The sequence below is a fragment of the Carassius gibelio genome, chromosome A21 (assembly GCF_023724105.1).
Source record: "Carassius gibelio isolate Cgi1373 ecotype wild population from Czech Republic chromosome A21, carGib1.2-hapl.c, whole genome shotgun sequence".
Taxonomy (NCBI): domain Eukaryota; kingdom Metazoa; phylum Chordata; class Actinopteri; order Cypriniformes; family Cyprinidae; genus Carassius; species Carassius gibelio.
In genome coordinates this window covers 18,519,108-18,584,519 of record NC_068391.1, presented here as the reverse complement: position 1 = coordinate 18,584,519, position 65,412 = coordinate 18,519,108, and the positions used below count along the sequence as shown (strand labels likewise).

At 37.0% G+C, this 65,412-nt stretch overlaps 2 protein-coding genes across 6 annotated transcripts; one reads left to right on the top strand and one right to left on the bottom strand.

The window, feature by feature from the left end:
- The first annotated feature begins 7,490 nt into the window (after window positions 1-7,490).
- On the top strand, window positions 7,491-9,983 carry LOC127942323 (POU domain, class 4, transcription factor 3-like). Its single transcript, XM_052537993.1, has 2 exons — window positions 7,491-7,586; window positions 7,883-9,983. The coding sequence occupies exons 1-2, from the start codon at window positions 7,491-7,493 to the stop codon at window positions 8,789-8,791; spliced, it is 1,005 nt and encodes a 334-aa protein (XP_052393953.1). The 3' UTR covers window positions 8,792-9,983.
- Window positions 9,984-22,999: 13,016 nt separating this feature from the next.
- On the bottom strand, window positions 23,000-55,515 carry LOC127942197 (DNA repair protein RAD50). 5 transcript variants are annotated; one of them, XM_052537857.1, is made up of 26 exons: window positions 55,415-55,515; window positions 48,582-48,736; window positions 48,130-48,213; window positions 47,476-47,618; window positions 46,760-46,945; window positions 45,891-46,095; window positions 44,484-44,612; window positions 43,824-43,989; window positions 43,210-43,403; window positions 42,906-43,112; window positions 42,605-42,787; window positions 41,114-41,271; window positions 40,281-40,456; window positions 39,586-39,823; window positions 33,608-33,797; window positions 33,030-33,156; window positions 32,410-32,603; window positions 31,174-31,284; window positions 30,989-31,081; window positions 30,768-30,881; window positions 30,361-30,488; window positions 29,905-30,132; window positions 24,594-24,679; window positions 24,340-24,482; window positions 23,873-24,006; window positions 23,000-23,735 (listed from the first exon to the last, which is right to left on the bottom strand). In XM_052537857.1, the coding sequence occupies exons 2-26, from the start codon at window positions 48,708-48,710 to the stop codon at window positions 23,549-23,551; spliced, it is 3,933 nt and encodes a 1,310-aa protein (XP_052393817.1). In that variant the 5' UTR covers window positions 48,711-48,736; window positions 55,415-55,515; the 3' UTR covers window positions 23,000-23,548. The 5 variants fall into 5 exon arrangements, 3 of the variants coding, with proteins under 3 accessions (XP_052393817.1, XP_052393819.1, XP_052393818.1); XR_008149279.1 differs by lacking the exon at window positions 24,340-24,482 and having other exon boundaries at window positions 23,587-23,735; XM_052537858.1 differs by lacking the exon at window positions 23,873-24,006 and having other exon boundaries at window positions 23,587-23,735.
- Window positions 55,516-65,412: the final 9,897 nt, after the last annotated feature.

Genomic DNA, 65,412 nt, shown 5'->3' with positions numbered 1-65,412 from the left:
CACCAGAATGCACTATGGGAATAAGGCAAGCAGGTGGTGGAGGCAGTGTGATGCTTTGACAATGTTCTGCTGGGAAACCTTGAGTCCTGCCATCCATGTGGCATATAACTACACACACACACACACACACACACACACACACACAGTGGTTATGGAAAGTATTCAGACGCCCTTTATTGTTTCACTCTTTGTTATATTGCAGCCATTTGCTAAAGATTTTTAAGTTTTTTTTTCATCATTAGTGTACACACAGCACCCCATAATGTCAGAAAAACACAGAATTGTTGATGTTTTTGCACATTTATTAAAAAAGAAAAACTGAAATATCACATGGGCTTAAGTATTCAGACCTCTTGCTCAGTATTTAGTAGAAGCACCCTCTTGATCTAATACAGTCATGAGTCTTTTTGGGAAGGATGCAACAAGTTTTTCACACCTGGATTTGGGGATCCTCTGCCATTCCTCCTTTCAGATCCTCTCCAGTTCTGTCAGGTTGGATGGTAAACGTTGGTGGTCAGCCATTTTCAGTCTCTCCAGAACAGTTAAGAACAGTCAAGAACAGTTACGGAGTTGTTGTGAAGCCACTCCTTCTTTATAAAGTTATTTTAGCTGTGTGCCCAGTCTGAGGTCCTGAGCACTCTGGAGAAGGTTTTCGTCCAGGATATCCCTGTACTTGGCCGCATTCATCTTTCCCTCGATTGCAACCTGTTGTCCTGTCCCTGCAGCTGAAAAACACCCCCACAGCATGATGCTGCCACCACCATGCTCCACTGTTGGGACCGTACTGGACAAGTGATGAGCAGTGCCTGGTTTTATCCACACGTACCGCTTAGAATTAAGGCCAAAAAGTTCTATCTTGGTCTCATCCGACCAGAGAATCCTTCAAGTGTTTTTTAGCAAACTCCATGGGGGCTTTCATGTGTCTTGCACTGAGGAGAGGCTTCCGTCAGGCCACTCTGCCATAAAGCTCTGACTGGTGGAGGGCTGCAGTGATGGTTGACTTTCTACATCTTTCTCTCACCTCCCAACTGCATCTCTGGAGCTCAGCCACAGTGATGTTTGTGTTCTTCTTTACCTCTCTCACCAAGGCTCTTCTCCCCCGATAGCTCAGTTTGACCGGACGGCCAGCTCTAGGAAGGGTTCTGGTCATCCCAAACGTCTTCCATTTAAGGATTATTGAAACCACTGTGCTCTTAGGAACCTTAAGTGCAGCAGAATTTTTTTGTAACCTTGTCCAGATCTGTGCCTTGCCACAATTCTGTCTCTGAGCTCTTCAGGCAGTTCCTTTGACCTCATGATTCTCATTTGCTCTGACATGCATTGTGAGCTGGAAGGTCTTATATAGACAGGTGTGTAGCTTTCCTAATCAAGTCCAATCAGTATAATCAAACACAGCTGGACTCAAATGAAGGTGTAGAACCATCTCAGGGATGATCAGAAGAAATGCACAGCACCTGAATTAAATATATGAGTGTAACGATAAAAGCTCCATATTCATCCGGAAGAAGGAGGCGGGAACCGGCGCATAATCAAAAATCACTTTAATATTCAAAAATAAACAAAACAGCGCGTCAGCCCCTCACGGCGACTGACACGCACAAATAAAAGCCAAAACATAAAATAATGTCCCAGGCCTGGTCCTCTCTCGTCCTTCACGGTCGTCGCTCCAGTTTTATATCCTTCCATCTCCTACGTGGGACTCGATACTGGCGGTGGGGCGCAGGTGCAGCTCATCTTCAATCACTACACCTGGCCTCACTCCACGTGCCCACGTCTCTCGGCCCCGTCCCACTCGCCACAATGAGTGTCACAGCATGTGATATTTCAATTTGTATTTCTTTTCTTTTTTTATAAATCTGCAAAATGTCAACAATTCTGTGTTTTTCTGTCAATATGGGGTGCTGTGTGTACATTAATGAGAAAAAGGAAAAAGAACTTGATTTTAATGATTTTAGCAAATGGCTGCAATATAACAAAGAGTGAAAACTTTAATGGGGTCCTACTTTCCGTACCCACTGTATATAAACTGTATCCACCCATCTTACCCAAACCTTCGACATGGTGTAAAAGTTAATTTGCCTTCAGTGGCTTTGACATATTCAAATGCTTATGAATAATGCACTGCCATTCCTTACTTTGGGAAGCCAAGTGAAAAACACTCAGAGTCTATTTGATTTAATGCAAGCAGTGTTGATTGCCCCATGGGACACCATGTCAACCACCCGCTTTACCCGCTCGTCATTCTCTTATCCCTTGCTGCTAGAGCGACAAGCACTCAGAGCTCGCTTGGAGCATGGATACGAAAAGAAATGGATGGAGCAAACACACCAACAACGACAGTGAGGTCGTTCTGCAGATCAGAGCATTAATTCCTGCAGAAGAGCAAACTCCTGTCATATCTCACCAAAACCAAATCAATAAAACATGTCACCTGAAATCAGTGCCATGTTGTTGCCGGCTGATGACAAGCCCACAAATACCATTGCAACCCTTAAATAATGAATATATTTTTTTTTTCAGATGACAATGGGAGGTTTTGAGATGATGTGGGCAGATGCACGACTATCAGAGTGAGAGACTTGTGAAGTCATGGTGAGGTTGATCTTTCCATGCATGCAATGTGAGACCTGATGCTACAGAAGCATCAGTCAGGTGGTTTGGTGTCAAGCCTAGTGACACATGGTCACCATTTAACATATCTGATAATCTGTTTGTTTGTTTAGTTGGTCTGCAGTACATATCATCATGACTTTGTTCCTTTTAATACATAAGCATTTATTTCTGTTTTTAAAAACAATTACTTATTTTTACTCACTAGTTTGCACTTTAAAGCATACATGTGAAAACATTAGGGCCATTAAACAATCATGAAGAAACAAGTATTTGCATTTTAATTAACCATCAAATAAAATATGATGAAACAGCAAATTGTTATTTTTTTCTAAGATTTATAACAATTTTACATTATACTTATTCACCAGCGGTGTAAGGTAGTAACTGATTACATATAATCTGGATAACATAATCAGATTACAAAATTTAAGTATTTGTAATTAGATTATGAATACATATATTTAATATGGTCACATGACATGCAGCATTATATTCCTTTTTTATCAAGTGTTTTATTTTGGTTGTAATTAAAAAATATAAATATATTAGAATTTAACTTTTTATTTATTTTATTATTATTAGGTTTTCAATTAAACTCTTGAACCCCCTTTAATTACTTCACAGACCCCATGAACTTTAACTTTAAACTTTAATGCACTTCATGCTGTAACAATGAATGGAATATATTTTCTTTCTCTTTGTGTTTTTATATCAGTTTTGTATAAGATACAAAAGCAATGTGGAAAACCAGTTAGGTCAAAGGTAATCTAAAATAATCAAAAAGTATTATGATTATTAAATGTGTAATGTAATAGATCATTTTACTAACTACAGTTTTTGACGTGTAATTTGGAATCGGTGAGTAACCCAGCATTGTTCACTAGTAATAACAACCTTAAATATTAAAGCACGTCAAATATGTATGTGTTAAGGTATGTTTACATGTCAAAAAAGTTTTTCCTTTATTTTTTTGAAAAGTTTTGCGATCAGACAACAACATTGTCAAAACAATCTTCGTTCACATGGATCCATGAAAATGATAAAAATGCTGTATTCTGCATACCTGATCAGTGATGTCAGTATGTTAAGAAACACATAATGATAGACTGAACATCTAATACACATGACATTTTCACATTTTTTGTAGTTTACACAAAGACTAAAATCTTTTTGTTTTCAAAAACTTTCAGGCCCAAAAATGCTGTCATATAATCAGACACAATGCATAAAGATTTCCATTGTGTTGTCATATAAACTTCCACATAACATTTGTAAACATGTCATGTTTGTATCCAGGGTGGTGTATTCATGGTATCATCAATTAATCAGTATTTTTACAAATAGAATTATTATTTGAATAATTATTATGCAACAATTTATGTGCATTCACATTAAGTCAGAAATTACCATAATTATGAGATTTGACTAGTAAAAAGTTCACTTTAATTAAGTAGCCTATGAGGTCTCTGGGGAACAAAAGTGGGCATTTAAAATTTTTGTGGGCATTTTCAAACTGGTGGGTGTTTCTTAATTCACATTATTCACTGACTGATTAACTTCCAAACACGGATTCATTCAGGAATAAAACAAGTCACTGTGTACATAATCACATATTTAAATGCGAAACATATACAGTGTGTGAAGACAGACGTCCAAATTCACAGTATTCATATGACTTATCTGGTGATATTCTGAGGTGCACATCAATTGGACACTTTACTATCCCATGAGGCCACGGGAGAGAATTTGTGAATGACAGTGAAGAGATGGAACTGACACTGGTAGGTCACATGACAATGATAACATGAGGAATGTCTGGAATATATTCATACTATACACATGGATAGAACTTAGCATTTCATACTATAAAATATTTAATTAGTATTTGATTTCAGATGTAAATAGGCTACTGTCTGTATGAGTAAGTCATTTGGATCGTTTACTCAATCAATTTGTTCAAAAACACGATTAAGGCCTGTTCACACCAGGAACGATAACTATAAAGATGACGATATTAGCATCCACACAAGCGAACGATATTATTTGTGTTTTCTAAGCGGACGCGCGTCTGCTGCTTTAAATTCTCGAGCTCATTACAGCAGGATTGATTCTGATTGGCTGGCAATGTTTTAATCGTTCATCAGGGGGAAAAAATTCGTTCTGAAAGTGATTCCAACGATATCGTTTCTCTGTGCCTTTATCGTTATCGTTGTGGTGTGGACTCCGCTATTATTTAATATTGAGAACGATTTTTAGAACGATATCTTCATCGTTATCTTTATTATGATTGTATAGTTATTGTGCTTGGTGTGAACGGGCCTTTATGCTATAATTTTGGATTTATTCTCATTAGCACAATTACTTTTGTGTGTAAAATGTGAGGGACTTAATATTAACTTGTATACTGAACTGTTGTATAAAAGCAATATCCCACAACCAAACGAATCATATACAGCCATAACAGACTCTTATGCCATGTCATAAAAGGGTCAAATTTTATAATGTTTTTAAAAAACATACTGAAATTTCACACAGCCATAAGAGGGTAGTGATATAATTACCTATTATGGTTTTCTTATCACAAGTATTTATTAAAGCCACAGCATGTATCCCTTTTTTACATTAAAAATAAAATGTTATCAATGAAAAATCCTATTTTTTAAACCATAACTTTAAGCAAATGTACATTGATAAACTAATAATAATGATATTTTAGAGCTGTAAAGAACAGATTTTGTGGAAATTTTAATCCATATGTCAACTGATCATGTGATTTATGTAATCAGAAACGGTAAAAATTTGCTCTGGCTTAAAGTTTGTTGTCCCAACGAAGGAGAAATATGAACCATATCACTGACCAATTACTTTATCTATTCTTATCATGCTCATTCATATGTCGTATGATATACACTGTTAAAGTCTTAGAGAATTCAGTCTCAAAGAAACTTGTGAACATGACTATTAAAACCTACAACCAAAAAAGTACCAAATGACAGATTAATAAACAAAACAACCCATTTATTTTGATGCTCAACTCAAGATTACCATCACAGTACGGAAAGGTAAGTGTTCATGTAAATCAAGATGAACTGATGAGCTATGAATGGGGCATTTTTAGGTTCTGCTTGTAAAATATTCATGAGTTGAAACTCTATCTTGAGTAGGATAGGGATGTGACTTTATCATAAAAGGCATCATAAGTAAGATGAGTTAATAAAATGACACAGTTGGCATTACAAGTTGACTGTTTATAATTTTGCCAAGACAAAAAAGGTACACAGCGTTAATCTGCGTAATGAATGAGAAAATGCCAGAGAGGTAATGGATGCCTGCCACATAGCAGATAAATAATTGAGCGTCTGGGGGAACAGGAGATGTGGATGGGATCAGATGGTGCATCTGTGTCACTGCGCGGCCTGGCTTCTCTTTCTGCAGCCACCAGCATGCTCACCACGTCAGCCAGCCACAGAGAGAGAACAGGTGTTTACTTTCAGTGGCCAACAGCAATGCTATTCATTTATTGACCAAACAACTTTGAGCTGGTGGAGTTTTGCTGGAGAGTTCAGTGATGTTCAAATATTCCAACACTCTAAACTTGAGTCTTATTATGTTTATTATGACTTGTTTTGCTAATGCAACTCTTGTATACGATTTCTTCTAATATAGAGTTACAAATCATTTATTTGACTTTGGTACCAAAGGAAAACAACTTCATAAATCTTTATATTTAATAGAGCTGTTAAAGTGTTTTTGAGGGCTTCCTTCAATGCTCAACTGTTAGCAGGATAAAAGAGAGGAACTCTCAGACTCCACAGCCAGTGAAGACTGGGGGTCAGCCAAGGTGAAGGTTCACTCTGAGTTAATACGGGTGTCGGTATGCCATTGAGATTTCTTTTTAAAAATATATTTTTTAAAGGACTAAAAAAACTAAAACTGTAATAGAACCTAATAACTGTATTTAGTTTTTACTTTTACTAATACACTAAACATTTTACACAGCACACCATATTTATAATGATTTTACAATAAATGTATAACAATGTATAAATGCTCTGACTTTAAAATTACATTTTAAACTAGATCGCTATTCGGTCACACATTTCATTTGATGTATTCCTTGCACTAACTGTGGAATAATACAGTTCTGGATATTTTTACTACATGAAACCAAAAACTCTATTTGTCTTGCTTTTGACATGAAAATAAAAAATACACTATTATTAAACTAAAATCAGCAATAATTATAATTATTATTAAGTGTTAAGAGGCATATATCATTAAAAGGTAGCAATTAGGGAGCACATATCCACTATTAACTAAAAGTTTCCTCGATTACTGATAGTACTATCTATCTGCTTTTTAAGTAGCCTACTAATAAATTGTCAATATGCTAGTAATATGCACATTAATAAAAAACTATAGAGTAAATATATATTCAAACCCGCAAAACTACTGTATTAATATACTGATATAAAGACTTTTTTAACGGGTTTTTAAAATTCTGCACTTTATTGCGTAGTGTTTTATGCATAACTCAAATTTCCGTAAAATTACGAGCATATTATTTATTTATTTATTTCTTTTACTCCCCAAAAATAAAAAATAAAAAAATAAATCACTTCGCTGATAAAGAAAAAAGTATTAAAATACAAACCACATGTTTCGTATGGTACAGACACAGAAGCCTATGCGCGTCAGACCACTTGTAAGTTGAAGACCGGAGCAGGTGGAGGCGGGAGGGCGGTGTGAGGGTGGAGGTGGTGGGGGGAGAGCCCGGGAGGCGCTGCCAATGGAAACAGCACACACGAGGAGCGTCGAGCCAGAGAGCCGCGTCGCCTCCATGTCAGGTCCACTCACCTGCAAGGTGCGCAACGAAGATGATGGCCATGAACGGCAAGCAGCACTTCTCCATGCACCCTGCGCTGCACCCGGGCTCCGAGGGCATGCGGCGGGTGTGCCTGCCTGCCCCGCAGGTACGTCTCACGCTAAACTCCTCGTACTGTCTTCGTTCTGTCACTTTGAGGTGTTTCGAGTAGCTCCAGCATCCATCCATCCATCCCTCCCTCCCCAGCCTCCCCTTTCTTTCCTCTGAGCTCACACTCTCTATCTCCCTCTCCCTCTCTCGCTCTCTCTCCCACATGCCTATCCAAGCAAAGCTGCTGCTTTCATATTAATTTTTATGACCTGTGCTTTGAGGAGGGTGCTTGGGAATGTTCTTTAATCCGGAGTTGACACAATTCCCCACTGACTTCCATATGCGCGCTCTTACTTGCAGCTCCAGGGCAATATATTCAGCGGCTTTGATGAGAGTCTGTTGGCCCGCGCAGAAGCTCTGGTGGCGGCTGACATCGTGTCTCACGGCAAGAGTCACCCTTTCAAGACGGACGTCACCTACCATACCATGAGCAGCGTGCCCTGCACCTCCTCTTCGTCCACAGTGCCCATATCCCACCCTTCATCCAACCTGCCCTCGCACCACCACCACCACCACCTCAGCCACCAGAGCCTGGAGGGGGATCTGCTCGACCACATTTCCTCCAGTTTATCGGTCAGCGGCATGGGTGCGCCGCCGGACCCGTCGGTGATGACCACTCAAGCCCACCAGCACCACCTGCAAATGAGTCACTTACACCAAGCCATGGCCATGGGCCACCCGCACACCCTGTCGGTCCACAACGGGATGCCGTGCGTCAACGACGTGGAGTCCGATCCCAGAGAGCTGGAGGCGTTCGCGGAGAGGTTCAAGCAGCGGAGGATAAAGCTCGGAGTGACCCAGGCGGATGTGGGCTCTGCCCTGGCCAACCTGAAGATCCCGGGGGTCGGCTCGCTGAGCCAAAGCACCATCTGCAGGTTCGAGTCCCTAACCCTGTCCCACAACAACATGATCGCTCTCAAACCCGTCCTCCAAGCCTGGCTGGAGGAGGCTGAAGCGGCTTACCGGGAGAAAAACGGCAAACCAGAGCTTTTTAACGGGAATGAGAGGAAACGAAAGCGCACGTCCATCGCGGCTCCGGAGAAGCGATCGCTCGAGGCGTACTTCGCCATCCAACCGCGACCGTCGTCGGAGAAAATCGCGGCTATCGCCGAGAAGTTGGATCTAAAGAAGAACGTGGTTCGGGTTTGGTTCTGTAATCAACGACAAAAACAGAAAAGGATGAAATATGCAGCAGTCCACTAGTGCTGTTAGAGCAAAGTAGACATTTTAGGAACACCACAGGGATCTAAAGCTTTTCTTTGAATCATTAGAAACCTACTCCAAGTAGCCTACTACATTTGGTGTCGCCTCCAACTGATGGAGCCAGTGTGCGAATTATTCCAGGGGGGCTGTACCCCTAAAAAGGCTTGGCAAGAAGTCAAGGGGTCTTAAAAATATATAAAAAATATATATGCATTTGCACATTTTAGTGAGGTCAAAAGTTGTATTACATCAGTCGTGGCCGTGTGTGCCTGTGGTAACCAACGCAACACTAGTTGCTTTAGAACTTTCACTAAACATTAATATCGGAATTTATGTAAAACTTATTTCGGTTTGAATAGTGGCGCAAAAAAGGAATTTTGGTTTGCGCGAGGTCGACAAATCTCAAACTATTACGTGCTTAAAATTACTGACAGCATCTTCTCAACTCACAGAAGGCCGAATAATTCGCACACTGTAGTAATTGACCATGTTAAACAAATTTGAAATTATATTGATCCTTTACAGTTAACATTACAGTGTTCATGGTACTACGAGAAAGTAACACTACTGAAAACCGTGTAGCTACTTAATGTGTGATTTTTCTTTAGCTGATTGTGATTACACATTGTTATGGTTATAAAATAATTACAGGAACATGCACTGTGTAACATGGACACCGTAATGTAAAACGGATAATAATTTAGCACTATATCTGGCTACTTTTGAATCCTTGCTTTCATTTGAAATAATACAACTTTTAATATTATTATTTATTTAAATTTTTTTTTCAGGAGATTAACTGCTACTAAAACTTTGTTTCAGTATTATCACACGTGAAATTATATTTTGAAGTGTGTACGTGTGTTTTTGGTATTTAAAAAAATATATTATACAATTTGCGCACAATGTCTACCTTATTGCATACTATCACATGGAATGTCATTTGAAATATATGTGTACTACAGCGCTTCTAATAATTGTTTGAATGTCTTGTCGGATGTGAATGCAATCACGGTGGAAATCACATAGGCTATTCTCACAAACTGTCACGATTTCTTTTTATTTTTTCGTGAACGATCATCAGTTGAAGTGATACTAATATGCAAAAACTGATGATGTAATGAAGAATGCTGCTATCTGCATTAATATAGCCACTGCAATCACTCTCACGTTTAAACTTCACTTTACAAAATGTGTGACGTTGAATGTTATTTAATAAATTGTTGATTTTTTTTCAAAGCCTTTGTGGGAGATTGATTTATCTATTTTATTATTTGAATTACACACATGCAAAACAGGATAATAAAGTGTATGATTTCCATTTTCAATATAGGAGTAAAAAAAAAGAAAATCTCAGAAATACAATATGTATACAAATATAAACATACACCTGGATTGCACAGATTTCATTTTACATAAACTATCCAGAAAGCTGGTCGCATTAAAATAATTGTAATATCATTAATTTTTAAAGACTAGCGCTGTTTTATTAATAAGCTTCTTGTGATTAAACATTCATGAAAATAATATTGACTAATCACCACCTAATTTAAAGATAATTTATAGAGAACAAAAAGGAAAAAAAAAAAAATATATGTATAATAATCAAGCTGTTTTTAAGCACCATTTCCTCTTTTCTATTTCGGATTGCCAACTTAAGCAGACACCGCTGAATAATAAATGTCTGTCACGGCTTTGTGCAGAGGGATTTGAAATTATTAAGTAATGACGATGCAATATTAATTGTATATTGGTATAAAACAGGCAGAGAGCTGAAGGGAGAGTTGTTAGTCAGGAAACGCTTCGTAGAGGCTCAAGGGAAGGAGGAAGAGACGATGCTCAGGTAAGACGATGATCATCCGAGTCATTCTGTGTCTCAGTTCACTGGCAGGTTTCAAAAAGTAGGCTAATTGGGAAGTTCTATTAGAATTCGTATTATTCTACTGTACATAATACAATAAAATGAAATAAATACGTATGTCATTTTATTGTGATAAAGTCAAATTAAAAGGTTAAATGTGATATGAAGCTAACATGTTTCCCGTTAATCAAATTCGCTTGACTCGAGTTTATTTTACATTTTATAGCCGAACGGGTTTAAATGGAAAACCTTTTATTTATTATTTTTTTTTACAGTAAAGAAAATGTTAAATAATTGTATATGCTGTTTTATTTGATAACCTTAAATGTTTTCATTATTTCCATCTACTTTTCTCTTTCCTCTATTAATATACGTGAGTTGAAACAATCAAATTGGTTTTTAGCATGTATTAAATATTACGTTTTTAAACGTAATATGAAGTTAAAGCCTATATTCAATATTAGTATACTGTTTTAGTTTTCTTTACGCACGAAATAAATGCCAACTTAATCCATTAAAATGTATGACAAGTAACAAAACTAAATTGCACGGTATTTATTTTTTTTTATCCCAGATTATATATATTTTTTTCTTATTTGCAAAGAAGGATCGTCAGAACAAACGGAAGTTGTTAAACTAATGAGATTATGAAAGAGGGTTACATTCATTGGAGATGTCGGATCATTAAAAATTAAGAACTTTTTATTCATATCATAACCCAGACAATGGTGTAAACCAATCTATGATGAGCACAGAGCAGGGGCATGTGGCCAGTGGTGAGGACTAAATTATTGATGATCTATTGAAAGGTAGAGGCCTAGGCCAGTAACTCGTGTGTCACACGAAACATTCTATGGCAGGTAATGTGCGGAGACTTGCCCCAACTTAGGTTATATTCAAGTTTTCCACAATTTCTCCGTTAAAAATTTCTAAAGGGGTGCAATATGGAATCATTTGGAACCAGTGAAATAGTCATCGTCATAATAATCAGCTAAAACACATATTTACTTTTTTTATTTTTATTGGACATTTCAGTCCTCATGGGAACTCTATGTCTTACAGTTAAATGAAATTATAATGCTCAAATATTTTCATTAAATTCCTTTATTAAAAAACAAAAAACTAATTTGTTTTGGGCCATGTTATAAAATAGTATTCAAAATTAACTAGCTATAATTCAGAAGGAATCATTTATTTTCTGATTTTAATTTTAATTTTAATTAGAAAAACCGACACTTAATAATAAAAAATAATAAAATAAAATAAAACTGAAATCCTGAGGAAGATCTTCCGAAAAGAGAATGGGTGAATAATAGTACTATTTAATGTTCAAGGTCAAACACTTTATAACCGACTCCTAACACAGTTAAAATCGCTGTCCTTTATTTTTATAATAGGCTACTTGCGAACTTGAGGTTGCCGGAGACGTGCGTGTCTGAGAGAGACAGAGAGAGAGAAAAGTGAATTCATGTTATTATTTCAGAGCAAAGAAGATGTGACAGAATGAGGGTGAAGCTATGCAACCATGCACTGTCTCTTGGAAGACGTGGCGCACCCCCTCTCTCTCTGCGGGACACGCGCTTGTTCTTGCGCCGATACTCCGGCTCTGCGCACGAGCACGGCGGAGTTAAGACACCGGCGCTTCAATTATTCATAGAGCGCCAGCAGCAACACAAGAGATAGCAGCCAATGCGGAGGCAGACAGCGAGCCCGGTGTGCTTTATTAGTCCGTTCCTATCATCATCACACGCCAAGCCACCTTAGGCATTTGCCCGCGGTGTCTCAAAGCGATAACTCACGGGGTTATCCACGGGGTCCCCGTGACGGGGATAAGTTACCGGGAAACCTGAAGCCGTCCTTCAGAGGTGAATTATGGGCGTGTCTTAAACGGAATCCGTTGTGTAGCCTACTCGAATGTTCAGCACAATTTTATTTCAATTCGTAACTATAACGTTTTGGTGACTTAGTCGCTAATTTGTACCATATCATTGGTACGTTAACAGTCGACTTTTGCCTCACTGTCGGTTGGTTTTAAATCTGGTTTGAATATCACATACTGACCGATATTACAATTTGAGTTAAATTTGTTTGTAGGCTATACAAAGTTTTAGATAAAGTTTCTCTCATTATATACTCGCAAGTTCCCTTCTACTATAATCAATAAGCTTTTTTTTTCTTCAGTAAGGCTAAATAAAAGTTTATATGTAGCCTATCCTAAAGCATTTATGTAGGCCCAGGCCTACCTGTTAACAGAAAAGCCTTATAATTAATTCAGATTGTCACAAAATTTGTTTTATGCTGTTGTTGTATTGAAGACCTATTTCGATCGAGTGAAATACTCTGAAAATGCATAAAAAAATCTTTAAAGTGAATGACAGCACAACAATTTAAAATTCTTAACAATCACATAACTCAACCGAGTTTGTAAGCTTTTTTAATGGAAAGAAAAATGTCTTATTATGACTGATCAGGGGTGGGTTTCCCAAAACCATAGTTGCTAACTAAGTTAGCAACTTTGTTGGCTGCAATGCAATTTCCTATTGCCAACCAACTAAGTTGCTAACAGGTTAGCAACTATGGTTTTGGGAAACGCACCCCAGACTGATTATGGTCTTGTCTATTTTTACCAGTTTGTGTTTCAGTGCTCAGACAATGTTGACAGTTGTGAAACTGTATAATTTCTATTATTATTATTTTAAACTTAACTTTCTGTAAGTTTAAATAAGTCTATTTGAAGTGCTGAGTGGGTGATAACAGTTATAGTTATATTATAGGTTAATTTTGAGAAATTAAAAAGAAAGTCAAATGAAAAAGTATACCTGCATTAAAAACATTCTAGTGATCATCTGATAATCTGTGATTAATTTCAAATTGGAAACTATAATATAGCTAATCATTTCCTCAATGGCACCCAAAGCCATTTGACTTTCAAATGTGATCATTTTAATCAGCTCATCATGTAAAGAGCTTTCTGGAGCATTTCAGCCTTTGGTAGTGCGTGGTAATGAGTTGCTTTTAGAGTGTTGCTTTCATGTTCCCGACAAGTGACATCATCTGACGCCATCTGACGTCCCCTCCAGAAATTCACATTTAATGTGTTGGGCGAGAGCCATGGGAACGGAGCAAAGCTGTAGTTAATGAGTAAGAGTGACACCTGTGATACTCATTGGTCTCAAGTCCCGTGGAAGAGCTCTGGAAAGATAAAAGGAGGAGTATGACACTGAAGGACGAGAGAGGACCAGATGTGGGTTTTATTTTGTGTTTTGGTTTTGTTTGTGCACTACAGTCACCTGCGAGGGGGTCATATAGGAATTATATGCAACTAAACTAGGAATACTCCACGTTTACATGGTAGATTCTTAATCAGAGTATTGTCTTAATTGTGTTAAAATCAGATTATTGTTGTCCATGTAAACATACTCATTGTCAAAAGTCAGGAGATTGAAACAAACTAATTCAAAGGCTCCATCAGTGCACAGTGAAGTCTATTATAGAGAAGTGGAATGTATTTGGTACAACACAGACCCTCCCTGGACCAGGACGCCACTCCAAACTGGATAAAAGAGCCACGAGGAAACTGGTCAGAGAGCTGACCAAGAGGCCAACATCAACTCTGAATCAGACCATTGTGTGCATGTGACAATATCAACACAATATCAGAAATTCTCCACAAATGTGGCTTGTAGGGGAGGGTTGCAAGAAAAAAAGCCACTCCTCAAGAAAGGCCACATACAGTCCCGACTTAGCTTTGCCAAAAAGAACCTTAAAGATTCTTATGCAGATTAGAGTAAAATTGAATTATTTGGCCTCAACACCAAACAGTATGTCTGTTGGAAAACTAATACAGCTCAGCATCCAAATGACAGCATTCCTCCAGTAAAGCATGGGGTAAAGCATTGGTAATATCCTGTTATGGGGGTGTTTCTCTGCAGCAGGGACTGGAGCACTTGTAAGGATAGAAGAAAAATGGATGGAGCAAAATACAATCACATTCATGAAGAAATTCTGCTGCCCTCTGAAAGAAAGTTGTCAATGGGAAGAAGGTTTACATTGCAAGCATGCCAATGACCCAAAGCACTAAACAAAACAGAGCACACAGAGGTTGAAGGAGAAAAAGGTGAATGCCCTTGCAAGGCCTAGTCAGAGCCCAGACTGAAAATCCATGGAATGACTTGAAGACTGCAGTCCACAAATGGTCACCATCAAACTGAACTTGAGCAAATATTGTCTACTAGCTATGCAAAGTTAGACATATCCCAACAGACTAAAGGCTATAATGAAAGCAATTTACTGATACAAGGGGACAATCCTTTTTCCAACTCAGTGATTCTGGTTATTTATAAAAAAATAAATAAATAAAAAAACAAAATACAAATAAAAACCATGCTGGTGTTATATCTTTCACGTGGGTGGTATAAGTTGCACTGAGTAAATATCAGCTGGATAAATTAAAAAAGTATATAAAAAATAAACTGTGTCTGTCTTCATTTCAGGCTGCATAGCAACAAAATGAGATTGTTTTAAAGGGAGGTGATTCATTATACCCACTTTCTCTCTCTGTGTGTGTATACAGTATATACAAAGCTGTTTATGTACTTAGTTTTATGAACATGACTAAACTTTCATTTATAATTTATAATTTTATTGTAATTTGTAGAACACTTCTTACTTTTTCTACCATTCACAATGTGTTTGTGTGTGTGTGTGTGTGTGTGTGGAAGCTGATGTGGCTGTGAGACCTGTCCGTGTGTCCCCCCAGGTCTGTATGGTGTTAAATAATTACTGGCAAAAACCTAAAGCAGGAGTTCTATAATAATCTTAGGAGACACACAATTGTGAATGCTATTGATTATTATTATTATTTATTTTTTGATGGATAAGTGATATACAGTAGTCCCGTGGATCCATGATTACAATACTCTACATTTACATATGTGTCTAATGATTGCAGATCTTTTCCTGATGTGTGCCAGTGGGGATCTTATTCTAGGACAATGTTTTTAACTCCTTACATTGGGCTTACTGTCCAAGACGTGGACAATATGCCTCCAACAAACAATGTGTTTTATTTTTGGCCTCATTTATCCACTAGACCTTATTTACCCTAAATCACTATTTGTAAATTTCACAAAGGTCTGCAACTGATGTAGTTCAGTAGTTTATATTACTATTGCTGTGACTAATTCAAATTCCAGTATATTGTGTGTTGTGATTTCCTTCATTTACATTTATGCATTTAGCCAAAGTGACTTATAGTGCATTTATTTATTTATACATATATGAATTTTTTTTTTTTACTAGCATTGGGTTCCCTGGGAATTGAACCCATGACCTTTTGCACATCAAACGCAATGCTCTACCACTGAGCCACATGAACGCCATATAGAGAATTAATATGGTGAAATGTTGGTCAATGAAGACTGTCAATATACTGTTCAGTTTTTTATTTATTTTTTTATGTAATTGTTTTCTTAAATTTGAAATAGAATGTAAAAGGGCATTCATTTAAGTTAACTTAAAAATTGGAACCTCACATTACTCAATTGAGGGAATGAGTTTACACGATCGAGTTCAGGGGTTTTCAGTGTGTGTGTGTTTGTGTGTGTGTGTGTGTGTGTGTGTAAGCAAATATTCTAATACCATCATCCCTATCAGATTTTATGCTAAAATATCAGTGTCAAAGGCAATGGAAGATGTTAAAACTCTGATCTTAAAATTATAGTACACATTTAATGAACAACAGAAATACAAAGAAACACCTAAGGCTGAAATAATTAACAAAAAGCTCTGAAAAACAAGAAGAGAATCTTCTGAGTGAAAGTGACATACAGCCAAGTATGGTGACTCATACTCAGAATTCGTGCTCTGCATTTAACCCATCCAAAGTCCACAAACACACACACACTGTGAACACACAGTGGACAGCCATTTATTCTGCAGCACCCGGGGAGCAGTTGGGGATTTGGTGCCTTGCTCAAGGGCACCTTAGTTGTGGTATTGCCGGCCAGAGACTCAAACCCACAACCCTAGGGTTAAGAGTCAAACTCTATAACAACTAGGCCAAAAATTCCCGTATAACATTTATTGCTACATCCAATCCTAAGTCATTTAAAACCATACTATACTGGTGAGGAGTCAGGGGAACTACAGTACCATACTCACTATGTGCAGAGGCTCTAGTTTTTAACCCAGGTACCAGAGAAGAGTAAGTCCAGGCTACATGACACCAGAAAACTGTAATAGAATTGACCCTGCCGCTGATAGGCACTGGTATCTGATCATTCGCGCCCCTTTAAAAGCATGCCGGATTGTGGGACATGTGCACACTTGGCTCTTGAATAGCCTCTGAATAATACATGCACCCATGCAGTGTGGTTATATCACTTCACATGAGCTCCCACTATGGGGCAATGATATACATGTCGCTGCTGTAAGCACAAGTGAAAGCTAGGGGCATTTGTCTTCCCAAAAGTAGTGCAACTGGTGGCACAGTGCTCTAACACCAGGTCATGGGTTTGATTACCAGGAAACATAAAAATGATGAAATGTTACACTTAATGAACTGTGAATTTAAAGAGGAGCTGCATTTCAAATGTGACTACTGTCTCTTTGAAAATTAGTATTGATAAATATACACAGAAGAAGAAAAAATATTAACAGCACCATTTAGCTATTAAACACCAGAATTTGATCAAACTGTATCAAAGTGTCTGTGATCCACTTCATGTAATATATACAGTATGTCCTCTGGAAAAAAGTGCAAGTAATAAAGATCACATTTTTAAATCAGAGACTGCACAGAAATACTGCACAAAATTTGAACTTTATATAAAAAACAGACCATATTTAAGCATTAAATATATTCATGCAATATTTGATCATGCTCAAAATTATATAAATTTTTACTTGACTTGGCTAATTATAATCTTAAGAAATCTCAGAAATAGAAAAAAAAAAGAGCTGAACATAGTCAAGCTAAGCTTAATATGGTGTATAGTTGTGTTAATGTACTAGTGGTGTGAGGGAATAAAAATCCATGTGTATCATCTCACCTTACTATCCATGCCATTAATTTGCAGATGTTTTTGATAGATCTTTTCCTAGAAATATCAGGTACAATTAATATTGCAATCACGTTTTGCTCTGTATATTAAAATATTAATAGTTTTGGCTTACTATAATTAGTATACTAGTTAAATCTTACTCTGGTTTCCTTTTGGAAATGTTTCATTGCCTTGCTCAGCTCATCAATAAGCTCTCCCAGTAAAGCCTTATCGGTGTGTATTGCCAGAGTCCTATGGCTTATCTCATATTTCTTTAAGAAATGACTTTCCCCCTACAAATAACAGGTAAAATTAATATTGCAACCCCATTGGGTATATTAAAGTAGACAGTCCCAGCATACTACAGCTACTATAATACACTTCGGTTAAATCTTACCTCGGTCTCCATTGGGACATTTTTCCTTGATGTAGACCGCTCATCAATGACCTCTTTTAGTAATGCCTTATCGCTGTGTCTCTCTGGAGTCTTAATGGTGTGTTTTGCAGGAGTCCTATAGGACTTAAAGGGTTAGTTCACCCAAATATTAAAATTATGTCATTAATAGCTCACCATCATGTCGTTCCAAACCTGTAAGACCTCCGTTTATCTTCAGAACACAGTTTAAGATATTTTAAATATAGTCCGAGAGCTTTCTGTCCCTCCATTGAAAATGTATGTATTTCAATCAGGACCACTTCTGTCAAGTATATTTATGACAATTATAATTGCATACCAATTGCAACACTCCACACGCCTGTCCATGCAGCCATTCTTGGACAGAGCAGGGAGAGCAGCAAGACAAACCCCCTGGGGTACAGAACAGAACCATTATAAGCATACATAATTACAATTCACAATAACATGAGTTGTAAACAAAATGTCATAGAGACTGCTTCCAATGAAGACACTGTAAAGAAAGAACAAGTTAGATCAGATTACAGGTTCAGTTGGTGGATTTGGGGTTGGAGGAGGGAGTTAATTGCAAGCAGAAATGCGATGGAAGGACACTGAAGAATGGGAATTTAAATAGACCGCAGGTGTCGAGACTGGATTGGTGCACGTCAGGAACAGCTGACTGTCAGCTGATGCAAGCGTGACTAACATGACCTGACTGAACTAACACGATGCTCGATAGTAAACTGTCCATGTCCAGAAAGATAATAAAAGCATCATCAAAGTAGTCCATGTGACATCAGAGGGTCAATTAAAATTTATTAAAGCATCGAAAATACATTTTGGTCCAAAAAAAAAAAAAACCCATTGACTTTATTCAGCATTGTCTTCTCTTCCGGGTCTGTTGTGAGTGCCTGCTGTGACTGTTGACGTACGACGCTACTGACATGTTTTCTTTGTTATTGGGCACTCCAGAAAACCAGTAGCACCTTGAACGTGCTCACAACAGACCCAGAAGAGAAGACAATGCTGAATAAAGTCGTCATTTTTGAAAACATTTTGTCAAAATGTATTTTCGATGCTTCAACAAATTCTATGTCACATGGGCTACTTTGATGATGTTTTTCTTGCCTTTCTGGACATGGACAGTATACTATACATATATTTTCAATGGAGGGACAGAAAGCTCTCGAACTAAATCTAAAATATCTTAAACTGTGTTCCAAAGATGAACGGAGGTCTCACGGGTTTGGAACGACATGAGGGTGAGTCATTAATGACACAATTTTGATATTTGGGTGAACTAACCCTTTAAGACTTCCCTCAATAAATAACAGGTAAAATGAATATTGCAGTCACATTCTACTCTTTATATTGAAGTATAGACAGTGTTGGCTTACTGTATTTACTAAACTTCAGTTAAATCTGACCTCTGTCTCATTTGGGACATATTTTGCCACGTCCAGCCCATCATTAAACTCTCCCAGTAAAGTAATTTCACTGTGTTCTGCAGGAGCGCTGGGGACGAATACAGTGAAAGCAAGGAGTAGTATATAGTGAGTTTCTCAAGACTTTGTTTGTTTGAAGGCCAGAGGTACCTGATTCCTCCACTGCTGAATGCTGTGTATATATACTCTCAGAAAGACAAGACTTGGCTACGAAGCTTCCTTTTTTTTTTTTTTTTTTTTTTTTGCATCGTAAGCTAACAGTGCACTCAATGTATATCTTGAATGAGATGTGGTTGATATATCTTGAAAGATCATAATGATTTTGGGTAACAGGTCTGTAGATTAGGTGTTGAAGGCCACATTTTGACTTTATTCGCTTGTGCAAATAAGTTTCAGTACTGCAAAATCAAATTATCAATATTAATAGCTTTTTTGCAGCAAATCTGCATGTGTTTATGATTGCAGTTGTGTTGATACGCTGGAGATGCATTAGTCGTACAGATGACGCCAGTAAATGTCAGACGATTAACAACATCTGAAATCAGATTTAAAGATGTTGGCTGGAAGAACTCAATTTCAGAAACACATATATGACAAGTAATCCCTTTAATGTCACATTAGTGAGTCTCATACAATGGCTTTTACAAATTTGGACACTCAAGTCACACCTAAAATGTATGAAATTCATTGCATAAAAATGTTCAAACCCAATGACATCTCTTATCGCACAACTAATTCATGAGGCATTTTTATTACATAAACAGATTATTTAAATTAACTTTAAAATAAATGCAACTAGGTCTGATCTTTAGATAAACTCCATAAACCGTAGAGCCATCATATACTTTGAAGCATTCAAATTTAGCTGGGAAAAATAATGTTAACATACGTTTATTGTTTGCTGATTAATGCATTAAAACAACACAATTAACACAATCTTTAAATAATTCATCTTTTTTTTTTTTTTTTACTTCCTGAGGTAAAAGAAAATAAGAAAGAACCTATAACCATACAGTGGTTTTTGACGTGAGTGGACGTTGCAGTGCTGGACAAAAAGTCAAAAAGCCACTCCATCAGGTGTGTCAAATTCAGTTCCTTAGAGAGCTACTGCTCTACAGAGTTTTGCTCCAACCCTAATTAAACAACTGAACAAGCTAATCAATTATATTTTGGAGCTGGATGGAGCTACACTCTCCAGCACTGAAGTTTAACACATGCGCTACATGCATCATGGGTTTCTCTCTAAAAATGCATAGTATATTTGTGCGCACTCAGCGTTCCACTGGAAAGATTTTTTCAGTCACTTAACAGAAATCCTGCACAAAATCTGAACTGTAAAACATCAGACCATATTTAAGATTGAAAAGGTATATATTTATATAAATTTATTTCTGGTACAAAATTATATACTGCTACAGACAACGTACACAAAATAATACTCTGAAAAAGACAAAAATAAATTTGATCTTTCATAAATAAATTTTACTTGAGCTGACTATATGTAATCTTAACAGTTGTCAAAAGATTTTTCAAGAAATCATGCAGAGGGATTTGATCATCTTCACTAGCAGGTTTGCAGGTTTGCTGAAATGAAGTAAATGTCATGGTTATTTTAATGTATTAGGAAGGCGGAATTGTATAGCGAAGGCATCAAGTTCCAGAGATGAACTCACCACATGTTGCTTGTTATACATGTTTAAAGTTCTCATTAGTTTCTTGTCAGTACGGAAATGGTCAAACTTTTCACCAGACAGCCCAGAAACCTTTTCCAGTTCTTTCTCAGCCTGGCAGAAAATAACCTCACGCTTCTAAAATATTAGAAACACAAGTTAGACCAGGGCATCAATTCTTTGAAATTGATTGTTAGCATTAAAGAAAAAGTATCAGAAATAGAAAAAAAAAAAAAAAAAGAGCAGAACATAGTCAAGCTAAGCTTAATATGGTGTATGGTTGTATTAATGTACTAGTGGTGTGAGGCAATAAAAATCCAAGTGTATCATCTCACCTTACTATCAATGCCATTCATTTTCAGATGTTTCAGATAGATGATCTTTTCCTAGAAATAACAGGTACAATTAATATTGCAATCACATTCTGCTCTGTGTATTAAAAGCATAAAAAGATTTGGCTTACTATTGTTTCTAACTACTAGTTAAATCTTACCTTGGTTTCCGTTGGGATAGCTTCCATCGTCTTGTTCAGCTCATCAACAAGCTCTCCCAGTAAAGTCTTATCGGTGTGTTTCACTGGAGTGGTTGTGACAAGAGTGCTGGAGACGAATACAGCGACAGCGAGCAGTAGCATAGTCTTCATCATTGTGTCTGTCTGCTTGAGTTTCTCAAGACTTCGTTTGTTTGAAGGCCAGAGGTACCTGATTCCTCCACTGCCGAATGCTGTGTATATATACTCTCAGAAAGGCAAGAGTTGGCTACAAAGCTTCTTTTCTGCATCGTAAGCTAAGCTTCGTTCATTGGCTGATAACAGTGCGCTCACTGAATATCTTGATTGAGATGTGGTTGATGATTTTTCATATTGTCCTGATTTCCTGGAACTGACACCGACAAACTGCCTAGAAAGATCATGATGATTTTGGGTAACATGGCTGTAGATTAGGTGTTGAAGGCCACATCTTGGCTATGTTTGCTTGTGCAAATAAGTTTCAGTACTGCAAAATCAAATGATGAATACTGATAGCTTTTTGCAGCAAATCTGTATGTTCATGCTTGCAGCTGAGTTGATACGCTGGAGATGCATGCATTAGTCATACAGATGACGCCAGCAAACGTCTGACGATTAACAACATTTGAAATCTGATTTTAAAATTTTGGTTGGCTGAACTCAGTTGTCAAAGCCAATTTTAGAAACAAGTGTATATGACACTCTAATGACACATTGGTGAATAAAAAATTGGCTTGAGAAAAAAAAACTCAATTCACACTCAAAATTGTGCGTGGATTTCATTGGTTAATAATCAACAAAACAACAACAAAAAAATCATTTCTATTTCTTTTAATTCAATTTATTCTTCCCCTCATGTTCTAGAAGAATAAACACATCAATATAAAAAGACAAGAGTTAAATAATTCAAAACAAATTTAAAATAAATGCAACTTGCTTTGATATTTTGATATCTAATGTAAAGCTAAAGTAGCTATATTTTCCCCAAATTATGTAATTATTTAAAAATTATATAATGTTTTTGTCGTCAGGCTGAGCAGATTTAAATATCGTTAGGATTTATGTGAATATTGCTTTAAGCTCACTTAAATTAAAAGATGAATAATTAGATTGATTAATTAATTATGATGAATTAGTACTTTTCAAATCAACAACAATAGACAAATACTTTTTGATGCAAAGATAACCTATCATGAAATAAAGCCACACATAATTAGAATATATATATATATATATATATATATATATATATATATATATATATATATATATATATATATATATATATATATATATACACAATTTACAAGAAGGCCAAACTACACTTTTAGTAGGTAGGTACAGAAAGGCTGATAAGTCTTTTGTTTAGATAAAAAAGCCAGCGGAGACCAGGACATAAATACATAAATGCAGCCTCGTCTGGTCAGAGGAGAACTGGCCCCCAAACTGAGCCTGGTTTCTCCAAAGGTTTTTTCTCCATTCTGTCACCGATGGTATTTTGCTTTGCTTTGTTACAATCAGTATTGTTAAAAGCGCTATATAAATAAAAGTCAGTCACGTGACATTCAGCTGAGTATGGTGACCCATACTCAGAATTTGTGCTCTGCATTTAACCCATCCGAAGTGCACACACACAGAGCAGTGAACACACACACACACACACACACACAATGTGAACGCACACCCGGAGCAGTGGGCAGCCATTTTTATGCTGCGGCGCCCAGGGAGCAGTTGGGGGTTCGGTGCCTTGCTCAAGGGCACCTAAGTCGTGGTATATAAAGCTGACTTGACTTGTAGACTAACAGTCTTTCTTCTCTCATCTGATCTGATGCATCAGTGCAGGTAGGAGTTGAGAGTGTTGATGCTACACTTTGTGATCTCTGAACACTGGTCCCGGTTCTTCCGGATCCTGTAGAAATACTCCACATAGTTGGATCGTCCCAGGAGCTCCACGAAATCCTCATCATGGGTGATAACAAGAAGCTGGAAGTTACGCTGCTGAGAACGACTCTTAATTATCCTGCAGAGATACCAAAAGTACATCTTTCAGTTAAATAGCAAATAAAAGTTTTTTTTTCCCATGTTCCATTGTGCTGAAAATAGACTATGTTTCCTGTTTAAATACTTGTTGTTGTTTCTGTTTTAATAAAGACTTACTCCACCAGTGCGTGTGCCAAAGACTCTATATTCTCTCTGTCTAGGTTGGTAGTTGGCTCATCCAGTGCCAGAATCCCACAGTTCAGACAGAACGTCTCAGCCAGAGCCAACCGTATGATGAGAGAGGCCAGAACCTGCAGACATGCAGTAAAGCCAAAGATTACATACATTTAATTGGATTTAATAAAACAGGACTGTTTTGCTTTTGTTTTGCAGTTAAACATTCTGATCTATTGACAGTCTGATCTATCGACCGATAAAATCATCGGCCAGGTGTGCTATTGGCAGTTTGATCAACACAATTTGCACTGCACAGATAGTTTTCATTAAATTTGCAAAACAATTGCACTTAATGTACATAACCAGGGGCGATTCAGTGAGTGAAAAGAACTTTCCAATGGAGTGGTAAGTAAATATACTGTGCATTTTTATAGAGAAACCCAAGATGCATGTATTGGCTTAATGACCTTTTGTCCAGCACTGCAACGTCCACGCATGTCAAAAGCGGTGTCTCCTTTGACCATTACCACTCTATAGTTATAGGTCCTTCTTTTCAGGCCAGCGGAGGCGTTTTCATCCACATCAGAGTGTATCTCCACATACTCGATGTCTGCGAGAGATCAGGAGACTTCTAAACAATGCCATTTTTACAGACTAATATTTTTATTTAAATAAATAATCAGCATGGGATCAATCAAGTCAAGAAGCAATCATGGCAGACCTTGTCCTCTGTACGTGCTCCGCCATAAATCTCTGATGATTTTATTAATTTCCTTCATCTTCATGCTGTGAAACTTCATTATCGTTCTATAATAAAAAAAACATGAAAATAAAAAAACAAATAAAAACAATAATAATAAAAAAGACTTGTACATATACATATAATATTTATATTGATTACAGACTTTTTTATTATTATTATTATTAATTGGTATCGGTCAATTCTTGATATTTACAGTAATTTTCACTCTCATTTGCTATATTTTTGCATTTAGATTACCTTTGCCATTATCTAACACCCCAAGCAAATCTCAATATAGGATTATTTTTTCAAACTGTAAATTATAATTAATTTAAATTAATCTGACTGATTTGAGTTTCTAGTATTTTATTATTAATAATAATGAATACAACTTATTATTAAGACAAAACAGTATTGAACTTTGGTATGGATTTAGACTTTAGCTTGTTAATATTAGTTAATGCATTAAGCATCATGAACTAAAATATATTTAAAGTATTTATAGCAATATACAGTATTTTTGTGTTAATCTTGATGTTGTGTATATGTATACTAATGTATACTAATATTTATTAGTTGTGGTTAATTTGAATGTATACTAATAAATGTTAAACGTCTTATTGATACCAGTGGAATTTTCATTTCAGTGCATAATACATACAGTAATAAAGCAATAAAACAGTAAATTATTCACAATAATGCAGTGGCAATAAAAACAATAAAATACTTATTAGAGTTATCTGTTAGAGTAATAACCCCCCCCCCAAAAAAAAAAAAAAACAAACCAAAAAACTTGTTAAACACTATTTTTACAGTAAGTCTTTTTTTTCTTCTTTTTATTAGAACTGATATTAGACGAAAGCTTGCACCTAAGCATGGTGTGTTCTATCAGATTGCCACACTTCCTCTAGTCTTTTGCACAAACAGCAATGATGGTATCATTGTGAGAAGAACGGGTCAGCTGGTTTAATGTCAGACACAATAGTTCATCAGAAGAAAACTGCTTTACCAGGCTCTAATCAACCAAAAGCCCAGAAAGCTAAATATTTTGGACAGCTGTCCATTTACAGTGTCCATTTAAAGCACACGGCTGTACAGAATTTGATTAGTGATGTGCATAAATCCCAATTCTCAGCCTTGGCAAATGTGTAATCAATCTTTGAAGTGGCGATACCTGGCAGGCAGTTACAGAGACTAGTTCGTTTGGCTTTGATGTACTAGTGGTCGACCAATATGGGTTTTCAAATGTTCAGGGCAGATACCTTAAAGATATTTTGCAATGCTTGAATATTCAAAATATAAAAATCAATCCATTTCAGAAGGGAAGAATGTCTTCCGTGTGCATTCCTCCTAATGCCAGGGTCGGTGCCTGTGAGGACCAGAACCCCCCATCAGACTAGTGTGCTATCCCTTCTGAATTCTCTTTAAATGCGGAACACAATTCTACTTAAACATAATTTTGATCATATCTGCACTGATAGTATCATTTTTGAAAAAAAAAAAAAAAAAAAAAAATTATCTTTGATTTAGCAATTACATGACAGCACATGCCTAGGTTATTTCAATTATAATCAGCTAGAATTTACCTCTTTTATTAGTGAGGTTTTTTTTTTTTTTTGCATTTTACTGAATGCTTATATCATGCCAAGCTTATTTTAATAGGCTTAGTATTGTATTTTCTATAATATAACATACCATTATTTAATAGTGACTGTGTGACTGTGCAGCATTACTGTTGTTAAACTTGTTAGCATGCTCATGCCTTTTATGTGTTGTTGGTAAAGTAAGTACTCAGCATCTGAATGATTATCTGAAGAGTCAATGTGCAGTGTAGTTCTGTATTTAAGTTCTGCTCCTGGTTTATGCGACACAGCAATGATGCTCAATAGAGATGTGCACGGTGTAATTCGGTGTGAATGTTTGAGCCTTTTGGGTCTCAAACTCAATTTCTGGAGGGCCACAGGGTACAGTTGCTGGTAATATAATTAGAATATCATCCAAAAGTTGATTGAGCCATTGCTGTGTTGCATAAACCAGGAGCAGAACTTAAATACCAAAGTGCAGTCCAGTCCTTTAGACGGTTCTGACACTGTCTGTTGATCAAGAGTGGCTTGACACAAGGAATGTGAAGCTGAAACCCATGTCTTGCATACGTCTGTGTGTAGTGGTTCTTGAAGCACTGACTCCAGCTGCAGTCCACTCTTTGTGAATCGCCCCACATTTTTGAATTGGTTTTGTTTCACAATCCTCTCCAAGGTGAGGTTATCCCTATTGCTTGTACACTTTTCATCATTCAATTTCGCCTCTCTATTAATGTGCTTGGACACAGAGCTCTGAGAACAGCCAGCCTCTTTTGCAGTGACCTTTTGTGTCTTGCCCTCCTTGTGCAAGGTGTCAATAGTCATCTTTTGGATAACTGTCAAGTCAGCAGTCTTCCCATGATTGTGTAGCCTACAGAACTAGACTGAGAGACCATTTAAAGGTTTTGCAGGCGTTTTGAGATAATTAGCTGATTAGAGTGTGGCACCAGATGTCGTCAATATTGAACCTTTTCACAATATTCTAATTCTATGAGATAGTGAATTAGGGATTTTCCTTAGTTGACAGTTATAGTCATCAAAATTAAAAGAAATAAACATTTGAAATATATCAGCCTCTGTGTAATGAATGAATTTATTATATACAAGTTTCACATTTTGAATGGAATTAGTGAAATAAATCAACTTTTTGATGATATTCTAATTATATGACCAGCACCTGTACATCTTCAACCATCTCCAACTAACACCAGCTTGGAAGGTTCTAGTGATCCTGAAAATCTTGATTAGCTGGATTCAGGTGTGTTTAATCAGGTTTGGAGCAAAATCTTGCAGAGCTGTGGCCCTCAATGAACTGAGTTTGAGAACACTGCTGTAAATGGTTCATGAAATAAATTCATAGATAGATATAAGTAAATAAATAAATAATCCTTCTGTCAATCGCCAAAGATAATCAAGTGGCGTAAAGTATTTTGAATTTATCTTAATAATAATATAATAATATACAACTACAGCTACTGTGTCTCCAATACTTGTTAATAAATATTTGAAATGACTGATCTTTAGTATACTGACAAGTGTGATGTATTAATGAGTAAAGAAAAAATCATTCACACAATTTAAACATAAGAAATTGAAAATAAACAAGAATAAGAAAAGATTATGGCTCTGCACTGAAGATAACGGCAGAGTGACATCCACAGACCTGCTGATGTAACTTCTGTGAATGCAAGGGATGATATCGATCTAAACCACTGATGATGACTTGAGACTTCCCCTGTATATTCCTCCATGGGAAACCAGCAACATCATTTTGACTGCCTTTTTATAATAATGCTAACTGCTTTATCAATATTAATGAAATTGTGTAGTAGTGCAGAAGCCAGAATGTTAATGAAGGTTGATGTGAATTTGAGTTTGTCACTTATTGAACTCGTTTACAAAACTGAAAAAACCTGGGGAGTTGCTTTGGAATTTTTTTTGTAAATGTAAACACATTTATAGCTTCCCTATGTCCTCAGTGGAAAAACGTCATTATAATTTTATCAGAACCAGTATTGTTCCACAAAAAAATGAATTTAGTTCAATACTATTTCAACAATTGCATTGTAAAAATGTCAATAGAGACTGATGGCTCAAAAGTTATTTGCACCTGCTCTATCACCTGTCCATTACATCCAATTCCCTTACATCTTTCACGTATTTCTAATGGGCTTTGGCCCACACTCACACAAATCTTTAACACAGCTTTTACTTCTTGTAATTTTCTTTTTTTGAAGTTTCCTTGAGGAAAGGGTTTCCATGCAGCTAACCACTGGGGTTCTTCAGGGTTTGGTATCTGGTCCTCTCCTATTCTCAATATACACAAACTCTCTGCATTGCTCTATCCGTCATTCTAATTTGACAACCCCATCATTTAAGCTGGTATATCTGCTTGCCTTTCAGACATATTATAATATCAACGATTCCTCGGTCTTTGTTGATCTTCAGTCAACTAAAAAGTGACCACCTTACACCCCTTTTGGACTCATTCCACTGGTTGCCTATTGCCGCCTGCAGACCATGCTACAAGACACACTGGATAACTGGCCAATCAGAGCACACCTTGCTTTTCAGAAAGATGAGCTTTGTAAAAATCAGCGCGTTACAGAAGGCGGGGCATAGAGGAGAAACTATTAAAACCAAATAAACAAGTTGCATGACACCAAATACACAAAATAATGTTATTTTTAGCAACATCGTATGACCCCTTCAAAACTCCCTAGCGCTACTGAATGAAATGATGATCCATTAAGTGGTATACTGTAGGACCATGCAAGATTCGTATGTGATGATGGAAGCAATCTAATTCCATCTATGTTTTGATCATTGTTCCGAGTCTGATCCTATCTTTTTCAAAAATTATTATTTTTTGTTCAAAATGTTGCTTTTTACATGAAACTTACCCACATTCAAGTGTTATAAAAATGACATGAAGCTAGAACAAAACAGGTTTTTTTTGTTTTTTAAAGCAGAGGTTAGTCTCTGTTCTTTGTATTGACATCGCATGTTCACATGATCATACAACAAAATATTCTGAGTGCCATTCAAATCTTGTGAAAATGATACAAAATGCTGGCGGTGGCTGGCAACTTAGAAAAAACTAAAATACAAAACACACAAGAGTTAACAAACACCTAAAGACACTACTTCAACCTACCAATCAAAATAATTTCCTACTAATAAAAAGATGGCATTTTCTGTCTTTTACTTTTTTGCATCTTTATTTCTGGTCTAGCTTATAAAAGCTTAAGTATTTCTGTACTGTGAGTATTGTTTGTGCCTGTGTGAAAAAGTTGTTTATGTTTCTCAGATGTAAATCACTTTGATAAAAGCATCTGGTTAAAGATTTTTCAGTAATTTCAGTAAAAATAAATAATTCTATATACACATAGTGTAATATATTGTTTATATTGTAAATATATTCTTCCTTATACTGTCATCACCTAAAGATAGCAAGATGACTGCTTTTGTGGTTACAAAAGTTGCAATGGTAAGTATTTTCTCATATCTTTGGGGAGTCCCTGTAATGAAACCCACCGGTTAGTGATGATTCAAATGCATCATTTGGGCTAAAAAGTCTGAGTCAGACATGGCCTGTTGCTGATTGCTGCTTACTGTCTGCTGAACCACATCAAAACCAAACCTCCACACTGACAAACCGCTACCTGAAACTACCTTCCAGGAAACCCCTGATAACAAAATCTACTTACTGGTCTAGGGCTTTATAGTAGATGTCCAGGTCCTTATTGGCCAACTCTGTTGTTCTCATCACAATCATTTTGTCTCTGTAGAGATCATCGGCCCGGCAATACTGGTCCTCACTGAGCTCTTTACGAAAACAGAGGATCTCGCCCTCATAGCCTTTCTGACGACCAAGTGCCACATTGTGGTTCTCTTTCAGGTCCTCCAACTTTTGCTTTTTTACTTCTTGCTCCTCACTTGACAACAGAAGACATACTTTTCAAGATACACATTCATTTGATGTTCACTCCCAAACTTACAAAAGGTGGTTAACATTAAAGTAATTAGGAGATGGATTCATGTAGGTTAGTTATGGTAACTAAAGGGCATATACTTGGCACATTAAGTTGACCTTCTAAAAGTGGGTCAAACATTGTCAAGACTTCCAAACTTGCACTTGGTGCCTATTTTAAGTGATCTCATACTTGTACATTTGCAGATCTTGCATGTTGCCTTTCTCTTTAAGTAAGTCTTCATGTTTCCTGGACACTTCTTTTAGCTCCTCCACACGCTTCCGTAAGGTCAAGTTGTCCTGTAGCCAGCGCTCTTGAACCTGTTAAAAACCATGATTTAATAATCATATAACCACAAATAAAACAGCAAGCCATATACTTTATTTTAGGAATAAAATGTATGAATATTGTAATAAAATACACATTCAGACAAGTGGTCTCAGATGATTAATCAGGTGTAATTGCATAATTTATAATTAGCAGTCTAGTCGCATCCAATTAATTAAGAAGTCAGAAGATTTTCCAAATGTCAGCATTCTGATGTTACAAGTGTTCAATATGCTCTCAAAAGCAAAAACACAGGAAGCTTTGCTTGGCACCTTCTGAGTGTCAATATCTTGGCGAATGTTGCCGATGTCTTTACTGATCTTGTCTCGCTGTTTCTCAGCCTCATGTAGTCGTTTTTCTACCTCTTGTAGCTCATTTTTTTTTTGCTAAAGAAGTCAAAAAAAAAAAAAAAAAATACATGAAAATAAATGGTAGTGGGGGAAATAAACAAACTTGCATACAATGAATGACAGCTAAAAAATTTTTGTTGTACCTCTTTGTTGCTGTCTTTGCCGTCTTCTATGTACTTGGTAATCACATTTTCAAGAAGGGTCAGATTTTGTACTTTTTCCTTGATTGCACTGATCTAAAAGAAGATTGACATCATCCTGATTTAAAGTAAATGTCCACAACATTTCATATAGTACACTGTGGTAAAACAGAAAACATAAGTCAGACCTTTTTCTGTCCTTCCTCCTGTTTCTGCCTCTTGCGCTCAGCAAGGTCCTGTTTTTCATGCTGGAGCTTCTCCAGAGCAGCAGCTAGAGGAGACGCCTGCTCCTCTGCATCCTAACAAACAAACAAATCATCATGAAACAACAGAAACAATGATTGATGGCAGTACTGGTCAAATGCTTTTTTTTTTTTTTTTTGTATACTCACCAAGGCTGCAATTATTTGGTAAAAAAATACAGCAAAAATACAGCTGTTGTGAAAATTTTATTTTTTATGTCTTTCTCATTTTAAAATATATAAACATTTAATTTATTAATGTGATAAAAAAAACAAAAAACAAACAAACAAAAAAAAAACTTAAATTTCAGCAACATTACTCCAGTCTTCAATGTCACATGATCCTTCATTCTAATATGCTGATTTCAAGAAACAGGAAATAGAACGTAAAAAAAAAAAAAAAAAAAAAAAAAAATATATATATATATATATATATATATATATATACTGTCGAGTGTCAGATTGAGTTATTACATATTTGATTAAAATCCATTTTATTTATCCATGGCACAGGCATGTTTTATATGTAGCCTAAGTAAATGTATCCAATGACTTGTTTGCACTATTTAGCCATAATTATTATTCTTTTTTTTACGGCAATAGTTTTTTTGGTAACACTTTACAAAGCAAAATTTATTAATGCATTAATTAACATTACCTAACAGGGAGCAATTATTATTATTATTATTTTAAAAATTAATCTAGTGTTCTTCAGCATTGTTGGTGCCATTCCATGAACCATTCCCCCACAGCAAACAGAACAGAACCAAACTGAACCGTGGCTCCAAAACCGTGATGCGAACCAAATCGTGGGATTGGTATATCAGCACACCCCTAGTGCGCACCATCACTCCTCAGAATTCTCTAAGAAGGAAGATATCAGCAGAACTGAGGAGTACTTCAAGCAATGCATCACCTTTTCCTTGATACTCAGGGAACCAAGGTCACATAAATAATAGGTTACTCAATGCTGCATCAGTAGCTGACACTGTGGGAACAGTATACTGCAATGCAATACAACCAGGTAACTGCTGGGCTTCTCAGAATGACAAACACGAAAGACTGACTACCTGCTCATAACTGTCACAACTGGAGGGTGTTTATGTCTTCTACTGATGCAGTGTTGAGTGAACCTATAGAATGAAACTAAAGGCACATTAAAGTGGAGTGGGCGTTCCTCACTTGAATGTCTCTGTGGAGTGTTTGGATCTCAGTGGTGAACGCCACACACTGCTCCTCCAACTGTTGACGTTTCTGCATATTGCTGGAGATCTGGAGCTTTCCTCCACGAATCTCATTTACGCTGCTCCTCAAGGCCTGGATCTGATCCTGTTTGTCCTGGATCAGTTTCCTCTTTGTCTCCATCTTACTGCAGGCTACACAGAAGGATCATCACATGGAAACACAGTAATAAACAGGGTCATATTGGCTTTAGAACTGATTTGACCAGTATCTGGGAATGTGACATGTAACACTTTGGGAAGTCCTGTGGTGTGACATGCTATATCTAAAATAATTTTCAAAAGCATTTTACCAATAGATATTTATATTAATAATGCATGCAGGTTTTATGACACTTATGAACTGAGTGCCTATCATTTGATCACAAAAGCAAATAACTATTTAAAAAAAAAAAAAAAAAGTAGTGAAGGCAAAGGTGATTTAAAATATTTGATCAAATAAATGCAGCCTTGGAGAGCATAAAAAAAAAAAAAATCTTACAGACCATAAACTTTTGAACGGTAGTGTACATTCACATGAGATTCACGGAGGTTTTATTCTACATAACCTGCTGAACCTACTTGTGTCCAGGCGGTGTTGGGTCTCTTGTTTCTCCTGGCTGACCTGCTGCATTGTACGACTGAGGTCAACTCCCTGCAACTTGGCTGCATGCTGAGCGATCTTCCTCTCTACATCCTTCAGGTCAAGCTACACATAAAAGAAAACATTCTGATTACGCACAGGTGGAGAAAAATACAGCTTGTTAAGTTGTATTGTATTGAATATTGTTTCCAGGTATAAGTCTCTACTCCATTTCAAGTGAGATTACTACAGTATATTAACAGCCATTTTTCTTTTTATAGCACACCTTAAAGCTGAACTTCAGAAAATCAGGGTGTACACTATCTTTTAAAGTCAGTCAGGCACCAATATTTTCAGGCACCAATATTTTCAGCTACTGTTAGATTCATGAAGTCTTAAGATTAAGAAAGATATACATTTGCAGTGCTGTGTATATTAAATCCGAATCACAATACTACATTATTCTGTGTTCTAGGTGTTAAATAAGTCTTTAAAGGACATGTTGTGTTGTACTGATGTGATATATGTGACTGGATTGTATTTTCAGTGTTTGGACTAAATGGAAATGAGTTCAAACCTGATAGCGATCCATGAGTAATAGGTCCTGCAGACAGGCTTTGGCTGTTTCTTCCTCAGACATCATTGTGCAGAGCAATGTTTTCTGCTCCTCAGTGTCACCTTTCAGCTTCTCAATGTCTCGATTCACACCCTGGAGTTCATTTCTGAGCTCTGGCAGATCTTTCTCCTGGAGCTTCACTATAGACTGCCTGTCAATACAGTAGATGGACATATTAGAAAATGATTAATCTATATCTTAAACTGTATGAATCTGATGAATGGATGAAAAAGGTAAAAATGTAGAAGGGTAGATGGATGGACGAAATGATAAATAGGTGAATGGATGAAGAATATTTGGATGGGTGATAATGAATAACAGGACAAAAAGGTCAATGGATGGATAAGGAGTAAACTGATAAATAGTTGAAGGAAAGGGTGGATGTATGGATAAATAGGGGAACAGATTAATGGATGGAAAAAGGGTTAAATAGGCAAATGGATCAGGATAAACAAAGGGGTAAAACGGTAGACAGTAGATGTAGGGGTAAAAAGATGGATAGACGAATGCATTTAGGGGAAATTAGGTGAATGGATGAATGGACGAATGAAGGGGTAAATAATTGAATGGATGGATGAGTGGATGGATGGATCAAGAGGTAAATGGATGGGTGGATGGTTGATGTGGTAAATAGGTAAATGGATGATGGATGGATGATGGATGGATGGATGAAGTACATAGGTGGACGGATGGCTGGATGAATGAGTAAATATATGGAAGGACAGATAACTTGACGGAGTTAAGAGGTGGACAGATGGATGTAAAATGGATAGGTGATGACAGCAGTTTTAACTCCGTGTTAGAGTAACTCTCATTATTTGCATGAGCTTTTAAATGTTTCATTCTGTGTGTTGGTGTGACCTGTGCTTTTTCAGAGCGCTGCATACACAAAACTAAACTTGCGACAAAATAAACTTTATAAATTACATGTAGACTCAGTTGGTTATGTATAAGATGAAAATAAACAGTTGAGAGAAAAACGTATACATGCCTGTATATTAGATGCGTGCAGGTCTTAAAAAGACAGTAGGCCTATTAAACAGGCAGACTACTGTCATTACTGTAAAGGGATAGATCAGCCTAAAATTTCATTTCTGTCATTATCTACTCACCTTCATGTTGTCCCAAACCTGTATTAATTTCTTTCTTGTGCTGAACACAAAATAAACCCATATTGAAGAATGTGGGTAACCATAAAAAAAAAAAAAAAAAAAAAAAAAAAAAAACCTAAATCAAAGTCACTGTGGACCAGCAACTTGTAATGGGTGTCTTCTAGTCCACTGAACTACCTATTCACCGCAGGGCTATGGTGGATGATAGATAGCCGTTGGACCCAAGAGCAGAAGAACAACAAGAAGGCTTTGTCAATCGAACAAAAGGGTTTTACTGAAGGTTCCAAGTTCCCAAAGTACAACATAGAAGCCGGGCTTTCTCAGTGAAAATACAAAAAAGATGAACAGTAACAAAACCAGAAGCTTAACAAACTTGACTTCCTAGGCAAGGATTACACATGATGGGTTAGCTCAAGACTGACCACAAGTCTAAGGAAGAGGCACACTTAAATAGGCAGAACACCAACAAGATAATAACCAGCAGGTGGTAGAAATCAATCACTAATTAGTGGTGACCCAGAGAGTTCTACAACGGCTGGGCCACCTAGAGGATGGGAGAGTCATTGCACCTCATGAGTGACAGCGCCGACTAATGGTTGGGGGAGTCATTACACGAGCAGCAACTAGAGGCTGGAGCCTTACAGGAGCCCCTCCTCCACAAGCGGCTCCTGACGTTCCCTTAGCTGTGTTGACCACGATGGTGGAACTCCCCGATGAGACCTGGATCGAGGATATCTCCGACTGGCACCCAGGACCGCTCCTCTGGGTCATACTGGGGTGTGGACCAAACTGACATTCAAAAGGGGACATGCCTAAGGAAGAGTGGTGTAAAGTGTTGTGTGCAAACTCAGCCCAGATCAACTGATAGCTCCAAGCAGTCTAATTGTTAGACACCAGGCATCTGAGAGTCTTCTCGATCTCCTGGTTGACCCTCTCAGTCTGTCCATTTTATCGGGGTGAAATCCAGAGGACAGGCTAATGGATGCCCCAATGAGGTTACCGAAAGACTTCCAGAATCGGTAGGTGAATTGTGATCCCCGGTCAGACACCATATTTTGGGGAAGGCCATGGATTCGGAAAACATGTTGCATCAACAATTCCACAGGCTGGCCCGCTGTAGGAATCTTGGGTAATGGTATTAGGTGACAGGATTTAATCAGTCTTCCACCACCAGAATTACAGAATTGACACTTGGGTAAACCAGTTACAAAGTCCAAAGATATGTGGGACCAGGGGCGTCTAGGGATGGGTAGTGGGTGCAACAGGCCATGAGGGTGGCTTCTGGGTTCCTTGTTCTGGGCACACACAGCATATGCAGCAACAAAAGCCTGAACGTCTCGTTGCATGTTGGGCCACCAAAACCTTCTCTGGATGAGTTTCAATGTCCTTGTGCTCCCAGGATGGCCCAAAGAGAGAGAAGCATGGCCCCACTGTAATAATTCAGAACGCGCAGTATCAGGTACAAAAAGGCAACCAGGTGGGCCAATACCTGGGTCAGGATGTTCCTGTTGGGCCCTCTTAACTGTGGTCTCATTTCCCCACTGAATAGATGTCACCACTCTGGAAGTGGGTAGGATAGGCTCAGGTATGTCCTACACTTCTGGTGGATCCAATTTTCTTGAAAGGGCATCAGGCTTTGAGTTCTTAGAACCTGGGTGACATGAGAGGGTAAAATCAAAATGATTAAAGAAGAGGGCCCAACGAGCCTGACATGAAGTTAATGTCTTGGCCTAACGGATGTAGGTGAGGTTTCTGTGGTCGGTCCAGCTAAAGAATGGGTGTTTGGCCCCCTCCAGCCACGGTCTCCACTCCTCAAGTGCCAACTTTACTGACAACAGTTCCAGGTTACCAAGGTCATAATTCTTCTCGGCTGGGGAGAGTCATCGTGAAAAGTAGGCACAAGGGTGAAGTTTTTGGTCATTTCTAGCCCTCTGTGATAGAACAGCTCCTACCCCAACGTCCGAAGCATCCACTTTGACAACAAATGGCAATTCAGGATCTGGGTGAGTAAGAATGGGTGCAGACGTGAAGAGCTGCTTGAGTCGGTTGAATCCCTGATCTGCCCTCTCAGTCCACTTAATAGGACTTGATGTCATGGCAGCTTTTTCAGGAGGGCGGGTACCTGGTAGCAGATCTATTGCACAGTCATACGGTCTGTGGGGTGGCAGAGAAGCGGCACGGGTCTTGCTGAAAACTTCAGAGGTCTGCGTATTCTGAGGGGACTCGAGACAGCTCAGGAGGAATCACTGGGATGCTGGAGGATACAGGTCTTATCTTGGGGATAGTTAACACCTCTGTGGATTGGGCTGGTGGCTTGAAAGGGATGGGCAGCAGCTTGGAAGGGGTTGGGGAGTCAGAATTCGCCAGCAACTCTGAAAAATAACAGAGAGACCTGAAATGCCACAATTAGTATCCCAATCAATCACTGCCCTGGCTATCCAATCTATGTGGATTATGGAGGGATAACCATGGGAAACCAAGGATTAAGGGGAACACTGGTGAATGAATCAATAAAAACTGTATCCTCTCCTTATGACAACCGATTTGGAGATGGAGGGGTGTAGTGCACTAACTCACCTGACCAGAGCCCAGAGATCTCCCGTAAAATGCAGTTATGGTCAGGGGTTCTTGAAGAGAGACGGGCTGAATTCTTAGGTGTCTGGCTAATGTATAATCAATAAAATTTCCAGCAGCCCCTGAATCTAGGAAGGCCCGAAGCTTATGATGTTGGTTGCCCCAATTCAGTGACACATTGAGCGAAATCCCAGAAGCTGTTGGTTGGGGGAATGTGATTACTCTCGTCCCAGCCCCCCTCTTCTCGGACGAGAGTTGTCTTTTCCCGTCAGCTCAGGGCAGTTGGACCTGAAGTGGTCTGGCTTACCACAGTACAGACAGCATTTCTCCCTCATGCGTCATTCCCTTTCGGCTTGTGACTGTCTGGTCCTTCCCAGCTGCATGGGTTCCTTGAAATTCCTGGGGAGAGGAGGTGGATCAAGGGTACTGCTAGAAGCTTGGGACTCGGGTAGCCAGACCTCCCGACAGCATTCTCATTTGAGCTCTCAAATGCGGTTGTCCACCCTGATAGCAATGTCAATAAGGGACTCTAGGTCGGGAGCCGGATCCCGGAAGGCCAGTTCATCCTTGAGTTCAGGGGACAGGGCATTGTGGAACGTTCCTCTCAGGGCTCATTGGTCCCAACTGCTCTCAGTGGCTAACGTGCGGAACTCAATAGCAAATTCAGCTACACTCCTTGTCCCTTGAGAGTTCTGAAGCAGCCTGTGATCAATTTCTCCCCCACTAGCAGGGTGATGAAAGACCCTCCTCATTTCAGCAATAAATAGGTCACAATTGTCAGTAAGCGGGGATTGTTGTTCCCACAAAGCCGTAGCCCAGTCCAGAGTTTTTCGAGTGAGCAGAGTGATGATGTATGTAACCTTACTGCTCTCCGTAGGGAAACTGTTTTGTGCACAGAGTGACAAAGCCCCGACATCTCTCAGGATTCCCATCATACCTCTCTGGTGCAGGTAGTTTTGGCTGAGACAAAAACCCAAGAACTGGAGGTGCGGGTCTCACAGCTGGAACAGTAAACACTGGAGAGGTTCGAGACTCAGTTTGTTCACCTAAGCATTGTAGGATCTTCAGTCAGGGTTTTACTGAAGGTTCCAAGTTCTCCAAAAAAACAAAAGATGAACAGTAACAAAACCAGAAGCCTAACAAACTTGACTTCCTAGGCAAGGATTACACACGATAGGTTAGCTCAAGACTGAACACAAGTTTAAGGAAGAGGCACACTTAAATGGGCAGAACACCAACAAGATAATGACCAGCAGGTGGTAGAAATCAATCCCTGGTTAGTGGTGAGCCAGAGAGTTCTACAACAGCTGGGCCACCTAGTGGATGAGAGAGTCATTGCACCTCATGAGTGACAGCGTCGACTAATGGTTGGGAGAGTCATTACATGAGCAGCAACTAGAGGCTGGAGCCTTACACAACTGTTTTGTTTTCCTTGTTCCTCAAAATAGCATTTATGTTCAGAAGAAAGAAACGCATTTAGGTTTAAAACCACTTTTGAATGAGTCAGTGGTGGTATAAAAATAAAACACTATGAAGAAATGAAAGACAGCTGACCGAATTTTTATTTTTGGCTGAACTCTTCCTTTAATGTTAATAAAACAACAAAACATAGAAAGATCACTCACTGCTCTTGACTGAAGAAATTTAATACAGCTGCTTTAGGAATCAGCTTATATAGTGTTTTAATTTTTATAATTGTTCATTAAATTTCTTGAATGCTCCTGTTAAATACACCTATTGTACCTAAAAATAAAGCACTGTTTGTTTTAGTTGTATATTATGAGTATTTGTAATGTGTATCTTTGTCATTCCTTTATCTTTGTTACTAAACAATTAGAACAAAGATTTTTATCTTTGTCCTAAATATCTGCCATTCTTTTTTTTGTTAACCTTGAAAGGCTTCTTCTTTATAATAGGGAAATTAGTTTGGCTGTAATGCTCAGAAAACTTGCAAAATAGTAAAACCAACATGATAAAATCATGAATCGTGATGCAATATGATTTTTTTCCATATCGCCCACCCCTAGCACGAAGTGGTGTAGGATGGATTGATAAATATATTGAGTAAAATGGATGGATGGTTGAATGACTTAATAGGTGGACTAACAAATAGATGGCCAAAAAGAAGTAGGCTGTCTGGATGTAAGAAGTGAGATATAGGTGGATACAAAGGTAAAGTTAAGGATGGATCAGTGGAGGATATTTGAATAGACAGATGAAAGAATGGACGGAAAGAAAGACATGAATTATTGCCTGATTGGCTTCAGTGCGACCATTTCTTCACTCCTATGCTCCTTCCTCTTCAGGTCATGCTCAGTGTTCTTTAGTTTGTCCGAGATGAGCCGCAGCTTGGACTGCATGTCATTAATGACGTCCTGGAGCTCTGCCTCTGATGGGAACTCACGCTGACATACGGGACAGCAGGGCTCGCCTTCCTCCGTCAGCTGACTGATGAACTGACTGTAGATGGCTGTCTCCCCCACCAGCATGGCTGCTCAGAAAAAAAAAAAATCCAGGCCAGAGATTTAGACACTGAGAATCACATTAAGAACATCTGAGAAAACTGGAGATGTTCTGAATTTGCATACATACAGGGTAATGCAACTGCTACAGACTACTTAATCTCAGCTGTGTGGGTAACATTAACATCTACAACATTAAAGTCCTCAGCCTGCTACTACATATCTACAGTTAATGCACTACTTGGTAAAAATGTTATATTATAAATACTAATTTACCATAAACCAGGCCCACACTGAATCTTCATCTGCAAAATCCACAAACTTGAGTGAAAATCTAAAGCCATCATTCACGAAATGCGTCCCCTGGCCCATGTGGGTTTGTGTAAGCTTTGGTATGAAACTTTAATTAATTTAATTCTGCTTACTTATATTAAATATTTTGAGTGGGTCTAAAAAGTTTTGTAAGAGCTGAACACACTTCCGTACCTCTCTGTTTTGAACACTTCTCCAACTCATCCTTCAGCTTGTTCAAGTCCGATTCAAAGTCCTGACTGCCACACACATTAAAAAGTCTCTCTTCATAACTGGCCAACTGCTCTTCCTTGTGTTTGATTTCTGCAGTAAAGTTTGTCTTCTTCTGTTCTACTGATGCAAGTTCCTTACTGTGAAACAAAACCAAACATTTCTGCTCAAGTTGTCAAGCAATGCTAGTTTCGTTTCATTTTTCATACTTTTCAAGCCTGAAACAGTGCAATGCAATCAAAGGACAAGTTTAAAACCTAAAAAAGATACTTTAATATAATTGTGAATTAATTCAACACTGTAAAAGACACTGTAAGTTGGAGAAAAACTGTACATTATTGTATATAAACACATGTTTTACTGTTCTTTTATTTTTAAACAGTTCATGTACTCTACTACAACCGCAATTCTTTTTTAAATTAGAGATGTTTGTCTAGACAGTCCTATTATGCTATGTCTGTGTAAGCAAAACGTCACCATTTGAATACTACATTGCGTGTTCCACTGCCCTAAAGATGAACTATTCTTCAGGAACCCGGAATCGAAACTGCGTATGTCTTGACGATATTACTTAAGAATGTGGGTGGTTGTGCAGTATTTTCTGTTATATCAAGGTCAGTGCTTGTGCATGTGTCCTTTATCATGTAGATGTTTAGATTGTGTTTCCTGCACAAAATATATTTAATCCTCACACTAAAAATCTGTGTTTATAGCATTCCCCATCTTGTTCAAATAAACGTCTACTATTATATACAAATGTTTGTTAAAAAAACAAATAGCTGAAAAGTGTGACAGACTTCGTTTCGCTGAGCAGTTCTCTGGTGGAGCTGATCTCTTTGGTTTTGGAGTAGATCCAGTCTTGTAGCTCTTTCTTGCTTGGGAAGTGTCCCAGCAGAGACACCAGCTCTTCATTATGTGTCGACTCGATCTTCTTCACTTGCTCCTCTTTTTCCATCTGGAATCCGAAAGCAGCAATAAACTATTCATTTTTTTGTTGTATAAAATTTTCACTTTCCCAGACCCATTCTGGCAAAAGAACTCATAATAAAGCTGCTATATATATATATATATATATATATATATATATATATATATATATATATATATACACACACACACACACAGTAAAGACCAAAAGTTTGGACACACCTTCTCATTCAAAGAGTTTTCTTTATTTTCATGACTATGAAAATTGTAGAGTCACACTGAAGGCATCAAGGGCTATTTGACCAAGAAGGAGAGTGATGTGGTGCTGCGCCAGATGACCTGCCTCCACAGTCACCGGACCTGAACCCAATCGAGATGGTTTAGGGGTGAGCTGGAACGCAGACAGAAGGCAAAAGGGCCAACAAGTGCTAAGCATCTCTCGGGGAACTCCTTCAAGACTGTTGGAAGACCATTTCAGGTGACTAGCTCTTGAAGCTCATCAAGAGAATGCCAAGAGTGTGCAAAGCAGTAATCAAAGCAAAAGGTGGCTACTTTGAAGAACCTAGAATATGACATTTTCAGTTGTTTCACACTTTTTTGTTATGTATATAATTCCGTATATAATTCCACATGTGTTAATTCATAGTTTTGATGCCTTCAGTGTGAATCTACAATTTTCATAGTCATAAAAATAAAGAAAACTCTTTGAATGAGAAGGTGTGTCCAAACCTTTGGTCTGTACTGTATATAATCTCTCATTTAGTGTTTCAATGTAAAAAAATTATGAAAATAGGACTGAAAAATGTAATCACTCTCACTTTATATTATAAACACTAGTATAAACACATTTTCTGTAGGAATTATTTTATATATTGCACAATCTACAGAAAAGCAAAAAACAATCATTTAAAAGAAATCAATTAAATTATATAGTCAATTTATAAATCATATCTAAATAAATCATAGGTTAAATAAATCATTTAAAGCAGTGGTGGCCAACATCGGTCCTGGAGAGCCACAATCCTGCAGAGTTTTGCGCCAACCCAAATCGAACACACCTGAACAATCTAATCAAGGCCTAAGTGTTACTAGAAAGTGACAAGCAGGACTGTGGCTCTCCAAGACCAACGCTGGCCACCACTGATATAAAGACATGTACTGACATCTAGGTGTTACAGTTATATACTGCAAGCAATGTGCTGGCATATGTATGTCATATGCAGGTCAGTTCTAATATTTCTGTTCAGATGTGCTACTGCCCAAAGACTTTTATTTTGTTTACGTTTGTTGCATTTGTTTTTTGGCATAAAAGTGAGGATTGACCACTAATTTGGCAAAAGAGTGATGGTGTGTGAGCTCACCTTGGTCTTTGTGAGCATCTCCATCTGTGTGCGTGCCACGGTGTGTGTGTTGAGCAATTCCATCTCCTGGTCTAACTTGCGCTGGGCCTGATCCAGTTTAGTTTTCTCCTTCTGTAGTTCAATGACCTCTGCCTTTAGACTGTCCACCATACAGGACTGCACGGCATTATCAAGCTCACGCTCCTATAGACACACACACTTTAAGAGATTAAGTTGAGTAAACCAATAGAACATTGATACAAATACATTTGCATGCTCAAAGCAAGTCATGTGTGGACTAGTGCAGTAGCGCAAGCCTAACCGCTTTCTGAAGTTCAGTGTCTAGCTCTTGTAGTCTGCTTGAAGAGCCCTCCAGTCTTTGGAGGTCAGACTTGATGTTTTCCAGTTCCTGTTGTTTCTTGGCTTGTATGTCTTTCTTCAGCTCAATGGTTCTCTCTAGACCTGTCTTCTTATCTCGGAGATCATCGATGCTTTGCTGCTTCTGTTCCTCTTTCTGCTGCATATCATGCTGAAACCAAATTAAGAAATTCTTACCAAAAAATGGCAGCATGTTACAATACTAATTTTGAACTTAGAGTTATTATAAAGTTTTACTCAAACCATACCATAGTTTGGTTAAGGGCCTCCGTGTCTTGGTCCAGTCTTTCTTTGACTTGTCTGTGGAAGCTCTCGAGGTGTCGCTCATTAAGAGGAGTCCGGTCATAACCCTCCAACTCCAGGGAAGATGCTAAACTCTTGACCTGGGTGTCCCTCTTTTCAATGTTTTGTGTGTGAATATTCGCCTCCGACTGCAGACAGCCTTCAAACAAACAAAACATTTATGATGAACACCTCTGAAAAATAATAAACTTTGTATATTCTGCTAAAAGACCATATGACCAAATTCACTTTGGTTGTTCTTTAATAAAAGATTTGCCATATATATATATATATATATATATATATATATATATATATATATAACTACCCTTGTGTGTTTGATGTTTGTAAAAAGTTGTTTTGCCATTCAATCAAAGGAGTAATAAACAGATAAATATTTGTTAGTAGCAACCCTAGTGTAACTCATACATGAACCTAGCAAAATAATCATGGTTTTACCAGGCTGTGTTTCAAACTAAAAGGACATAATTTTCATCTAGCGACTCTTTTAAACATTACAATCCACTACAATCCACGTTTGAGGGTATTTAGGAAACTGATGTCCACAACTGATGACCACCTTGCTCAAATAGTAGTTTAGATTTGATGGGATTCATCCCCTGGCACTCTTGGCAAGCCTGTTCATGCTCACGCTCGCACTCCATTAGTTTATGTTCCTTCTCCTTCACAGTCCTCTGGTGGTTCTGATACATGTCCTGCAGCTGATCATCTGAGCCCTGAAACACCTAAAACAGCACAATACAGAATCAGCGTTCCTCAATGAATGAACAAATGGTGTGGCGCAAGGCTTTGTCCTGGGCCTCTCGCTTTTCTAGATATACAAGCTCCTGTTAGGTGATATTTTTAGTAAACTTGGTTTTAGTTTAACATAATAATTCAATAATAGATAAATATCTCTCTTCTTTAGTACAATTAAAAGCTTTTGAAGAAATCTTCAGATGGGAAAGAGGGTGAAATGAAATCAAGACATGACTCTGACTGAAACTGAATTGAAAGATAAGCATGCAAAAGCAAATCCCTTGTTTCAACATCAAAAAATCAACATCAAATAAAAAGCATCCATTACTGAACATCCTGTACATGTTTTCTATGCAAAACACTTCCTCTGCTTTCAAACGATCATTATCTGGCTTTTATGACTAATACTGATAGTAGTGAAACTTTCACAACTGATGAAGACTGTACTTTTTTGGTTTTGTTTTTAATAAACTTTGGTTACCCGCTCCATCTTTTCCTCTAGTTCCCGGTTATCATCCTCCATCTGTTTCTTCCTGCTGTCCAGAGCTTTGATGTCATTATCCAACTTCATCAATTTGCTGAGGCTGCTCTCTATGCTTTCCAATTCATTCTGAAAATATGGAGAAGGTGTTTTTGTTAAGTATACATATTATAACTGCATAGGTCTGTGGGCTAAAATTCAACTGATGTGCAGTAACAGATATGTATTTTGACCATTTCAGCTCTGATTGTGGATTGTATCATAATGTGTATAGCTTCCATTTTTACACTGAAGTCATGTTCTGTTTGGTTCCAAAGTTTCAAATAAATAATAATTATATTTAATAAATACATAAATAAATTAATTAAATTAGTTATCTCTAACTTTTAATTTGTAAATAGGGTTGCAAGAAGGGCAAATTTCTGGAAACTTTCCCAAAATTTACAAATGTTTTTAAGAAAAAAAAAAGTTTCCAAAAATTCAGGATTTTTTTCTGGAAATATTCAGACTCTTTGCAACTCTATTAGTAAATAATTATCTGACCAGATTATTAAAAAAACAGAATTCCTTAAGTGTTACTTTAAATCCATGAATGTGTTTATTAAAAAATATACATTTTTGTCCAGCCAAAGATACTGTGATATATGCCTCAACTATTGGTGCAACAGTTCACATAAGTCAGGGTTTGATACAAATATTTGGGGTTGAGTTCGGTACAACAGGAATTATTATTATTATTATTATTTTTTTTTTTTAAAACAGTAATACATACATGTAGCATGAACAGTTGATTTTAATTGATTTAAAGGGAAAACAGAATGGTCTGACTTTAGATTTGTGAAATGATGCTACATAAGACACCTGCACAAAACAAAAACAGCAGACGGACTGAATGAAAATGCTAATTTATTCTCTGACAGCAGGTGGTGCTTATGGAACAGCAGCAATAGTTTCCTTGGTTACTGCTGTAAACAAAACAGCTGTGCTTATAAGCACTACTTTAATATGCATTATATAGAGGTAAGCAGAAAAGAAAATGGCATCAAAAAATTTCTATAGACCTTTCATAGATACATTCATATGAACCCCCACATATTTGTCTTCCTATATTTAGAGTGTCAAGAACAGTGAGCTTGATCTGCCTGGAACATCATTTTCTCCTCTTTACAGACTTCCTAAAACTTCAACACAGATATAATTTTGGGAAATGATTACAATGCATTTTGTGTGCAATTCAGGAATAGAGAAAAGGAAAAAAAATGGTTCTGATTTACATCTGGTCAAACTGCATTTCTAGAGTTCTGATTTAAAAACATCATAAATAATAAACAGGTGGTTCTTCATGCTCTTGCTGGCCATCTGAACTGCTCGCTCTTGTTTTGTATTGGTGTGTTCTTTGTGTCTCACCTCCAATGAGTCCATCTGACTCTTGATGCATTGGACACTCTCTTTAGAGGAAGACAGCTGAGCCTCTTTAGTGGACAGCAGCTCTCTAAACTCTCGCGCTTTTTCTTTGTTCTGTTTCAGGTACTTGAGCTCCGTCTGGCAGGTTTTGACAATGATGGTTTGCTTCTTCCTCAGCTCCCGCAGTTTGTCCAACACCTTTATGTACCTTCAAGCAAAGGTTTTGGTTATTTTCAGCCATTCATCTGTGATGATACCTTAACATGCGCAAAAGACAACATAGGACAAGCCAGTGTTAAAGAAAATTAACTGATTAACTACAGATTTAGTTTAACAGGGTTTTAACATATAATACATTTCAGTTAGGCTGGTCATCAGTATATTTGTATGAATAATTACACAGACATTATTAGTGGGGTTTCACAAATTAATTCAAGAATGAATCTTTCATTCTGTTTCAATCGTAAAAATCAATATATATATATATATATATATATATGGATTTTTTTTTTCTCAGCTAAGCAAAGATTTAGTATCTCTCCAATAACACATAAATAAACACTCATTTATCGCCACCTACTGGTGTAAGTCTACAGAATTAGAGCTATGGAGTCAAAGTTTTGTTGGCATGGTTGTTGATCATTTACAAAACATACTATATATTGTGTAGATATTAAAAGAACTAATTTTCCTAGATAAAATATATTTCGAGATAAAATCCTGCCTAGTTCATAAAAAAAAAATAATTATTGTAAGAGGATGTAAAATGAAAACTAAACTATTATGCAAATTGTGGACCTTGAGAAAAAAAAAAAACACCTTACTTAAGGAATGAAGCATCAGAGAGAAATCTGTTGTCCAGATAAACACACCTTGTGGCTGAGAAAATCTCATCAAACTTCTGCTTGAGGGCCTTTCCTTCACTGAGAGGCCAGTTGGACTCTTCTTGGTGGCAGAAGATGACATGGTTGATAACAGCCTTGGAGACGCCCAATGCTGAGATCATCTCACGGTCTATTTCAGCACAATTAAGGATCGGGCTCACTTTCCGTCCACGCCTGACAGCAAGAGAGGTCAAGGCATATTAACATCAAACATGGTCCTTCAAATAAGGACCATAATGTACACATTTCAAAGGCCAAGTAGGAGTCAAATTTGGTGGCGTGAGAAATTTTTTTTTTTGAAAGAAAACGTTGAAAGTAAATTCCGCACACATTAAATCGATCAGAAGTAACAGTAAAAAATTTTTGTTACAAAATATTTTTATTCCACATAATTATTATTATTTCTTTGTATTCATTAAAGAATCCTGAAGAAAAAAAATAAATAAATGTGTAATTCTTGTCACATGAAATCTTGAGTGGAATACTTGTGACACTGAAGACTGAAGTAATCACTTTTGCAAATTCAGATTTGCCATCGCAGGAATAAATTATATTTTAAAATATACTCAAATTTAAAACAGCTGCGATAATATCTCACATTAGAACTGTTTAACTGTATTTTTTATCTAATAAAGACTTTGTGAGTGTAAGAGACCATTTATAAATATGTACAAAATCTTACAGACCCCGCATGTTCAACCTACTCAATGACACCACCATGAGATTTAAACTCAGCTTTCTTGCCCTTCTGTATGCTTTGCATAAACCTCTCGATTGCCACAGGATCGCCATTCACGTCTCTAAAATGGAGTCTGATCTTTGCTTTTACATCTGTCTCATGAACATCCTACAACAGACCAACATAAAAAAAAAAAAAATAAAGAAAGTGACGTGACATATAAAGCCCATCCAAAGTGCACACACACAGCAGTGAACACACACCTGGTGCTGTTAACACTATAAAAACAGTGTGAACCCTCCCAGCTCTAGCATGGACAATATGAATTAATGTTTGCAAGCTTGCAAAAGTTGAATAAAAGTCCGTTCACACAAAGGACAATAACTAAGTTATACAAAATTATTCTGTTAAGATAATACACACCACACCACAACTACAATGATAACGGCATAGAGGAATGATATCTTTAGAATCACCTTAAAATTGTATTTATTTATTTTTTCAGCTGAAAAAAAAATAAATCATTGACAGTCAATCAGAATCCATCCTACTTTAAAGAGCTTGAGCATTTAGAGTGGCTATTTATAATAAACAGATCTTTATATAGTTATGGTGGAATGGGCCTAAAGATAAGCAAATCTGCGGTTTCTTTATCGCATTACTCCTGTCAAGCACCTACTTTTGGATCATGGACAAATGTGTTTTCTTTGCTTCCTGGTGGAAAGACTCCTGAAGTTATGTACTTGAGACACTCAATTATGGTCTGCAAAGTCATAAAAAGAAATGTTTCATATATTTGACATAATATATATATATATATTTTTTTTAGAGCTTAATTACATTATTTTTGTTAAGTATAATTTAAATATAAACACACTGTTAACAACAAAAAAAAAAAAAAAAAAAATATATATATATATATATATATATATATATATATATATATATATATATATATATATATATATATATATATATATATATATATATATATATATATATATATTTATAAAATATATAAATATAATATTTATTTTGTATTGCTTATGTAATACTTCAAAATAAAAGCATTTTTTTTTTCTTTTTTTTTTTTTTTACATTATATCAGCATAAAGACAGGAGTTTACAAACCGTTTTTCCAGCTCCATTAGGTCCCACAAGGACCGTCAGAGGCCTGAAGAAGGTGATCACTTGTTCGTCTTTATCCTCAACTCCAAAACTCCTTACTCCCAGGATATTCATCTTTTCAATCTTAGACATTTTGGACCAGTTCTTTGACTTGTAGCCTTGAAATTATATACAATTAAGTGCAGTGAAAATCCAGTGAAGTTAAATATACTTGCAAGCAGCAACTATGGGACCAAGCACTACAGAAGCAAGCATCAGACAAACTGCAGAAATGGCAGCCATTTTAGGATGATTGTAGTCAAAACGGCTGAAACCCCAAAAATACAACTCTGGTAACATGATTTATTGGCTTATAACTTTTGACCAATAAGTTGGCCCTGTTAATAAATCGATGTGGTTTGTTTTGTGTAAGTTGACAATGGCACACACAAAGAAAGCATTGCAGAGATACAGTCTCAAGTATCATTTCGACATCATGCCTCAAATTCTTGTTGTAGTATGTGGAAACGGTTTTGTCTACCAACACAAAATTCATTTTTGTCAGAATGGTCTGAAGATGGTATGGTCTGAAAAATCACACCAACGGTCATGGAGGAGTTCGAAAAAATAGGTTTTTAAAGAGAATGAGGAAGTTTGGCTGACTATGACAACATTGGTATCACTGCCAATCTATTAATACCAGTCTCATTACAATAGGCAAAAAAACACAGAAAGCTATTAGCATTTATTAGAAATTGCATAATAACTTTTGACCACAAGGTGAAACTGTCTCAAAACTTAAAAAGTATTTTCAGGGCAATGTCTCAATGGCACATAAAAAGTTGCATAATGGTATACCATTGCAGTCGTAAAATATAGTATTTTATATTATAAATATCCATTGTAGTCAATGGCAATTTCATGTTTTGTTCAATTATAGCACCATCAAGAGGCACAATTTGTATGTATCCTTAGAGTGTGCTCATTCATATGTAGGTATGTCACATTTGGTGAAAATATCTCATTTTGTTTTGGAGTTATAGGAAGATAGACATTGATGGCCAACTTTGTTTACATTTGCTTGCCATTTACAATCAAGATTTTGGCAAGTGCGCATTATCATATAGCTGGCATACTAGGATTCTGAATTCTCTATGGTGGTTTCGTGTCGATCGGAGTAAGCCATTTTCCCAGGATGGGTCCTTGCCAGGATTCAGGGTATATACAGCAATCCTTAAGTTAAATTTACTACTTTTTAATACCTTTTTTACTACCTTCAAAATATTTTTTAAAACCATCACGACACTGAATTGCAAGTGTTAATCAGCGACCTTTCTATTAATTACACAGATTTTGACATATATAACATACAAAAAAGAATAGATTTAGAGTAAATAGCTTCGTAAATAAAACTTAGTAAATAAAATAAAACAAACTACATAAAATTTGCAATGGAGAGAATGTATAGTTCCAGCACACTGGCTGGCATTCATTGCAAGTTGATGCATTACAAACGGGCATCTTCTATGAACTGTTGCGGATTTTATGAACTGTTGCGGATTCAAAAACTGCGCCACGAATTTGCGGCAGTGGTGGTGGAGGTGCAGCCGCGCAGACAGCTGAGATTGGTAGAATTAACTGCTCTCTCCGAGCACGCATTCCATTTTTATGTTTAGTGGATTTTATATGCGACCGAAGTGCGTTAGCTCCCATCCAGTTGACATTGATGTTTTTTTTACACACCGAACAATAAGGCTTCCTGTTAGTGTTGTCACGGTACCAAAATTTCAATATTCGGTACCGATAGCCGTGAAAATCCACGGTTCTCTGTACCAATTTCGGTACCAAAGCAAAACACAAAAATATGCTAATTAAAAGAAAAAAATACTTTTTACTTTTTACACTAAAAATAAAACCAATGCCATTCTTTATACTTATTGTGTTTAAAGTTTTTCTACGAGTTATATAATTATGAAAAACAGTAAACAAGTTTCACCCAAATTTAATTTGTCTTTTAATTTATGAAATTTTAACATTTTATTTTTGGTAAATAAAGAGGATTTGCTATTAAAATTAAAACATGGAAGAAATATTGTGATTTATTTCTTCAAAAAATAAAGTTTTTTAATTTTTTTCAACAGTAGTAGCAGTATCACATACATTTTACTAAATAATAGTAATATTTCTAGCATAATGCCCTTACGTAAAAATTTACTTTTAGGCCTAATGAATGCATATTTGTCATTTTAACTGAACTTAAGACTGGTGGTGATGCTTAAGATATTTTTGGTCATTGAGGGTTTCTGTAACAAAATAGTAATAGATCAAATTAATTATTATTAAAAGATAATACTACTACTAATTCTACTATCATACTAATGTATATACAATGCACTATGAATTGATGAGCTGCTGGGTTCATGAATATTAATCACGTTGTCAGCGTTCGGTCAAACTGATTTGCTGAAATCAAAACAGGGACGGTACTAAATCAGCGCTAGCCAATGAAATTGCCATTTGCGCATTAGCTCCACCCACTACCAGATAAACCGGTATGTCTTCTGCTTGTTCGAAAATGAATATGAATAATTCTAAATGAACTCCGTTATTTTGACAGGAGAAGACAACAAAGAATAGTTTACATATAGCGTGTCGATTCAGCGTGGTAAGACTCTCGCTCTCTCTCTCTTTGCATGTGTGAGAAACAGCGCTATCAGTAAATCTATTTGAAAACTTGCATTTGCCCATGAAGACGACGATGGTTGTCCAGTCTTTGAAGATATGCCTTGAAGCAAGTCTAAAATAAAACGGAAGCCAGCCACTTCTGTTGAGCGCGCAGTGTTCTGAGATGATGCCGAACGACCACTGAATATGACGTCAGCATCAAACATACGTTGAGACGGAGACAAAAGATCTTTGATTATCTGCCCAGATATGCTAAAGCCCATATTTAAACGAACTGACGCGAACGCAGATAGAATTTCAATCAGAATAGGACACCTGATAGTCTGAAAAAATAATACCTAATTTGGAAAAAAATAATACCTCTGAGACCACATTTAACACTTTTAATGGCCTTAAATTTGACTATTTTGATTTATCACTTTTTAATACTTTTTAAAACCCCGCGGACACCCTGAGGATTTTTGTATTGCCTAAAATATCCAGATTTTGGCTGTTTTTGCTGTGAAGATCGATCATTGTATGACATTCATAAGAGCTATAGAGAGCAGAGCAGACTGCTCCTTATGCATTCAAATCACTCTCTTGGTACTATGGTGTCATACAATGATCGGTGCGCAGCGACGCTTCAAGTTGAATAAACAAACAAACACCTAACATACGTGTATTTGCATTGCTTTGATCATTCTCTGTAGATCTCACCTTCTCACACTCCACGATTGGTTGATTATGTACCATACCTGCATGTTATTGGTCAAACTACTTTGGATATTTTAGACAATATAGAAAGTAGCTATGAAGTTAATTTAAGGCCAAAAAGATTTGCAGACACAAGGTAAGAGTTGTGGAAGTGTACATAAGAATTGCAAGCATAAATTAAATTTGAAATATAATCAAAATAAAATAATTTCAAGCGTAAGAAAAAAAAAATATTTGCAGCATTTTACTGTTACTCATGAGAGTAATTCAAGTTTTGTGAAACTGCAGCTTCATGCTAAAGCTAAATAAATATGCATTCTTCTGACTTCCATTTTTTGGCACTTTGTTTTCACCAAAAGATGGTCAAAAGCACAGCATGTGATTGCAGTGATTACAGTGATTTGCAAGTGAAAACAACCGTTTAAAGAACTGCACAATGGATGCGAATGTCTAGACAACTGTTTGTGCAGGTGGGGTAAAAAGTTCTGGAAATAAACCGGTATTTACAGCTCCATCTTTCTTTTCTCTGCGCTTACAATTTTGACACAATTCTATCACTATAACTGAGTTTTGTAAGCGTTAAGGGGAGGGCGGGTCCACCACCTACTTGTAGCCAATCAAATGAGGCTTTTGCTGACTCTCTATTTACTCTTATCTGATTGGGTCAATAAACAAATCTGCCAAAACATTAATCTTAATTTCGTTCCGGATCGTTCTTGCTGTCAGAATGGTACTTTTAATGTACACAGTCTACGAGTAAATATACAATAACTTCATTAGAATATGATACTTTTTAAGTTGTGTACCATTAGACCAGACTCCCATGTGTTTATACTGAATTGTTAGTTGGTGTTAACATTATTAGATTGGTTTGACTTTACAGACCATGTCTCTGTTTATGGAAACACTCAATTGTATATTTAGAGATTTTGGTATTGATTTTGATTAATTTAATGTAACTGATCAAGCTACTATATAAAAAGCCAGTATGAGCAACAAATGCTTTCTTTGTATGATTTATATTTTTATTATGTACAGAGCTAAAGTCTGGTGGTTAAACAATGGTTTACAGATGATAAATGGTGCATAAGTTTCCACTAAGTTAGAGATAATGAACATTTTTATAATATTTAGTCAAATCCCCTTAAATTTCAACATTGTAAAGTAAAAAAAAAAAAAAGTATATATAGAGGTTGCATTTCAGCCCAATCCCAACGGCCCCCGACCGATCCATCAATTAGTGATGAAAGAATTGCCGCGCTGGTGGAAACAACATGAGACCGTGCTACTGCGACTGTCAAGATCGCCTCGACAGTGTTTTCCTGCAGCCGTAGCAGTGCCAATGGTGCAGCTGAACAGTTCTGCGTTCAAATACAGGCAATAGGCTTAAGCTTGTCGCAAAGCGCCTGCAAAAGTAATTACCATACATGTGACAGGGAAATAGTAAGGAGACATTTTAATCATTTACTAATAAACTAGTGTTTTCTGAGTCTCTGTCGCAAGGATGAAGTTGCCAAGCCTGACTCGCCATCTTCTCATTAGACGCGCCTTTAGAGAGAAGTGCATCTTTACGGATTATAAACAGTTTTTGTTTTCATTGTTGATATTGTGATTGCACACAATTAGACCCTTTGCAGTTACGAAAGATGGATTACTCTTACATTTCTGAGCAAAAATGATGGTGTATCCACTGAAAAAATGCAAGTGATCACGCTGGTGCCTCCATGTCCTGAAGCATAAACTATTGGATATAGCGCACATTTATCGAGTCTAACGTTTAAACATTGTTATATGCTTGAACTCTTTAATAGCTATAGATTTTATTTTAGGAAAGTCGTGATGATTTTAGAAGGCTAAATTGATCAAACATGGGCTCACTGTCTGCCGCTGGCCACTTGGTCTTTACTTAAAAAAAAAAAAAAAAAAAAAACCCTGAAACTTATATTTAACAAAATGTACAAAAAAAAGGCTCCAAAATTATTATTTTTTTTATTACCTTAACTAAATTAAAAATTAAACGAAATATAATCACTTTGCTATTACATACAAACTGAACTATTTTAATAGCTGAACCAGTAGTATAAGCTGTTTAGGGACTGTTTAGCTGTTCAACTCAGACACTAGAGCATCCCTTCATTCAGACACATTGGAAGAACTGATCATAATCAGTGTAGAGGGGCCAAGTCTGGAAGATTGTGCTGCTAGAGAGAGTGTGGCTAGCTGGTTTAGCCAAGGCCAAGGATCAAGAAGGCCAAACCACAGGAGTTGGTCATCCGAGGGGCATGTGACTGCAATGGAGGATAGCCATGAGATCTTCAGTTTGAAGCCCTTACAACACTTAATTTAGATGTTCTTTTTATTTCATTTATCTTGAGATGTTTTAAGTTTACTGTGGCAGAGGGGGGGCGTGGTTTAGCGAAGTCTGCAGCGGGAGAGAGGATCAGGAGACGAGCGGTAAGTGAGTGGTTTGGGCAGAAATTATTATCACCTGTTTCTTGTTCTAGTAATTGGCGTGGAGAGGGTATAAAACGCCAGGAGAGACGGAAGCAAGTGAGAGAGAGTGGGACTGCTGACGGAAGCCGAGACCGGAAACCGGAAGCCGGAAGCCGGAAAGCGAAAGCACCAAGTGAACGCAGCAAAATAGAAGTCACCATATGGTGTTAGGAAACGTTTGATTTATTTTGTGTTAATAAATATACATCAGCAGTCCAGCCGACCCCTTGTCCTCTTCCTTACCCACACGAACTCACAACATTTACCTTTAAGCTCAGTGAAGCACTTTAAGCACCAACACTTTTTCAGTAAGTTACATTTATTGTAGAATTGTGCTTCAAATAAAGAACTTTATGTTGACCAGATTGTTAGTTAATCATTTAGGCTACAAGTCAATATTATCTATATGGACAATGAACAGATTTTTTTTTAAGTGAACATTTAAAACTGCAGTGTTAAATGCGATCCGGTCGAAAATTTGGGTGCACCTGACTTTTGTGCTGGTGCACCGAAGAAAAAGTTAGGTGCATCACTGCAGAAAGTTAGTCTTGAGCCCTGTAAGAGTAACAGTAAAATGCTGCAAATATATTTTCTAACACTTGAAACGCGATTTACACAAAGCTTATCCTGCGCATACAAATTTAATTTACGCTTACAGTCTTAGGTACACTTCCACAACTCTTACCCTGCGTATGCAAATATTTTTGGCATTAAATTACCTCCATAGTTCTATGGGCTGCCATAGACTCGCGGCGGAAGAATTAGAAGGAATAATGCTAACGGATACAATATGTGCCAGTTGCACCTTCGGTGCTTGGCCCCTAATTAAAGTTAGATAGTACAAAATAACTACTTAGACAAGGGGCATATGCAGGTTTATAATACATCCACATAATAATTATGCAGTTGTTCTAGAATGCTGTAGTTCTAATAAAGGTGTAAAAAACATTAATATAGAATAGCATAAAGTTTAAATAAAATACCTCACACAGGATATATAAAGCCGTAAAATCCACGTAAACAGAAGTTCCGGTTTGTTTTGATTGCACGCACTCATATGTTTCCCGTGACGGCGCAGTGACGTGCTTCCGCATTAAACTAACTGTCACATAAAACTACAAATCCCAAAATGCACAGTGGTGGTTTTCTTTTACAACGACTACGTTAAATACAAGTAATTCTATTTATAATCACATAATATTGGAAAATAAACGATATCCACTTGTTTGCTCCGAAGCCACAGCTGTGGTCATAAAGTGCAATTTAATTTAATTAACTTGCCTTGATTTTACTGAAATAATACAGCTGAATAATCAAAAATGGTATTTTGAAGTAGTAGCTCAGCTCATGAAAACATTTGAAATTTTTGTCATAAGATGCAACTTTTGAGGAAAACGCCTAGTCAATTAATCAATATTAAACACTGACACTACCAAAGTTAGGTTTGTAAATATGGTCCTGAAAAACATTAAGCATGTGTGAAGTGGTCAGACTGTTTCACTCTTCAAGGATTTCAAAGGCTTGAGGTGGACCTGCAGACTTCCCCACACAATCGCTCAGATCTGCACAACCTTCCTTCTCATGCTGATTCTTGGCTGTAAGTACTTTAAGCTGGATCTACGTGATTTAATTTAATCCTGGCAATTTGAAGCCAGTGTAAAGTTTGACGCGTGTTCTTTGCTGGTCCGTGCAGTCACATTTGAAATCACGGTGGCTTGTCAAAACGACAAAATGTCGTTAATTTGCGACAATTTATTCTAATTTACTATTTTTTTTTTTATCCAATTACAATCAGCGTGATTTTGGCATAGTCTGCTGTTTATATTCACATTTATCTGGAGAGCAGATACCTCCATTGAATGTTTATTGTCGCTGTTATACCACATCCGTCCACTGCGTGGCGGTGTTTCGCTGCTGTTGGATAAGTGTAAGGCTGTTCAGTGTAGTTCTAAGTAGGTTGCAGTTTTTCTAAGTAGGTTTATAGAAAATGGAGATTATCAAATGGCACTTAACATGAAAAAGAAGAGGCACTATATATTTAATGGCATTTATTTATGGCAAAGCTTAATTTTCAGCAGCCATTAGCAAAAAGGCATTTTAAATGGAACATAAATTTGAGTAATACACAATATTACTGTTTTTATTGTATTGCTTTATCAAATAAATGCAGCTTTGCTGAGCATAAGAGACATATTTTTAGATTTTCACACACACACACACACACACACACATATGTGTGTGTATGTATTATTTATTTATTATTACTAATACTGTATGTTGTTTTCCTTTGTAGCATTGCAACAGATGGGTAAGGGGGATGACGCTATACGTGAGGCACTTTATCACCTTCGAGACCTCATGGATTATGCACATCTCTTAAAATTTGTATGTACTATGCTTTACGAACATATTCATGACATCTTATTTTCTGCATTTACACTATTAATAATCATTCATTTCTGCATCCTTCAAAGAACTTGAATGTGATATACATACCGAATGTGCACATTGACAGCGGGGAGGTGAGTTTCCGGCACACACACACACAAAAAAGACATTTGTGTGTCGAGATCCCATATACTTGAGCAAGACAGGCCTGTTTTCTTGCAGATGTGCAGCTGTAAAGAGTTCATTGCTCAAGAGCTTCTGAAGACATTAGTTTCAGCAGAAATCACCGGTCAGGACGCTGCTGTTGAACCACGCACAGCCCTCAGACTCTTACGGCACAATATCAGATTTCTCCTCCAGGATTCGGTAAGTGATTTCTCTCAGATGTGTTTTGGAAACTGGCCCAATGATATATTCAGGTATGTTGGATTTCTATGGATTCACACTGTATTTTTTTTTCTTCTCTGTTATTTTGCAAGATCGGTGAACACTGTCTAAAAGACAAAGTCATGGTTCGCAAGCCTGATTTGAGGATTAATCAAGAGCTGTTCATTCGTCGATGTTTCACATTTTTCCAGGATTGGATGTCCAGATGCACAAGCAGCAGTGACTTTTGATGCATTCACTTTGGCTTCTATCAAGTTGATTGTATTAAGTAACGATTTAAATATCTATTACTTTTATAAAAGTCTTGACAGGATGGCCTAAAAGTTGAAATCTAATATTGATAAATGCTTTCAATCACGTTACTACTATTGCAATAAATAATAATGTGTGACCATGAAGCTTTTTTTGTCATGCTGTCAATGCACTTTTTATTTATTTAGATAAGTTACTGATAGTAAAGTTGGCAGGGGGACAGATTTAATATAGAATTCTTATAGAGATCCAGAGGAAGTACATCATGAAAGCAAGGTAACAGCTCCATTCAACGTTCATCAGTGTGTCAGTATGGTGACTTTTGTTTGTTAATCATTAAAAACAACAGGGTGCCTTTGCCTATGGGACAAGTAAATGCAATGTACAAAATATATAAAGGCATACAGTACCTTTAGCCGTGCATCCAGCACATAAACTGTCCCTGAAAAAAAAAGAATAATAATAAGCGCAGAGAGGTGAAGTGCGATGTGTGGGCGGAAAGTTATTTTGAGGTGGGTTGGGAAGCAAATCAGCTGGATCAGTGGGGAATGGGAAGGTTTCTAGCAGACACTTCACAGCTCTGTTACACAGAAGAGAGGCAGTGAGAGAGAAGGCAGCTCAGCAACGATTTAACAAGCTTCAGCTAAGACAGATGCTATCTTTCCCTGCCCTGACTCTACATGTGGAGATAGTCTGAAAAAAACAGGGCATGTAATTAAACACCCAGTTGATTGTGTCATCTAACAGTCATCTGACCGTAAGATTCAATATCTACTGAAAAACAAGCATTGTAGTCATTAGCAAGAAGAAAAGGTATAATATTAGTGTTATCTACTGTAATATAGTTTAATGTAGTCCTGTGATGGCATGCTGAATTTTCAGCATCATTACTTCAGTGTCACATGATCTCTCAGAAATGATTCTAATATGCTGATCAGGGATTATTATTATTATTATTATTATTATTATTATTTTTTTTTTTTTTTTGCAGTATTGAAAACAGAGCTGCAGAAAATAGTTATTTTTTTCTTGCAGAATATTAGCATTAATCTTTTCTTCATCCCATTCACAATTTTTTTCTCCCTCTCAAAACAGTACTGTGCTAAATGGGAAAACATTTGTCTTTGATCTCACAACCTTGACAGTAGATTCAATATATATGTTTATGTCTCATGCACAGTGCAGTAACGGAGAGATTATATGGAGGGGAATCTGAGGGTGCAAAACAATTTAAATACTGAGGATATCGACTTTAAAGTTGTCCAAATTAATTCTTAGCAATACATATTACTAATCAAAAAATTAAGTTTTGATATATTCATGGTAGGAAATTTACTAAATATATCCATGGAACATGATCTTTACTTGATAGCCTAATGATTTTGGCATTAAAGAAAAATCGATAATTTTAAAAAGGCCTTACAGTTAAAAGCCAATAACATTTTAAAAGAGGCCTTAAATTAAAGAACAGTGAATGAACCAATCATCTCTTTTCTCTAGAATGCACATGCTCATTAGCGCTACAGGTCTGAAAATAGAATTGATTTGCATGGTTTCAATGTAATTAGAACGTAAACTTGACCAAAAGTTTGAAGATGCAAGAAGATGTTACAACACTGAAATGATGAAGACTGCAGATTTTGAATGTTTAATTGCGACATCTGTAGCGTATTTCCTTTGGGGACGATTTGAGATTTTTTGATAAACAACAGCCAACAGCATGGTTTACATATTAGATTGAAAGAGAAGAGAGTCCCTCCGAAATCATCTTAGTTACTATTTCAGAGTGTAGATCTGATCTACTGTAAAACTCCCCGTAAAAAAAAAAAAAAAAAAAAAACCCACTGATAATAAGGGCTTTTACTTTGATTGAATAAATGATAACTTTAAATGGCAGGCCACATGTTCACGCTGACCTAATGTTGAAACCTATTGATGTAAGACCCAGCAGCAGCTAGCAAAGTGACCATTTCACTTGTTATCAGAATGATTGCTGTTTTTTCTTCATTCTGGTTAGAGATATATAGCAAAGCAAACTGAACCAGATTCTGCAGCCAGAGAGATCATTCAGGATGAATTGTAATCTGAAAGAAGGAAAGGACGAATGAAAGAGGTCAGTAGTGTAGTTACAGTTACATTGGCTATATGACCCCGTATTCAATGCGCACTCTCCACTTGAATTCCTGCCAAATGCTCTTTGCCGTCACATGATATTTGTTGTCACATGATTCGTGGCTATTTTTAAGCATGTTCAAATGCATAGAGAAGATCGAGCAAACGGAACAACCTCCAGCCTAAAGGGTCGAAAATACATGTTGCATTTGCTATAGACAATCAAATGCATCCTTGTCATATACAGCAGTAATACAAATGTTTAAAAAAAAGCAATTGATTTACTGTAAATCCTCAAAATGCTTGCTTTCAATTTTCATCATTCCCTGTTGTTTGGTTTCCTTGAAATCGTCTCAAGCTCAAACTTGTCAATTCTCATCTGGAAATGCTTGGCGAAGCGAGAAATTAAACATAGTGCTCAATCTCGGAACAAGATTGATTCATTGGTGGCAGAGACGTACAGTATTAGCTGGCCAAGTGAAGGGAAGAAAATCAATACACAGTATTTCAAAGTTTTCAAAATAAAATATGTCTGGATCACATTGGACCAATTGGACCATCTTTTAAAAGTGTGAACTGGTGTATATTGGATTGGCGGAAATGTCAGTCAAAACATCAAAGTTGAAATGGCTGATGATTTAAACGGCAAGGTCACTTGTTCACCACACAGCCTCAAGTCAAATGCAGACCGGTTGCTGTTTGAAATGCGGCCCCCCTTCGTCTATCCAATTTAGCAAACATTAAAATGGTAGAGAGGAGTTTGATTAAATTGCTCTCCCACCCTGTGTGCCTTTGGCCTGCTAATGGACCTGTCTGCATCACTTTGCTATACTAATGACATATACTCTGAAAAAGTAGCTGCCTTTGAAAAGTCTTCTTGTTGTGGGTTGCCAGGAAAGTTGTAGCTTCTGTCACTCTCTATCTCTCGTTGCTGATAATTACTTCTGACAACTACATGCCAGTGTGTAGAACATCACCAGGCAGCGGTGTAATTAAGACACCCAGGTCATAATGGAGTCCTGATCCTGAGGACATTTTAAATGAACTCGGTGTCATTAGGGACGCTCATTACTTTAGAAACTGTCTATTTTTGCCTCCTCATAGTCCCCAGACTGATTAGAGAGCATGGGCTGTGAGACGAGACAGGGGAAGTCATTTGAAGTTGCTCTTCAATGCAAACCGCAGGTCTAATCTGCTTTCTATTAGAATGTACTCATTTGAGTGTCATGCATGTGTCAGCCACATGGTAAACTGGACTATGACAGGGAATATGAATTTCACCACTGTCTATCATTTTGACTTGAGGTCGCAAAAGCCAATGAAAAAAATAAAAATAAAATTATAACTGGATTTGTACCAGACTTTGTACAAATTTGTGTGAGACTGTATTTGTGTGAGTGGTGCTTGTCAGTGCAGTGGTTAAATTTATAAATGTAATATTTATAAAGTGTGTGTGTGTGTGTGTGTGTGTGTGTGTGTGTATATATATATATATATATATATATATATATATATATAAACACACACACAAACATGTTTGTTTTTGTGAAAAGTGGGGACATCCCATAGGCGTAATGGTTTTTATAATGTAAAAACTGTATATTATATCGCCATTCACCAACCCTACCCCTAACCTTAACCCTCACAGAAAACCTCATTCTGTATGATTTATAAGCGTTTTGAAAAATGGGGACATGGGTTATGTCCTCATAAGTCACCCTCTCCTTGTAATACCTGTGTCATACCCATGCCATTATACAGAGTTGTGTCCTGATATGTCACAAAAACAAGAGCACACCCACACACACACACACACACACACACCCCCCGCCCGGCCACTTTATTAGGTACACCTGTTCAATCGCTTGGTAATACAAATAGCTAATCAGCCAATAACATGGCAGCAACTCAATGCATTTAGGCAGATGTGGTGAAGATGACTTGCTCAAGTTCAAACCGAGCATCAGAATGAGGAAGATAGGAGATTTAAGTGACTTTGAACGTGGAATGGTTGTTGGTGCCAGACGGGATGGTCTGAGTATTTCAAAAACTGCTGATCTACTGTGGATTTCACGCACAACCATCTCTCAGGTTTACAGAGAATGGTCCGAAAAAGAGAAAATATTCAGTGAGTGGTAGTTGTGTCAAAGAAAATGCCTGTCAGAGGAGAATGGGCAGACTGGTTAGAGATGATAGAAAGGCAACAACAAGTCAAATAACCACTCAATACAACCAAGGTGTGAAGAACACCATCTCTGAACACACAACACATCGAGCCCTGAAGCAGATGGGCTACAGCAGCAGAAGACCACATCGGGTGCTGCTCCTGCCGCTTACTACCAACGGAGCATTGTTTAAACGCCACGGCCTGCCTGAGTATTGTTACTTACCATCTCCACCCCTTTATGACTATCTTCTGATGGCTACTTCCAGCAGGATAATGCACCATGTCACAAAGCTCAAAACAGTCTGACGCTTCTGACTCAATTGATGTAAGTACGTTTTTTATATTTAAATTATTCTAAATAAACCAATATCCCGAGTTCTTCGCTTACTCCTAACAGTAAATTAGGTAAAACAGGAAAAGCATAACATTTCCGTCACAAGCTTGAGGCATTCGACCAATCACAACGTACTGGATAGCTGGCCAATCAGAGCACACCTCGCTTTTTTAGAACAATGAGCTTTGTAAAAATTGATGCTTTCCAGAAAGGTAGGACATAGAGCAGGGATCCTCAAATCTGGACCTCGAGATCCACCCTCCTGGAGAGTTTAGCTCTAACCCTAATCAAACACACCTGAGCATGCTAATCAATGCCAATCAATGTCTTTGGGATAATTAGAGAATCCCAGACAGGTGAGGTTGATCAGGGTTGGAGCTAAACACTGCAGTGCATTGGACCTCCAGGGCAAGATTTGAGGAAGGGGGACATAGAGGATAAACAATAATGCACATTATATATAAAATAATGTGTTTTTTAACCTTAAACCACATAAACCCATTGAATTACATCAAATACACAAAATAATCTCCTGCAATGTCATATGACCCTTTTAAGATCTATCTATCTATCTGAATGTATTTATGTACTGTACATGTATATCTCTGTGTGTATATTCATGTCCAGATTTTGTCTTGTAGAGATTAAAAAGTGACCCTGAACAGAGAAAATGCAGAAAATTCCTGACATTATGCTCTTGAAATCCATCCAAGTGACAGGAACGAAATAATGTCAAAAATATAATCATTAGAAGAGCTTAACAAGACCTTCTCAAGGTTACATAAAGCATCACTTTCCTGGTGACACTGAGTAGCCCTTTTTAGGAACGGTTCTTTTTTTTAAACGTACATTTATTTTTTGTGTATCTCAGCTATATTTGACTTGAGCATTATTTTCAGACAATAAGGCTATAAAAACACTGACTTATATTTTAATTTATTTTGTGTGAACAGGAATATTGTCACACGCATCACTCTTATCTAAATCCTGGAGGCAACCTGAGCATGTATCAATCAGATGCTGTTTGAAAATCATCATAGTTGAAGGATCCTAAAGCAAGATTTCAGGTATTGGCGATGTAAAATGAAATATGTAATTGTGATCTGCACACAGAATAAATTTAAAAACAAAATGTATTTATGAATAGTTTATAATATGTTGTGTCTATATTCATGTTTGAGATTTTCTATTTCAAATTATGAAAATAGCTGATGCTTCAATCCTTGATCTTTTTATAATACTTTCTTTAAATTCACAGTAAAACCAGGCATAATTTGACAATATTTCTATGCCAAAACAATTGTTCTATGGAACTTTCTATTAATAGTTATAATAGTAAAAATGGGATATTTTCAGTATAAATATCTAAACATTGAGACGCAACACATAACCCACTTTTTGATTAATATTTACTATATGATTTTACTTGATGCTAAATTAGTGCTGACCTTGTTTCTCAATTAGGTAGCCTATACCTTAATTATAAATATAATCAGTTGTCAATTCTTCTGTTTCAACTTTCTATTCATCAAAGAATTTGCTTAATAACAACTGTATATGTAATAATATTTCACAATATTATATACTAATATTATATAATTAAGTATATATTGTGTGTTTACAGAATGATATATGAATAAATGTATTGACAAAGATACATTTTGCATTCTTTAACAGCTCACTTTGGAGTGGGATGATAGTCTAATTTGTAGCAGATTTAATTGAATCTTTCATTTGTAGCGGATTTAAATGGAAATATGTTTTATGTATGAGAGTTCAGAGTATAAAACAATAAAAACAATACCTTTAAATATGTTCCTGAATATATTGGCAAGTTTATCTTGCCAGCAATGCCATTTTTCATAAATAAACAGCACTTGCATTATACTGAACAAGTCAGATTTTTATTTGTTTTTTGGTCTAAGGAAAGTGCTAGGCGATATAAACATTATCTGTAAAAATGAAAATGTTGGCAGGAGATCACAGTGCCTTCCCAAGGTTAAAGCAAACATCCGTTAGCAGGCACTGAGGGGAAAATGAATAGCCCTCTCTAGGGAATCTATCCTCTTTAAAATGTGCTCAAGAATACCTCAAGAGAAAAGCGCATCAGGCTGCCTCATGGGCTTTTTATTTTCTTGCCTTGTCGATTAGAGCTCCATTGTGAGCCTCAGGGAAAATCTTCAAAAGGCCATATACAAAGGTTTTCAGCTTGCATCCGAACCAAAAGCCCCATAAAATCACACTCCCAAGTCGTAACTATTAACGGACATGAAACTCGCCACAGTAGTACCGAATGGCCGTTGTGATACAGCAGCTTTCAACTGGAGGTTCAGAATTCAGTGTTGAATCTCTGCACTCGTCTAATACCCGCTGAAGACCTGAGATGTCAAAGAGGATCTGTGGTCCTTGATGTTCCAGGTCATAAGCTTGATCTTGCTTTTAACAGTGGGTGGTAACATGCAATTAGACTCTTTGTATCTCAAAAATGCACTACCTCTAGCCATCTTGGAAGAAATCTTGATGAGAGGAAACATCTGGGTGACACATATGAACCTTTTTTTATTTAAATGAGATCTTTGCTCTTCTTGGTGTCTGAAAGTTTCATTAGACAAGCCAAATGATTAGTGATCCGCCTGACAAGAAAAGCTTAAGTGTTTTGACTCTGTCAGTACAGCAGGTGCAAATAAAGAGGTTGAATAAAATGGTACAAAAATGAACCAAAGTGTGCCAATTACTGCTTTTAAACTTAATGAGAGCAATTGACTATTAAGCTGCAACCGTGCAAAAGTAAAGCTCTGGATATCTCAACACTGCATTTAAAAAATATATTTTCTCATCAGAATGTCTGTCTTTAAGTAAAAATATCTAAACATTGTTGGGATACTTTTAAAAAGCAAAAAGTTAACCCTGTTTCCAATTAATAAAATTAAAAACTAACATGATGCTACATTAGTGCTGACCTATTTTCTCAGTTAAATAGCCTACCTTAAATGATAAATATAATTATGAATATTTATCAGTTCTGTTTAAATGAATGCTGTTCTTCTGAACGTTCTATTCAGCAAATAACATAACATTAACAGGTCTCTTCTTGCATTCATTTAGTGCAAAAACACACAATATAACTATTGATAAGTAACTGGCATTACCTATTTGAAAAACTAACTCAGATATTCTCTTGTAAATTAAAAAGTAATGTGTTACTTTGCTAGTTTCTTGAAAAAAGTAATCTGATTACATAATTTGTAATGCGTTACCCCCAACACTGACCTTGGTTAGCATATGATATTTAACATAGAAATGCATAAAATGCATACAAATCTTACCAACCTCAAACCTTT

Coding starts and splice junctions, on each gene's coding strand:
- LOC127942323 (XM_052537993.1), top strand. CDS start 7,491: ATGATGGCCATGAACGGCAAGCAGCACTTCTCCATGCACCCTGCGCTG. Junction 7,587..7,882: donor TGTGCCTGCCTGCCCCGCAG/GTACGTCTCACG, acceptor GCGCGCTCTTAC/TTGCAGCTCCAGGGCAATAT.
- LOC127942197 (XM_052537857.1), bottom strand. CDS start 48,710: ATGTCTAAGATTGAAAAGATGAATATCCTGGGAGTAAGGAGTTTTGGA. Junction 47,619..48,129: donor CATTTGTCCATGATCCAAAA/GTAGGTGCTTGA, acceptor GGTCTGTTGTAG/GATGTTCATGAGACAGATGT. Junction 43,113..43,209: donor AGGCCCTTAACCAAACTATG/GTATGGTTTGAG, acceptor ATTTGGTTTCAG/CATGATATGCAGCAGAAAGA.